Consider the following 63,859-nt stretch of genomic DNA (forward strand, 5'->3'; position numbering starts at 1 on the left):
TCAATTTCATTTGAAAATTCAACTTGATAGTGCCAAGAAGGCCAAAGGTATTCAGAGTGAGTATTTAAATTTGATATTTTAGCCTACAATAGCCATAATGTATCTCATTTGCATAGATAATCAAAGAACCAACTGACAGGGTCAAAGGTATTCCATTTTGATACTTATATTGTAGAGATGAGGCTTTCATTACATGTAATAGAATTATTGTGTTTTGTTGTGACAGACAGAATTTATTAAATATTTTGATCAACCTAGTAGCACGTGACTGTCTTTCACCTACTTACATTACTGTGTTATTTTGTGCGATTGAATGTGGAGAGTGTGAAATGATGTCGAGGTATCGACACTTCAAATTGTTAATAAGTTGGCATCACTTGGAATTTATTTCTCACTCTGAAGCGTTGAATCAACACTTCTGTGGTGTCAAATAAACACCAAATAATGCAAACTTATAACACTTTGAAGTGTTAGAATAACACCATGACAGGTGTTGGGGTATAGATTCTAACAACAAATAGTGTTGAAGTTACACCGTCATTGGTGTTAAAGGGTGTCAAAAGAACACCAAAGTGGTGTCAACTTATCAATAATCTAAGCAACACCAAAGCTGGTGTTGGTATATTTTAACACCACGGGTGTTGAACTTACACCATAACTGGTGTTGGGATGTCAAATGAACACCATTATGGTGTCAACTTCTTAACACTCTCTTAAGTGTTGAAAAAACACCGAGGCTGGTGTTGGTATATTTTTACACCCTTTAACACCCATGGGTGTTGGATATTTTAACACCAGAGACGGTGTTACTTCAACACCAGATGGTGTGGTCCTTTATTGAAGTTCGGCCGGTGTTAGATTCAACACCAGTGGTGTTAAATCTAACACCACTGTTTTTGCAGTGTAGAATGAAGGCGCACTCTAGACGCAGCATACAGTGAGCTAATGTGGTAGACTCTGAGACACTGACTTCTATATCACTGGGAGATTTAAAGGGCAATCTTCAGCATGAATGTATGGATGATAATTATATCTGAGAGGCAGCAAGTTAATGAACTGTCATTTCAAACTATGACCCCAAAGAAACTTACCCCCTTGGAAGGTTGTCAGATGGCACAAGATGTCCTTGCCCTGTAGACAAAATAAAAATGCACAAAGTAAACATTAATGAATAAAAACATCACACATTCAATTTTCAAATACTGTCAAATGATTTCAAATTCAAGATTTCCATTTTCTAGTTTGTTCCAATTGCATTCATTTTGTTGACATTTTGATTTTGTTTTTCTCAAATGATGATATCACAAAACGAATAAACACTCAAATAATTGTACATATTGTACATGAAAGTAAATGGTCAGTATTGGGTCTATTTCTCATACTGGTGGACACATGAAATAATTATGATGGAGCCTGCATAAAGATGAGGTTGGTTATCTAGCTGTTCTGTTTACCTTGCTACTGAGCATAGCTTGCACTGGACTTCAAACCCTATATCTCAAAGATACATGACGTATAAAATATCTTTAACCTGTCATAAAAAACACTGACCTATTTGACCTATAAAGACACGCACCATCAGTCAAGATAGTAATATAGATACTATACAGTGACATGATTAGAACAACGTATAATTATGAAAAATCAGCTGAAAATGCCATCTGCCAAAATATGCTGAAATTAGAAAAGTCGTAGTGCAAGGGTTTTGCTTTGTTTTGTTTTGTCTTTTTTGTTTTTATTTGTTTTGCAAGAGGTATATCTTCTACTTTTAGTGAATGAAGATACTGCAATATACTGTATATATATATATATATATATATATATATATATATATATATTTATACATAAATATATCAGAGATTTCTTTTTTGTTACTATGTCACTGCCTGTCATAATACAAATGTGTAGCAAAATGAATGGATTCAAAATAGAGAGATCAATTGCTGGTTATGGTGGTTCAACTTTGCCAAGTGAAAAAAAACAACAAAAACAACCTGTAAATGTATACGGAAATCTTTTTATAGGAAACAAAAAAGGATGCCACACAATGAAAATTATGAGTTGCCCTAAAAATTTCCACTGGGCAAATAGCAGGCATGTACCTTATAATTCAAGAAAATATAATTTCACTGACTTTCTTAGGGAAATTTTCAGCAATCTGTTACTTTTTGATTAAAATGTGATGCAGCACACTATACTTTACGGGTGCTTCTTGTAAAAATGTCATATGCAGCATTATTGGAAGATATATTCCAAACATACATCATTACACTTAGAAACACTGCACCAAAACACTGACTGGTACATAAAGCTTATGATTATGAATGATTATTTTCTGACAGAATTAGATGGGATATTAGAAATAGTTGCATGAACCACAGCCAAATATTGCACAAGTTGAATATAATTATAGTTACACTTGTACATTTATATTTCAAGAAATGAGGAAGTTCAGTATACATATCATTGATCAAATATAATTGTATTCCTTTGAAATTCATTCTATTCTTTGTTAGCGAAAAAAAAAATTGTGCCCTGCGTGCGGCTGCCACATTCAGTACACAAAACAAAATACACAAAGTCTATGCACACATCATACCATGAAGCTGCAGATCCATTCTACTTTATACTCTATGGAGAATAACTCCATCTTTGATCTCATCATTCAACAGATGACAAGTGACTATTATGATAAGCTTATTACTTTTGTGTATGCTCACTTGAAACTATGCTGTTCCAAATTTGATGCTGAATTAGTCCAGTGTGTGGTGTATGTGAGAACAACATTGTCTGTACAGCACAAACTGGAAACACTTTCATATCACGCATGGAAGGGGAATTCATAATCATATATTGTATATGTGCACTTGCATAGCTAAATGTACTGCATAACAATGTGTGAGGTACAAAAGAAAAAAAAGACTGAGCTGTCTGGTCATATATATGCTAGTAAAGTCTTTGACATTGTAAAATCGAGAACCTCTGAAAATTAAACATGGAGGTTGGAAATAAGGTTACAGTCAGTTGTTCCAAAGGTTCATTATTCCGGATGTTCATTGTTTTAAATGTTCATTACTTTAAAGTTTTGTTATTCTGCAAATTGAATAAGGTTCAGTATTGCAAAGGTCCTTTAATCCTAAAATGAAATGAGGTTGGTTATTCTGAAGGTTTAATCCAAAAATGACATGAAGCTCAAAGTTATTAACATTGATTTGATTTGATTTGATTTGAATTTATTGCCACTTCATGGGGTGGAACACCCTGATCAGCAGAGCTGGTTTCCACAGGGGGTCCACATTCTTTTCATCTTACACACCTTCTTTCTATTCTTGGATAAATGAACTTTGGAATACTAAACCTTACTTTCAGACTAATGAACATTTGGAATACTGCCAAAAAGTGTTTAAATTAAGAGAGCAGTAGTTTGGTGTTGCAATGTCATAATTCCCAGACCTCCATAGTAAGCATCCAAGAATGTACACTTGTAAGTGTGTATGCATGTTTATCAATATAAGCTTTGCCAAGAAAAAACATAAGAAACAATATAAAAAAATTGAAACAACTGACTATAAAACAGAATGACGACATAAAAAATGAAATTAATGCTGATACATAATTGTGCATTCTACTTATTAGGTATGAAGGACTTATAAATACTTGGTTGATACTCATGCATAGTACTTCCAAACCATATGTGTGCAACCCATTGTTCAATGTTGACCTTCAGTCTGATAGTTTAAACTTGGGGAATAAAAGATACCTGACAAACAAAAATGAAGATAGCAGCATTGTCCTTATTCATACGTAGTTGGGTGTGCGCGCATGAATCAAATATATGCATGTGTGTATTGCTATCATGGGGCAAAGTCTAACGAAGTGCAAAAAGGCATTCCTATAATGCTGGGAAATGTTTAAAGGAGACAGGGACTTTTTGATGGTCTCTTGGAATTCATGGAATTTCCCAGTTGCAGTATGAAGTAAAATCGCATGATGATAGCCTTTTTGATTCGTTTTGATGCCATATTTGTTTCACTTTGTCAATGCCTTTAAATCTTTCTGGTCACATCTGCATAGACTCATACTTTTTTTACTGGTCATTTCTTCCTGTTAGCAATATTCAATTGTCAGTGGGCAACACATAGGGTGCGTTGATCAACTCACTTCTGGCATAGAATTAAGGTTTCCAAACAACTTCTGAGAGATTTCAGCAGTTGATATATTCACAGCTGTTTTGATTAAGGGGTTAGAAATGCCTTTCTGAAATGCAGACAAAAAGGCAATTGCAATATCATATGCATTTTAGCCAGAAAGCATTTCTATGAAGAAGATAAATGCAAGGTGGTTTTGAAACACAGTTATAGCTCAGACCTGCCCACGCCATCCACTGCCAACTACACATCTTCGCTCCTCAGGTCAAACTGTGCAATGGAGTTGTGCAATGACAAGTTCTCCGTCTCCACTCACGACAGATATGATAAATGTAACAACTCCAAAAATGTGATCAAAAAGATCTCTGCACACACATTTTGATGGTGATGGGTATTGAAAAGTGTTGGTGGGAGAGTTGATAAAGGCGGCCATTAAATGCTAAGCTGCACAGACCCATGTCAAAAAACATCTTGATTTCTTAAATAAAGACACATCTAACAGCAAAGTAAATTCACAAAACACAGCTTCCTCTTTGTTGAATTGCAGATTTTTGTGACTCGTGTAATAAATTCTACAAAAATGTGTGATAAGTTGATTCATGACTCTGTAAACAAGACAAATGCTTTTTACACGCACTGTACTTTATATACTCCCAAAATGTATTCGTTCAATTGACATTCAAGCGAAAAAGAAGGATGGTTTTAAAGGAACTGTACAGTACTGGTTGAGATGAGGATTCAGCTTGTAACGTTTTGCAAGATATTTTGAAACCACACTATGAAATGTTAAAGATCATACAATTTTGAGGGGAATCAAAAGTTTAATTGGTAAAAATTGGTTTTGAAATGACTGAAATATCTAGAAACAAGGAAAAACAAAGAGATCCTAATAAAAGTCGTGGTTTTGGATATCTCAGCAATTTCAAGGCCAATTTTCATCAAATAAATGTTGAATCCTTCTTGAAATTACATGCTCTTTCATATTTCATAAGAGTTTCTCATTAACCCATCAAAAAATGTTATGAACCTGAATCCTCACCTCAACTAGTAGGCCTACTGTACGGTACCTTTAATCCCTGTATGCATGGTATGCTAAGACAAAGTGCATTGATCAAATTTCACAATTTTGTGGAGGCTCACTAACAGAAGAAAGCTGGAGATACTTAAAAAGTCCTTTGATTTTATTGACTTCAACCAGGAAAGTGAATAAACAGTAATGAAACATAGTCAAACTATAAAACTGATAAACATTAACTAAGCACTTATACACATAGCACCAACTAAGCTCTATTACTTCTGGTTCTTGAGAAGAAGAATTGTAAAGATTTCTTAATCTAGGGGGTTTCAGGCTGGGGGACGGGGTGGGGGTGGGTGGATAAGGTGCCCATTTGAGTAAATTAAGATCCTTTCATCCTACTATGGATGCTACCCGCCAAGTTTGGTGAAAAATCTGTCAAGGGGTTTCCAAAAAGAATATGAAAATTTAATAGGCAACAGGCTATTCCTCCAACTGCTGGTGAGTTAAAATCAAATTGAGCTTCATCAGTAATGGAGTGTATGTACATAATTAAAATCACAAATTCTTTCATACTTCACGTATCATTTTCTTGAAAGGGGGAAGTTAGTAGGGTAGCAGGCCATGCTAGTTATTTGTTATTGCCTTCACACAGGTGATGTTAAAGGGATTGTACAGTTTTGGTTGAGACCTAATTTTGGGTTTCTAATATTTTTAATGAGATAATGAGAAACCTCGTATGAAATATGAAAGAGCATTTAATTCCATGAGGAATTCAAAGTTTATTTGATGAAAATTGGTTTTGAAATGGCTGAGATATCCTAAACAGAGCAAGTCTAATAAAGTGTGGGACCCACATCTTTTATGATTGCTTTGTTTTCCTCTGTTTTTTTGATGTTTCAGTCATTCCAAACCCAATTTTCATCAAATAAACTTTGTATACCTCTTAAAGTGGTATGCTCTGTACCATTTCATATGTGTTTTCATGGTATCTTGCAAAAAGTTAAAAGCCCAATTTTCATCTCCACCAATAGGTGCCTACTGTATCATCCCTTTAACAAACACAATAGTTCTGATATTGAAATCTGCTATGTGAAGGGAGCAAAAGATGGAGACAACAACAAGGCTCATTCTAAGCATTTTTTTTTTCCAAATCATGTTTTGGCTGATGGAATCCATTCACCAGCAAAGCATATAATGCACCAAATTTCTGAAGTCAAATGCACTGAGCTCTTAACTCATGAATACCTCAATATAGTTTGTTGAACCATTTAAATTCAATGCAACCATCGACACAAAGTACCGAACAATGATCAATGCCCAAAGACCATCCCACCACATGCTGACTATAATATTTTCTTATTCCATTCATTGGAGTTGCCAAATATATGTATATATTTTTCTTAAATGGGAGGGGGAGGAAAATCTTCTTCTCAATTTCACTTACTTTAATGATTGTCTTTTCATCCATGTTTTTTCTCAAACAAGGAATGTTGTTGGTATCATTTCTGTTTGAATAGTTGCACTTTTCCCAATCATCTATCATTGCACTGTATCAAAACCTCATTAGACACTCAAAACATAAGAAATACCTGTCCCATTTTTATATCTTTCTGCACAACAACAGTCACCCTGTAGAGAAAAATTCTACCCCCCCCCCCCCCCCCCCCCCCCCCCCGCACTGGGTAGGGTATTGTGGCATAGAGCCTTTTGCAATGCTAAGTATTGTTGCGCTTGAACACCCTCAGGATATTTTCCTTCTTTTTTTTGGTGAAAATTCATCCCCTACTGATATCACATGGATTGATATCTTCACGGCTGCCTGGGCACAAAGGCAAGAAGTGCAGGATATGGATGGTACTACATTGCTCCCCTTATTTGATGAACTCTTTTTATTTTTCTTGTAGCTTTCATGCTTCCACAAAAGAAGTTTCAGCCAATGGCGGATCCCACACATACATCTGTATTGACTACGTGGGCACATATCTGTATATATTATCCTTCAAACTAGGACAGGTCATGATCATGCATACAATGACACACTGGCAAAATGAATGTGGATAAAGCCACAGTGCAAATAGTCACTACCAATCTGTATTCAATCAATGCAGATTTCTTTCAAGGCAGTCACAATACATTTTTTTTCTCTCTTTTCAGATGGTAAAGCAATCATTTCGGCATCAGCGATATCACACTTACATCAAGTCCATGCTGTCCTTCAAACTTTGTAACAGACAAAGAGTTCAAAGGTCAGAACCATGTCTTGATGAGAGCAGATCATCATTTTACCATCCTTGTACTAGGAAAAATTGCTGTCGGTCTCCCCCATGGACTGTATAATACATGTTTTCCCTTTTATTTGATGTGGGACTACAACCATCTTGATACTGAGTTTAATATTGATCAGGAGACATGATTTAGGCTTAAGGGTTTATGATTCACTGTAACCCAAGCCTAAACACGTGGATTGAGTGAAGGCAGCAATATTAGCAGAACACATCAGTGAAAGTTTGAGGAAAATCACACAACTGATTAAATAAATTATGAATTTTCAACGTGTCAGTGCTACCATCACTGGCTAAGAAGTCTATAATTCCAGTTCATGATTTCATTCTGACAAGGCAGAGATTTATTGTACACAAAGCCCACAGAATATCCCCCTGAGTTGAAAGGAAAAAAATGTCAAATGCGATTTTACCATGATCATAACATTACATGACGGTTGTGTTTTATTGAATGCTGTGTATCATATTATTTTTATAATCAAATAAAAAAATTAACAAGATCATTAATTTCATCAGTGCTCTATTGAATCGTGTATATCAAAGTATTTTTTCCAAACTCATAAACAATATTAACATGATTTATAACATTACATTATTGAATCCTGTGTATATTATTTTTCCAATCACATACAAAAATTAACATTATCATTAATTTTATCAGTACTTAATTGAATGTGTAACAAATTATTTTTCCAAACTCACAAACAAGATTTTACATGAGCATATGGAAAGTTATAAGTATTTTATTGGATCTTGTATAACAAATCATTTTTCTGGTCGCATATCTAACTTATTTATACAGCAGAATCAGATGACATGGAAGCAGGAGCTATGCCACAAGTTCTCTTTCCAGTCAATGGTAATGATAAAGTCTGGTGAGGAATTATGCATATATATATATAATATATATATATATATATATATATATATATATATATATATTATATATATATATATATGTATACATATATATAATATGTATATATATATATATATATATATATATATAATTGCTGAAAATAGTTTACTTTTACTGATAAATAAGTGTGCATGTATCTTTTATCTCTAAAAAATAGTGATTGTGATATTAGATGAAAGAGCAATTATATTCTTCATTCAATACAATAGTCAGTCCAGAGTTATTTTTTGTTCTCTCTTTTTTTCCTTCTAATCAGCTGAACAAGTGATTTAATGATTCAACAGTAAATTACAAAATGTGTGTAGATATACAAAATGTGAACATAATCAAATGAATCTACTTGCTGCCTTTAGCAATGGTACAAAATTATTATACTCCTGTTTCTATACAGGTATATTAACCTTTTGAAGATGAGACCCGAGTATACTTAGGCAAGAGTCTATGGGAAATGCATGTTGTAGCAAAATTAGCCCATCCTCAATGGGTTATTACAAGAAATAAAAGGAGAAATTAAAAAAAAAAGAAATGATAGGGAGAGTAGGGGGAGGGGAAGATAGAAATTGTGAGAAATGAGCCCAAAAGACAAAACATACTACACGATACACAACAGAGCTGAATCATCTTTTTCTATTTTGTAGCAATGTAGCAATATATATATCCACAGACATATGTATTATTGTATTAATATATGCATAGTATATATATATATATATATATATATATATATATATATATATAATGTCCGTGTGTGGACTTTAAATATCTATATGCACCCATATTTCCACAAATTTCTTCCACCAAAATCCTGCATACAAACTGCTGGCATCACAAGTATACATCTACCATAGATTACTGCAATCATATATGCCCAAAAAAAAAAAAAAAATTCTACCAATTTGACACTGAATAGTGTAATATCTTTCTTACCCACTTGAAATATACATGTATAAGTTCTGAAACAAGTCAGAAACATATCTAGCTAGTTTATAAAAAGAAATAAAAGTAAATTGTGATCATGTTTAGGCTTAAATTTAAGTTTGAGGCTACCTTGGAGATTATTGAAGTCTATTTTGTGTCTTCTGAAGTATGTGCAATGGAAGGTAGTTTGGAGTTAACTGCAACCAGCAGCCCCATACGCATAGCGTATGGGGCTGCTGGTCGCAGTTAGTTTGGAGTCTGATTTTCCCCATAAAGACAGTATGATGTCATGCTTTCATAATTTATGCTAATTTCCTTTGCTATTGAAACCATAACGTTTAATTTTATGTCATATACTTCTGTATACTGATACATTAAGACTGTGCTTTATCTAACACCATTCATCAAACCAATGAAATATGACACAATCAGCGTTTATAATCTATTATGATGTTCCTCCGCTTTGAAGCTTTTGTCAGTGCTTAGAAATCAATATTTGGCTTACCTGGGATGGGGAATAGAAGGAACAATTCGTAATCGGCGTCGGTTCTTCTTGACAGCATTCTTGGGCCGAAGTTCGATTGTAAAGAGATAATGTGATTAGCGTTGAGTGGATCATCAGTAGAGCCAGCCATCTCCAGGTCGCCATCCCAGGAGTTTGCCGGCTTCTCAGCGGCTCGCTAGCTACCAGTCAAGTGGAAAAGCCAAACGACGCGGATGGTACCGGCTGTCTACAGCTTTTAGATCCTTCGACCGGGAGTGAGCCGCCCTTTCTGAAGAATGATCATTTTCATCTGAGAAAGATCCGTGGCCAACGAAAACTTCTGATCAGCATCATCCGTCTCCAGCTACTTAAAGGTGGCGAGTCTTTGAAAAGCTGTGGTCACTTTGGCGCATGCTTGTTGACCGCCACCAGAGCAGAGCGCAGTTCGGCCGATCGTGAGCTCCGCGAATGCCCGTCAGTGCAGTGGACTGAAGATAAAGGCGCAGGCGTTCTAAGTTCTTGCTTAGCGACTACAGTATACAAATTCCCGATTGTCACGTAGTTCATGGTACATCGTAATTTGCGCATGTGTAGTAAAGACAAACAAAGTTTACGCAAATACAGCAGCAAGAAGAAGAATGTCTATTACTCCCGAAGTGTGTGTGTGTCAGTGGAGTTATCATGCGATGAGTCCATGTTATAAAGCTATTCAGAAAAGTACACAGATGAGCAAGCTCTATTTCCTTTCGTTTGTTAATGTACCCTAGATCACCCTGCCTGTTGTTGACCATGAATTAAGTGGTTGTGATACTATTTTCAGAGAAAAGAATGCATAATATTAAAGATTATGTTATGAAATATTTAAACAGAGTGAACAATGCAAATTCCCTATCCACACTTAATGATTAATCTCAAAGTTTTGGTACGTCGTGTGAAATGTTAGTGACGGGTTTCTTACGAAAATACGAGGTCAGTAAAACAAAACTGATGTCGACATTCGCTTTCCTATTGGTCGAATCTTTAATGGTAGGTGCTCATCAAATATTAACAATTCCCCCTCCAAAGGAATCGGTCAATAGGCATAACACTATAATGAGCAACATGTATAATGGCGGTTAGATCGTCACCGTATGAATAATTATAATGGTTACACTTTACTGCGTCATAAGAAATGTATGTTTGCGCTGTTGCACGCAGGGGGTATAATCGGGCTTCTGCATTGGTACAATAAGGTCTCACTAATAACATATTTGACACATGTTCTTGCTCCTTGTAATATCTCCGGTGCGGCCACAGTGTTTGCTATAAGTCAAAGACTGTATAGATAGCGTCCTCTTGTCTGTTTTATAATTTTCTATTTTGTCTGTTACTTTTTTCTTCCATTTCTTCTTCCTTTTCTGTTTCTTTACTCTTATGTCCTTTGAACTGAGTTCCATGTTATTATACAGTTTTGTTTTGTTTTGTTTACAGGAGAGACGCTGCCGTTGAAATTCAATGAAATGTATTCATATTCCACAATGTGGACATTATAAACATAAAGTATATTGTGACATTTTTGTATAATTACAAATGTAGAGAAGACCTGTCCTAAGAAGCAGTGCTTTAGAAATGTAGACCCCCTGCGGAACATAGACAAAAATATAGTTTAACAGTTTTGAAAGAAAAAGCAGTGCTAACGTAACACTATATACATAATGTGTATACAAGGGCTTAATTATGAGCCCTGTGTGTAGGCCCTATATACCTATAAGGTTACATGATAGCAAGGATGGTGTATATGGTGCTTATGATTACACATGTATATAATTAACATTAAAATTATGAATGAAAAGAATATCATCTGAGTATACCATACTTTATTTTCAAAATAATATAATATAATTCAAATCCCTTAAATGTATCCTTTTACCTCAATAAAAAGTCGCTCTATTCTTGCCATCAGTAATAAACTAACGACTAATTTAGTTTCTGGTACTCTTTGACATGGAATTCCAATGAATTAAAACATTCCCAGCTTTCTATATCAGTCTATATTAATTCTTTATCCAAGCTGTTCGTTTTACCTTTACATCAGTTCTAGTTAATGACGTCACTGTATGCATCTTACAGAGCTCTCGATAGTCATCCGGACTGTTCAAATAGGCGTGACAAAGATAACTGAACATAATGATTGGACAAATCCTCCAAAGCTCAATACAAAATTCCAACGAATAGCAGGGAATAACGCACGGACTGTTCAATTATTCCTGCCCAGCGAGGCCCTCTGGTAAACAAAGGACATTGCAGCATTTACCAGGAAACAGGGGATTGCCCATGACCGAACCATGTACACTCTATAGAAAAAAAAAAGGCTCAACTTAGCACTTTAAAAGTGCGGTCAACTTGCACCTTTAAGGGTGTATACCAACGTCGCTTTTCATACCGAAAAGGTGCAAAGTTATATTTGGGATTGCGAGTAAGCTCGGATGACTACAGTAATTTGTTGATCACATGATTGCTACTTTATTTATCATTGATACTTTAGGTTTAATCATGAACATGTAATATTTTGTACATTCCGTAAACTTTGTTACATTCTAAACATACATATTCTTGCATGTTTCGTAATTTTTTTGTTATTGACATTATACTAAATATGATATAACTTATGAGCCTACATCCTACAAGCCCTGCTTTTTAGTAGGTTCCATATATTACTTGAAATTATCATTTATATGTCCGTATACAATAAATTTTGTGTAGTTTTATCTCAAATTGACTATTTTCAAACTTTTTTTTTCAAAATCAAAATTTATGGAATGTAAAATTCTGTACGGAAATGTGTAATATGTAGAAAAAAAAGTCAACAAACTTGAAAATATATTTATTTGTTTGTTAATGCTGTTTAATCGATTTTACTCACACAAAAAACAACAAAATAATTTACCCTCAATCTAACTGCAGCACTGAGGGAAAGAGAGCAAAGTGATGTAAAAATAGCTGTCACAATAATCATCCTCAATTCATGCCTCCGTCTATCTTTGTTTCTCTCTTCCTCTATCTATCTATATATCTATCTATCTATCTATCTATCTATCTATCTATCTATCTATCTATCTTTTCTATCTATCTCACTCCGTGACTGATGACGGCTTCTTGCTCGTTGTCGCGATGACATAAAGGTTGCATTTTTATTCAAGGATTGATGAGGTGATAAAGGGAATAAATCAAAGGTCTTGTATATAGGCAATGTCAGAGAGGAATTTTTTGGATTCTGAAATAAGTATTTACAGGAAAATTAAGTTGGCCATTAAAAATTAAGCCCTAAAAATTTTGTGGTTGGTTTTCATTAAAAAAAATAATAAATCTATTTTAAAAAGTAATAGCTGGAATTTTATTAGAAGTCAGCATAAGAAAGCAAAATAATGCAAGTGTAACGTCTTTTTATTTTTCCTGACCAGGTAAAAAAAACAACTATATTAGGTGATGATCTACTGGTGCTATTGGTCCAGCCAGTGACCCGCCAGACATCCCCATTCTAATTCACGTATATTTTTTTTAAATATCCAACGGTATTTTTCTATTCAATGTTATACACTTTTTGTTTGTCTTTGTTAATGAATGGGTGCTTCATCGAAGAATAACAAACAAGAGGGGGGGGGAGGGGAATTGATATATATTTCTTTTTGTTATTGGGTTGACAATATTTTATGAAACGATATCATAAGGCGGAAACGCGACTCCTGGTCGATTGGTGATGAACACAGAAGTGTCAATTGGGTACAATACAAAACAACGCTCTTTGTAACCGCGGCCAGACTAGCAAAAAGATCTTAACGATATCGATTTTTAGACCACTGGGCCCTCTGGTAGAGCAGTGGCAACACTGAAGAGGATACCCTGGATAAAGAGGGCCTTATTATTTTCATTAAATCATTGTCATTATTATCATCATCATCATCGTCGTCGTCGTCATAACCATTTGAATAATTAAAGAAAAACAGCTTAAGTGCTTCAAAATAGTTCTAAAATTTGAGTTAGAGATAGAAACAACCCCTGTAAAAATTTTAATGAATAAATAATAATCAATGTTAAATTGTGTATAGTCATGCAAGATGTGAACAATGGTTTCATTAAAACTGTTTCTTGAATAAACCATGTACAGTTATGGTATATTGAGAAAATGAATGATATATCCTTATATTTGTGGCTTTATCGCAAAATGTTTATGTGGTAAGATACATGGTTTGTGATACAACTAAATGGGTGCTGTTCGTTATTCCGAAGGTTCGTTAATCCGAAACACACAAATTTCCTATACCTAGAGGTTCGTTAATCCGAACATTTGTGGCGTTATTCCGAAGGTTCGTTATTCCGAAGGTTCGTTATTCCGAAGATACAATATTCCGAAGGTTCGCTAATCCGAAAATGAAATAGGGTTCGTTATTTTGAAGGTTCATTAATCCGAAAATGAAATGAGGTTCGTTATTCCGAAGGTTCGTTAATCCGAAAATGAAACAGAGCTCGTTGTTCCGAAGGTTCGTATACGGACCCTATATCACTTCGGATCAACGAACCTTCGGAATGACAAGCCCTATTTCATTTTCGGATTGACGAACCTTCGTAATAACGAACCCTATTTCATTTTCGGATAAAAGAGCCTTCGGAATAGCGAACCCTATTTCATTTTCGGATTAACGAACCTTCGGAATAACGAACCTTCGGACTAAAGAACCTTCGGAATAACAAACCTTCGGAATAACGAGCTGTAACCCAACTAAATTATACATATATTATGCATCAAATGTGAAAACTAGAACATTTTTTTTATATCAACTGCTCCCATAAATAGTAAACACTTGCTTTAAACTTTTCGATCTTTTGACAGAGTGACCGGGGCTGAAGTGTCACGCTGCAGCATAAAAAACAACCACAACAACACCATAAACTTGATTATTCCCATGGGAATAATCAGGTTGATGGTGTTGGGGTCGTTGTTGTTTTTTTAGCTGCATCGTATCGCGTCGTCGATCTGGTCACAGAGTTAGAAAATTGAATTTTCAGGGGCTGTCAGGCAGCTTGGTCCGAAACCCACATTTTGCTTATGTAGGAGACCAGTGTTTGTATTTCCATTTGAGTAAATACGCCGACCGTATAATGATTGACTGTTTGGCCAAGGAGGTACTAGGCAATGCCTATATAGTACCTCCTTGGTTTGGCTTAAATGGGAGCCCTGCGATAGCTATTGAAACTTTGCTTTTAATATGCGTCTATATAATGTGATATAACTCGTGACCATTTCAAGTCTATTCTATAGAGGTGATAAGGAAAACAAGTTCAGTGTGTTCTTTCAGATCATCCTGTGGTGGCCGAATGTTGCAAATTTCATGATTAATACACCATAACACAAGAGAGGCTGCTAAGGAATTGGCCACCATCCAGAAAAGACATTATCAAAACAGAAAGGGATTATCTCTCTAATGGGAGAGATCTCTCTTTTTGGTTGCTCAAAATATTTATAAAAAGGATTAACTGTTCAGATAATCAGATTGACTGGTACAAGACAAAGCTGGTACATAGACCCTATAGTAAAGCAATGTTGCATGTTTTAGATGGACTGAATTCCTAATGTTGTCGAACTTTGTCATACCCAGCTATAGATTTGATATAAATATTGGTTTTCCCGGCCAATATCGCACTTTTGTCAATCCAATTCCTTATTGCTGTCTTAAATCTGATGATCTCTTCATTCAAATTCATTTTGGAGCATTCAAATTGCTTTTGACCTCATTCTAATTACCACTTTTTCAACTTCAATTCGTAAGTAAATTCGCTATTCGTTCATTCAGTTTGAAATGATATAGTCACGTGATCACGTAATACATGCTGAGCTCGTTCATTTGAATTCATTTTTGGGCATCCTATATACATGTTCAGTTCAGTTCAGTTCAGTTCAGTTCAGTTTTTTATTTCTGCATTTCAAAATCAATACAAATCAACAAATCAACAAAATACTTACATAGTCATTTACAGAGCTAATATTCGTAACGTTTGGATCATACATACATTTTTTTTTTCAAGAACGAATATCATATATGAAAGGAAGCAATAGGAAATGATAAAAATGAAATGCAGGGGACCATCATCATAAGCTAAGCTTGACGAGGAAGATGGCCCCAGGTAAAGAGATACATAAAGAAAATCTTGCCACTCACTGAGTGGGGGGGGGGGGGGGTAATTGTGCGAATGGCACAATAAAGAGATACATAAAGAAAATCTTGCCACTCACTGAGTGGGAAGTAATTGTGCGAAGGACGTGCGGTGCAGTGCGGTGTGCATTGTGTTGGGATGAATCTTGGTTTGTACGTTGAGTGTTATTTTGTGTATCAGTGTGATGAGGTGAATGTTACTTCAGTTATGGCCGTGAACTCATTGTTTAGGGTGTTTGTTGACCAGGTGGTATGAATATTTATGTGTCAGAAGTATACTGGATTATGAGGGTGTTTTTTAGTTCTCGTTTGAAAATGTTCAACGACGTACGTTGTTTTAAATTAGGGGGTAAAGAATTCCAAATATCTGGTCCATTGTGCTTTAATGATTTTTGAGCTAAAATGATTTTGGGGTTTTCGAGATGGTAATCGGACGACTGACGTGTTGGATATGAATGAACGGTGAAATTTGGAGTGAAGAAGCCATCAAAAATTTTTGGAAGACAATTAAATGTATATTTATACATAAAAACAGCAGTTTGAAAGGTGTGAAGATCCTCAATTTTCAATGTTTTTAGTTGACGAAATAGGTCAAATGTTTTTAGTTGACGAAATAGTTGACGAAATGTATTTAACATCTTCTGCTGTCATTTTAGCACACACGTTCATGCTTTGGTTTTTCCCTTATTTTCTTTCATCATGGTTATTGTTTTGTAACCATCATAACATTTCAAATTTTCGTATTCATTTTAGAGATTCTGGCAACAGTTTGTGTGTGTGTGTGTGTGTGTGTGTGTGTGTGTGTGTGTGTGTGTGTGTATGTGTGTGTGTGTTCATTGAGTCTCCCAGTCCGAAGATGTGGATGTGGCCACAACTTATTTGGCCGCTGTGCGCTTTATTCCGTGTTGTTGGCCAGTTCTATACAGGAAGTCGTGGTTATGATCTTCAAATGTTTCTGTAATTTTTCTCTGTCTTCTTGAGATATACAACTGTATCTAACTTGTGCTATCAATACTGTAAGGCGATGAAGTTAATTTGTAGTACTGGTACGTGTATGCCTGTAATGACATGTATGAAAGAAAAGGGCCATTACAGAATAACAAACTCGAGTTATTTGGGGTAAAAAAATTATATACTTTTACTGCTTAACAGTGTGTGGATGAAATTCGCGAAATTGAATGACTAAAAAATCCTTCTCGGCGAGTGATGGCAAATTTGAATGAACGTAGAGTACCTGCCAATCTGAATGCCTTTTAATTCGAAAGCCACAATGTGCAAATTGCATTGATCGGAATGGTAAATTGATTGCGTAAGTTGCAATTCTGAAGGACAGACTGCGATAACGAGGGGTTTTGCTATATTGAATGAACCTTCTGACAAAAGTGCGAAATTGGCCGGGAAAACCTATATCAAGCTACTAGTAGTATCCATGAACAAAAGATATCGTGCTCTGTCGAGCACTACCTCAAACCATCTCATGATATCACAATCACAGACAGATGGAAGGGAATTATTGGCAATATTCACTGTATTGTACTGGTTAACCTGGAAGAACCATGATACAACGTTAGACGTAGACAGCGTGCACTGCATTGACATTATATATATTACAATATTATCAGTATATTCACCATGTAATGAATTGTTTACTTAATCATTCTTCTTTTTCAATTCAATCATAGTTTATTTCCAATCAACGAAAATCAAAACATAGTACAAAGTATACATGTCATGAAATGATATTGTTCAAACATTTGCAGAAGATCCATGTAATATACAAGATAAGTTATATAACAACAACAATAATTAGGAGAAACAATGCATATATACTTCGTGGGCATGCGGAAAATGAATTCGATTATGGAAAATAGTGATCCACTAAAAAGCAAAGCTTGTGGGACGTGGATCGCTAGATAATTAATAAATAAACAATATATTATTCAAAATTCTTTATAACTATTGTATCTAATATAGATTATTCTAAGTTATCTGTAGAAATATACATATAGTTATTTTAAGATACGCAGGTCGGAAAAAAAATAATAAAGTATCAATGCTAATGCCCGTACACTGTTCATTGAACCGCGTGTACCGGGAAAATAATATGACAAGAACAACACACTCGTACACACATTCAATTACCCACAAATATGTAAGACGCGAGACAGTACCGAGAAGAGGGAAGACGATAACAATACAAGGCTACGAAGAACAAAGGACAGGAAAGGAAGAGGAGAGAAGAAAGAAAGAAGAGAGGTCTGCATACAGAACACGCCAAGTGCTGCGACATCAGGACAGATGAAAGCTGAAGCATGAATTAATGCAATTTGGATTATCTAGAATTATAAATAGAGAGTAGGTATTGTCTGAATTTGTATTTAAATGTGACGAATTTGGGGGAATCTTTTAAAGTATTATCTAGATTATTCCAAAGTCTGGGTCCAGTATAAAGGAATGTATTTTGGGCATGTGCGGTTCTCGTTAATGGAAGATGGAATTCATCGGATCGTCGTGTGGGATAGTTATGTACATGACTGTTTTGATGAAATGAGTCGTGAAATATTTTGGGTAAGAAGTTGCTGTTATAATTAAACATGAACTGGCCAAGTTGAAACACATACAAATCTTTTATTTTTAATATTTTAAGTTAATAATGCAGATGAAGAAAGATAATATTTTAATCTGTTCATACACCAATGTTACGTGACATAGTTTTATATACAGGTATGTTATCAATATGGTTCCTCCATGAAAGCTTGTTATCAACACAAACACCAAGAAATTTAAAAGAAGAAACTTCTTCTAGAGGAGTAGTATCAAATGTTATACTCCCTGGGAGGCTATCTAAAGAGTTACTAAAAAGCATAAATTTTGTTTTTTTAATATTTAATGACAATTTATTTGCGTGTATCCATTGTATAACCTTTTTCAATTCTTCGTTTACTGTTCTTGTTAAGATATTTGGGTCAGGGTGGGAAAAGAAAAGGTTAGAGTCATCCGCGAATAATATGAATGATAGTTTCTCCGAGGATCTATGAAAATCATTGATATAAATAATGAATAACAATGGGCCTAGTAAGCTCCCTTGTGGAACACCACATATAATTGTTTTATTTTGAGAGTCAAAGCCGTTGACATGTACAAATTGGGATCTATTTGATAAGTAACTCGTGAACCACTCCAAGGCCTTTACACGTATGCCATAATGGGATAATTTAGCGAGAAGAATTCCATGGTTAATCGAGTCAAAAGCCTTGGAGAAGTCCAAGAAGATACCTATTGTGTGTGAAAATGTGTCGAGTGCGTATGTGACTTTGTCGATGAGGGCGAGTAGTGCGTGTGTTGTGCTGTGATTTTCCCTGAATCCAAATTGAACATTTGAAAATATGTCGCAGGTTTTAAGAAAACGTTCTGTCCTGATGTAAACTATTCTTTCGAGAATCTTTAGAAATAGAAGATAATAAAGACATGGGTCTATAGTTATTGACATCATCCTTCTCCCCTTTCTTATAAGTAGGAATTACTTTCGCAATTTTCATGCTATTTGGCACATGGCCAGTTGTAAGCAATGAGTTGATAATGTGTACTAAGGGATCCACTATTTGGGGAATTATGTTTTTTATCAAGTGATTCTCCATTCCGTCGTGGCCAGGACTTTTTCCCTCTTTCAAATTAGCAACAATCTTTATCATTTCTTCTTTATATGTAGGGTCAAAAAATATAGTTTTGGAGTTAGGTGTATCTAAAAAATCGCTAAAAGATTTACTAGAAAGAGGAATATTTTGAGATAAATTTTTTCCAATTGAGGAGAAGAAATCATTGAAAATTTCGGCCATGCCAGCGGGAGTGTTGCTGGAGGCATTGCCCCATCGAACTTCAGAAAATCTGATGAGTTGTTTGGTGTATTCATAGCATTTTTAGTGTTTTCCATGTGTTTTTTATATAATTTTTATATTTGCTTATCTGATTTACGTAGAAATTTTTCTTCTGCGTACGTAATAATTTGGTGAGTGTGTTTTTGTATGAAACATATTTTTTCTTATTTTTTCAGTGGGGTTGCATCTGTAATTATTAAACAAATTATTTTTCCTGTTTATACATCGTAATATAGACTGGGTTATCCACGGGAGTCTTGGAATTTGCTTATATCTATTCTCTATATTACGCAGGGGAATATGGTTATCAATTTCGGAGGTAATAGTAGGTATGAAGTAGTCATAAGACAAGTTGACATCGGTAGTGTTGTATACAGAAGAACAGTCGATTTCATTTAAGCTGTTTTGAAGACTTGTAAGATTATCTGCAGTAATCTTACGTCGCTTATAATAGTTATTTTGTTTAGTCAATTTAATTGAAACCTGGGCAAATATAGGATAATGGTCGGTGATGTCTGAGAGGACGATACCAGACTCAGGAAGTGGAAGAACGTTACAAAAAATGTTGTCTATGAGGGTATAGCTGATTGGCTGGCGACACGGGTAGGCTGGAAATTAATGGTAAAATTAGCACTATATGATATCTTATTGATAACATACTTCTAACAGTATAACCACGATAACACATTACTGCACAGTTAAAAAAAATCTTAAAAATGCTTTGTAATTGTCTGAACTTCAAGAGGTCAGACTCGACTTGCATTCCTATTTTCTGGTTCCTTCCATTATGCTTGTTTTTTTTTTCATGTGACTGCATATTTGTTAACATATGATATTGCATTGAATAAAAAAATTCAGATTCATTCAATTCATTCATTCAATTCACGCAAATGAACCATTAACCATGCCATGTAAAATGATTCCTCCCCATTTGTTTATATATAACTCACTGGGAAATGTAAAAAGTCGAGGAGGCCACCATGAACTTGGTAGAGATCTCTGACACGAAACATTATTATCATCTTTTGTCCATGCAAGTATACACACCATGTAAATGTTTGAAGGTAGGTATAGAACAAGTTGATAAGACTATCGCTAATCAAAGACATACAGACCTTTATCTCAAATCAAGTCGAGAAGACTGCCCCACAACAACGCAATGCACGATGCCCGAATCAATGTTAGCTCCGCATGCTCTTTCCGCATTCATTCCAGCTGATGTTCATATAGAGGGACCTAAATTTTACAGGTAATGCTTTCAGTATAAGCCCTCAAATTTAAGTGTATACTTTTCTTCAGAGCATGATTATCTATTTACATTTGTCATTAAAGACATTTCTTTATTCTCTCGATTTGCAGAGCTGTCAAGCCCTTCGAAACTAGAACACGCGACCACATACAACTTGGTTAATGATTTGTTGACACTTAGCTCCCTAAACAGTTGACTGGAAATATTTTCTTGTCAGACCTTACTCCTCTCAGAATGCACTTCTCATACAGTTGTTCACGAAGTTTATTCAATAAAACTTTAAACCAATCGGATTATGGATGTTTCTTCTTTTTCTTCCAATCCTTGCCATGGTATTGCCTCATGGTATTAAAAGCTGTAAAAGAATTATGCTCACTTTTGGTCAAACGATGTTTCCGCTGTTCGTGTAGGCCTACTCAATAGAATGTTGCTCTGTTTTCTTTGATCCCACAGCGTTACGAATTCGCTATCATATTCCTTTATTTTATATTGTATTATCTTATATATTATTTTCTATATCTTGCTTGGTGGTACCACATGATGTCGACATTATCTATATAATTATGATTACGTGTATTTCTCTTTCAGTTACATGTTGCATGTTTATTTTACGTGTATGGTCAAAATGTATATTTCTTTTTTTCTAAAGGAATAAGAGAATTTACAATGAAAGTGGAAAAAATATTTAGAATTATTTAGAAATGAGTTAGAAGTTCATGATTATGAATACCGACGGAAGTATACAGCTCTATTATATCATTTCCTGACAGATTTTTAAAAAGTGACGCGATAAAGTTGTCCGTCCTGCAAGGCATAGGCCTATTATTGACCGATGTTTGTATAAATCAATCAACATAAACCAATCACGACAGCATTGCTCCTCTTGATGCTTTTCTTTTAAAATAACATAATGTGTATAATACACGGCAAAACAAACAGAATGTTAATGGTTTACCAGAATTTGATCTAAAAATTGATAAGAAACATTTAACAGCAGAGAGAATGAAAATAAAAGTCACGGAAAGTGGTACACTTATACACACACACGCACACACACACACACACATTATATATATACATATATATATATATATATATATATATATATATATATATATATATTATTCGTCCTCGCGCGTGTTTAGGTGTGTAGTTATATAGACAAACAGAGACGGAAAGAAACAGCCACAAAAAAAAAAGAAAATCACACTTCTTCTTTTTTCTCTCAAATGACTTCCGCCTATTCTAGGGCCAATTATGCACAGTTCTATTTTTTTAATTCATCTAATTCCTCATCTTGAAAGTCGAGACTCTTCCTCTCTTTATCTCCTTCAATTAATAGATATTTGAACACCTGCCTTTGTGATACCAAGTTGACGAAACTGAAACCAGAGCATCCACCGCTTCGAGAGTTGACAAAGGAAACGTTCCTTCTCTATATACGTTTGTAGTAGGAAACTTAACCAATCATTTTCTAATCGACGTGCTGCCCCGTTAAGTGCATGTGCCCATCAGAGCAATCTATTGCGATGAGAACAAAGAAACCCACATGTTTATGGTTTTGAAAAGTCAGAGCATGCTATGTATGCACCCCTCTCCCCCCCCCCCCCCCCCCCCCCCCCATGGAATAACAGATTGACTCTTCATTTTAACTGCCGCCGTTAAAGGCCAGCTACCTTCATCCGAAAACCCTGGCTTAGTTTGTGTCTATTCATCAAGGGCTTAAAATACAGCCGTCTTCTATTGATATACTTGTTATAGTACTGTGTATCAACTCGCCGTCGGTCAGAGCGGGTCCACTGAGGCGGGTTCCTTATGATATCATTATGTTGACCACTATTATTAGGACGGATAAGATGTTAAGCACAAACTTCATCCATTTCCGTCAGGAGTATACCTAAGACAACGTTAACGATGATGATGATGACGATGATGATGATGATGATGATGATGATGATGACGATGATGATGATGACGATGATGATGATGATGATGATACTATTGTTGTAGTGAGGGTGACGATGTTGATGATGATGATAATAATATTGTTGTATAGTGATAATGATAATAATGATGATGATGAGTATGATGGTTATCACTACTACGACTACTACTATTACTAATGATGTTGATGATAATATAGGAATAACGATCCTGATAATTTTCATGATGGTTATTATCCTGACCGAAACTTCAGCAAATAATCAATCATAGCTCATAATAAGCCTGGTGCGATACTTTCTTTCATATCCTCCTTACTATTGTGACACTACTTTTTTTTTAATCATTGCATGTATCATGATGTGTACTGAACGATACCTAATTGATTACATTCCTCGACCTTTTCATAAGAGAGCCAGTTGAGTTTTCCCAAAGTGCGTCAAAAGCTATTAAAGCGCCAGAGTTTCAATATCACCAAAATATCTGATGTAACCATGAAATTTATTATCACGTTTTATCTGCGCTCATTTACTGTAAGTCGCATTCGAGTTAGTCTGGTTTCCAGACCCTTTGCCAACTGGACTCCGCGAAGTCGCCGCCTTTGCCACCTAAACCTGGTCCAGTTTTGGACGTTGAGGGCGTCAATATCCTGTATAGCAAAATATTACCAGCAGAGGGTCTGAAAGCCAGAATACATTCGAGTTGAGCTCTCCCATCACAAAATGCGTCAAAAGCTAAACGTCAGCGTTTCAATGTCACCAAAATATCTGATGTTCGTTACTGTAAGATCTATATTATCACGTTTAATCTGCACCCATCATTAAAGTCGAATTCCTTCCAAATGCATCTTCAGGACTTTGGTCTATCTCACCGGATGAGATGTCGCGACGAGGCCCGTGCACTTGGAAGTCTTGCCCTCTCACCAATAGGTGACTCCAGGGGACCGTTTCATTAAAGTTGTCAGCCCCGACAAGATGTCAGTCTCTGACAGTTACCATAGTAACAATCAGTGAGCAGAGCTTCACAGCCAATCAAAACCAAGGATTGTATACTGAAACTGTCGGAGACTGACAACTTGTCAGGGCTGACAACTTTCATGAAACGGTCCCCAGGGCGACGTCAAAACAAGATGTTGACAACTTATTCCCGGAAAGTCGCCACGTCTCTGAGACGTCTCCTCAGTCGCGGAGACGTCTTCACAACGTCTCCACGACGTCTCCACGTCGTCATCGGTAGGTCGCCATTTATAGTTTTCTGCAAAGTTGTGTAGACGTTTCGGGCAAAAGAAGTTTTCGCGAAGTGGCCGCAATAGAGAAGACGTCACGGAGACATCTCCAAGACCACCATGGAGACTAAAAAAAGTATCCGAAAACAAACAAACAAACAAACAAACAAACAAACAAACAAACAAACAAACACGTTCGATCATAATTCTCTCGCGACTCCCCAGAGACATGGCTATATAGTCTTTGAGACGTCGTGGAGACGTCTCCGCGACCAGGGAGACTCGAGTCGCCATCTAATTTACAAGCCAATAAGAAATTTCATTTTGTTTTGTTGTGCTTTATATTTTATTTTTTATTTTATTTTTTAAAGACGCTGGGTCTTCCTGAACCCGCTTTGCCACACCTACGTTCACAAGAAAACCCGATTGCCCACGTGCGACACGGGCAAATATTATCCCCTCTGTATGCACTTGAATAATTTTCTGTTCATAGTAGAAAGGCAAGGGGGGGGGGGGGCTTGTTAGAAGAGAAGGGTCCACAAGCGTACTATCAATATTCATGTAGATTCCGTGATTGTAGGAAAATGATTTCAATACTCTGCGAAAGTTTGAGGAACATGGGACAATTATGTTCAAAAGTCATGCATCTTTAATTAATCCTCTCAGGCCCACGAACTTAATAATGTCATTGGCAATGTATACGCAAACAAGTTGCCCACTGGATTTTGATGGTATAGATAGCTTGTTTTAGTAGTATCAAAGAAATTTGGTAGTATCTAAAGGGAAATGAAACCAGTTATGAGTGAATGTCAAAATATTTTGTAGAACACATAGTGAAGTTTCAGGAAAATCTGACTACATGCGTTGAAAAGATTTGTGTGTGTGTGTGAGTGAGTGCCACCATCGCTCGATAAGAAGACTACAACAATTCGTCACAGCTGAACAACGATAATAAGAAAACATAAAGAGAATTCCACAAAATTTCATATCATGAAATATACACTTTTCTTTAACTTGTTACTGATTTTGACTCAAGGATTATAACTATCATTCCCTCTGCCTTCTGAAAGAAGTATGTGCTTTTTCATCATACCAGAAAATTAAAATGTGTTGAGGTGTTTCTCTTTTCTTTATATCGTTAAAAGTAATCCAGTGGTTTAGATTGAGTTGAATTAGTCGTTGTCTGAAAAACACACACACACAAAAAAAAATGCTGTTGTCTGCTTTTCGAGCAATGGCTGATGTGCAATTCATAACTTTTGAACGAATTGTCCGATTTTCCTCAAACTTCACGTATTACTAATCTCCAGTGTTTTCTTAGTGCTCACTTAAAAAATGAATGACAAAATCCAAACACAAACAAACACCACCCCTCTAAATTGGATCTCTACAATGTCTGATTTCACGGTAGTGGAAAAGGAATGGGAGATTCATGTATTAACATTTTTTTTTCAATTCAATTCATTTATTTTTCATTCTTCTTTTTCCAACAAAACATAACGCATAATATATTTGGAATTACATCATAAACATAAACATTCGACTTTGTAAAAGATAAATGATACAAATAAACAAAAGAATGCATACTGGCGAAAAAGTACAAAGTTATGCTTCAGTTGAGAAAACAACAACAACTGAGAGGTCCACTAAAAAGCAAGCTTGTATGTTGTGAACCACTCAAAAAATGAACAAACTTATGAATTACTTATTTACAAATACTTATCACAGATATAATTTACGACAGAACGGAACAAGACAGGAGAAATACAAAAGACATGACACGACTTGACAAAAAAGACGGAAAGAATGGGGAGAGAGAAAGCAAAAGAAAAAAAAGAGAAAGAGAATAAAAGAATCCCTACACGCTGAACTAGGGAAATGAAACAGGGGGTGATTGAGAATGTGCTTCAGAGGGCTGGTAATGCACGCAGCTGTGCAGGGATTTAATGGCTATTGCATAATAATCCATGTAATCCATTACGTAATAATGAAGTCAGTAATCGAAAGATTGGTGGATGGATGATGAACCCTGAGATTGATGAGATCTAACTAATAACGAAATATATCAAAGAGGATTTAACAGAAATGATTTCAACTTGCGCTTGAAAGAATGCAAAGAAGGGGAATTTTTTATTTCACAGCTTAATGAATTCCAAAATCTAGGACCGGTGTATATAAATGTACTCTGGGGCTGTTTCTCACGTTGATATTAATCCAGATATTGATAAACACGATATATACTGTATAGAACAGTGAATTCCGTTTTCCCTCATACAGATATAATAATATGCCACAAACTAATTCGATTTAAATCTTTGACTCTCGACTGAGAAGGCACTAGAAAGAAAATGAAAAAACAAGACAAGACAAACAACAAATATTTACCTTTTATTGCAAATGAAATGATAATGCCCGATTTTAACGACAGATGGCGCTGTAACATTCCTGTCAAACGGGAAATTGGGATACTGGCAAGTTTGCGGATTTTTCATGACGAGAGGTAAACCTTGGGTGGTGAAAATTACGTCTCAAGCAAGGGCCCCGGTTTTGGCTGCAGTAAGCAAAACTAGCGAACAACCACAGCAAAACAAACAAAGAAACAAAGAAACAAAAGGCAATGGTTCAAAGGGTATTATACAGCAGGGGGAGGGTTGGGTTCGAATACCTTAATTCCCTCCTCCCCACCGTTGGCGTGTGCGCTTGATATACCCCACCTTATGGTCATACTTTGACGGCAATAATCTCCTGATGGAACCTTTGAAAAGTCATAGGCTTTGTTGTGACTTAATTGTTATTCTTCTTCTTCTTGGAGGGGGGGGGGGGGGTGAACAGTATTTGTGTGTTGAAAAAGGATTCGGTGAATTGCGCACCAATTTAGGAATTCCGTTGTTTTTCTTTTGATTTGAATAGATAACCAGCGTGCCGTCTACTTTTTTTTTAATTGGAATTTCAAAACATTCCACCAAAAGTGTGCACCAGATCATCTAATTTCAACGATTCTTAATAGTAAATGAGAAGAAGCTCTCGCATGTGGGAGGTATTCTTCTCCCACATCCTGCCCCTGCTTGGTTGCTGCGATTAGATAAAAAATATTACATTGATTTCTTTTTTCATCATTTTGACTGAAATAATCAACGGATATTGACCTGCTTTTTTAACCGATAATTTTGTAAATATTCCACCAAAAATGTGCATCAGATTGTTTAATCTCAACTCTAAAAATTCAAAAGCTCCCTTTGTGAGGGAAAACAAGCCCCTAGATACCCCCCCCCCCCCCCCCCCCCGCTCGGTCGATATGTACGGTCCCTTAGAAATGCCACTAATGTCCCCATTCCATTGGCCCGTTGCATAAAACTTACCGTTGAATTTCAATGGTAACTACTGTCAAAATTAGGCGTCACAGCCAATCAGCATCAAAGATTGTAAAATTTACCGCTAATTTGAAGACTTACCGCTAGAAAGGAGCGGTAAGTCCAGCGGTAAAGGTTTTATGCAACAGGGCCCATGAGTAGCTTGTATATATACAGTTTGCTGTTTAATCATCGTAAAGTGTTCACGATCATATTTTTTTTTCTTTTTTTGCATGCACGGCAGTATCTAGATATCAATGCAATCTCGAACAAAATAACACCGTATAGAGAGAAAAAAATGAAATGAAGACATAATAACATGCAAACATTAGTGAACCTGATCTAAAAAGCAGTATTTGAAATAAATAAAGAAAAAGAATCGATTTCTCACTCAATTTGGACACACACCTGACCCTGTTATACTGTCCTCATAGAAAAGAATGTGAGAAGGATAGTGTTATGAGCAACAATCAATGATGTCAATATTAATGTAGGCCTATTCCCATCGGTTGTGATTTTGTTTGTTTGCTTTTTTTTTTGTCTACCGGGTCATGAAGGAGATATTCAGTCTAAGGAAATGCGCGTTATGTTTTCTATTTAGACTTATGAGAACAAAAGACAACGACAGATCTGTGGAATATTAATTGTATAAGGGTTGTCATCAATTGTATCTATAGGCTTACATTGTTGGATACTATACTAGTATACAATACTTCAATGTTGTACTTGGAACTTTCTCAAGAGTTATGATGGGAAAATGCATTTAGTGATCTGCACTACAGCAGGCTCCTCAAGTTATTTTGCAAGAAACTATTCCGAAAAAAACCCCAGAAAAAATAAAGCAAAGGGGAGCCGAGGCATTCAACATTCTTTAATAGCATGTTTAGTTTAATTCGGTATGCTATTGTTGCTGCATGATGTTATAGTGGTTTCAGTAAATTGTTGACATCGAGGAACTTAAGTTAGTTGAACATTTAAAACAAATCCTTACTTTTCATTCTTATTTTCTTTTTTGTCCTCCAAAATGTTCTTTCATTTTATCGTATTCTTCTTTCGAACAACTAATACAAACAGTAACTAAAACTATAACAACCAATTCTAATTTTCAGGCACATCATCATTCCGTTGTGAATATTTAGGCCCAACGCCTAATACCTACTTCAAGTTTTATACTTATGTCTTGTTTTCATTTAAAGAAAACCAATTCAAATTAAAAATTGATCAAAAATGGAGAAAAAATAACTAGTACGCTGCATTACATGGCCGCAATTTTGGAGATTTTGAATAGATACTGATGACAGTCCATAGCCTGTGATTGGCAAAAAGGTGCATGTTGTTCATGACTGTACTTGTGTATTGTATACTTTTCTGTCTTGTTGTAAAGCATGTGAACAATACAACTATTCATGATATGGTCAATAAAGACTGAAATAAAATAAAAAATGAAATTAATGCGTTTTTGACCGCGAGTTGTACTTCGTACTTCATCATGATCGAATGAACGGTTCGCGTCGCTGCTCTCCGTGAGCGCAAGATCCCCGATCTTGGATCTTGGACCTCCCAAACATCTCCTTTGGAGTTTTAACTGGAGGTTGTGTAGAGGGTGGACTTTCAGAGAAAGGATGAGAGGGAAGGGTCCTCAAACAGGGCATGTTTAAACTTAGGGGTCCTTTTGGGAAATAGTAGATGGAGCCAAGTTGTTCCATGCTTTTACAGTGCGTGGAAAAAAAAAGAAAACTTGTAGACATCAGATGAAGTTTGATCTATCACAAATTAGCTGCTTGGTATACGAACATGTCCCCTTCTTTCCCTTGTGAACGTGTTTCTAAGTATGTTATTGTATTGTATGTCCAGGTGGCCATGGAGGATCTTGTACAGGCATGTGAGTCGATGTACCTCTCGTCTGTCTTTCAGAGGGATCCAGTTTAATTTACTGAGAAGATGCGTCACACTACATCCCTCCCGTATGAACTGGTTACAAATCTTGCTGCCTGTCTTTGCACCTTTTCTAAAATTTGGATGTTTTTTACTGTATGTGGATCCCAGGATGCCGAAGCATATTCCAGATGTGGTCGGACCAAGGAAGTATACAATTTCTCCTTAACAGAGGGGGAGCAGTTATGAAAATTCCTCTTTGTGAAATTAAGAGTATTCATTGCTCTAGAAGAGGCATGTTGGGATTGTTTATTCCATCGGACATCTTTCTGGATGTAGATTCCTAAGTAGTGGATTTCTTCTTTCTCCCCCTTGACACCAAGTAAGCTATAATATGATCTTAGGTATAAATGCAAAAGGCTCTTGTGTTCAAAACAGAGCGAACTGATGAGTTTGCAAAGAATATCACTTTTTTATTTTCGAGTGGAACTATAAAATCTAAATACTAGTACATGTACTGTCTCTATGGATGGAAGTTAGTAGAAGAGAACTACTGTAATAGCATCTTGATTAAAGGCTAGCTAACCAGCTGCACGCATGGGCCACATGGTTTGCTGGTTGCTGCTGTTGCTGTATGTACAATGTACAATACATCTACGATGAACCTTACCTGTGTGCGCATTAAAGCATGCCATGCCATGAGATGACGATCCACACGATCGAGTGCCCTATTCGTTCGTCGTACTAGTGTAGCTAGCTGTGCGTTCTTTCACTTCCCAGGCTTCTCTCAGCAGCGGCAGTCTGACCTCTGTACCTCTTCTCACTAAATTTACCTCCGCTTTTAATAGGTTGCCACCTAAAATTATCAACTGAAAATGGCAGATCCATACCATCGTCCCGATAACAAGAAACTTCAAGCTCTCAAAGACATCGCCAATAAGCTGAGGATTCACAGCATTTCTTCGACAAGCGCTGCTGGCTCAGGGTAAGAGTAAGACAGTCTTGACTCTTAGTCTTGTGTTTGACCGAAAAATCAGTCCGTGTAACCGGTTAGACCTGTGGCTGTATTAGTAACGATTAGTGTAACTTTACTCCTATCTTGTCGGGGATATGTTGGCTTCACGGACAGGCTTCCTCCGTCTGTCTCCGGACATGCATGCAGGAGGAGGAAAATGTTAAAGTAGCAAAACTCCTCCTTACAGACGGATTTTCCCGTCTCGTGTCGTGCTCTCTTGCTCGAGAATCAACTACCAATCAAGATCAGAATATTGAGATGGACGAGAAATTTTAAATCAACTGTGACTAAGTCTTACTATTGACATTGTGCTTGATCTAACCTTCTAAGTTCTAACGTTAGAGCCTAGATTATTATTAAGGAATATTACAGAATGTCAAAAGTCTGTAAAAAGTCACGTAAAGCATTCCTGGTAATACTGAATGATATGTACACATTTGTAAATTTAGATCTTAAATGGGGTGTGCTGGAAGTGTGATGACATTTGCATTAGTGAGTAAGTGTTTTCTAGGTTCACTTTCTTTGTCAATTCCGCCGACGGCTAGTACCGGTATAACCTTTGAGCGCTTTTTCTGGAATCATCCCGCGACGTGACGTCACATCACATCACGCATCCAGCTCTTACAGACAGCGTGCAAGCCAAGTGCATGCTGTGAGATTTTCTGAGGGAGCTTGTGCACGCGGATACTGTATCCTCCGGTGCATGCGCAAGCTCGCTCCGAAAATCTCACAGCTTGTGCGCTGTCTGTATGTGCTGGCCTGGCCTTGATGCTTAATGTGATGTGACGTCGTGTCGCGGGATTCCAGAAAAAGCGCCCAAAGGTTAGTGGACGGCGAAATTGACGAAGAAAGTGAACCCGTCATACTTACAAAGTGATTAGTTTGCTGACAAACTAGAGTACCCGCCTACTCTATCAGTGTGGAATAGTAATTTGGAATGTATGCACAATACCAGGTTAGTACTGATTTTATTTTTCTCGTGACAAATTTTTGTAAAAAAGATGTCAGACTTCAGCTTCACAAGGCTGATTTGTGCCCGGAGAGGTGAGAGCCGCAGAAAAAAGCACTGAAAATATTTAGTCGGATCAGGCAGCTAGGTGCGGCAGTCTTGCATCGTCGGGGATATATATGTTCTGCGGAGACTGTGTCTGGTGCCATAAAAGTATAAAAATGCTGAAAGACTTCTCCGGACAGACAGATTTTTCTGTCTACGAGTAGATTTGCTATCAAGGTGACTATAAAGTCTGGGCATACAGACCGTTTTTTTTGCTATGGTGCACCAAAAGGAACCATGCATGGTTCTGTTAAGTTACAATTTCACTTCCCATCATATAATTGTGTTGTTAAATAAATCATCAACTGGTGATTTTGTTGCTCATGATTTTGACATGATAAAGTTTTGGGTGATTTTGTACTGAATTACTGATTATTATTTTTAAACAGAACCAGCTGCGGGGCGCCTTGCCCAAGCAGAACACATGCTTTATTGTGCGTATGCAAACCTCAAATACCCTCAACTTGATCTCCCAAGTTCATTAACCCTATCTGCCAAAAGATTAAAAAAATCCTTTAAATATTCATAAAAATTCCCAAATCACTAACAAAATTCAATCATCTGTTCCTTTAGTCATCAGTTTTTCCTGTAAGTTTAATCCAAATCTGTTCACAACTTTTTGAGTTATTTTGCACCCAGAGAGACAGACAAACAAATTCTGGCAAAAGCATAACCTCCTTGGCAGAGGTAAAAACAAAAATAACAACAACTGGTGAAACTTGATGAATGCTCTGAGTCAACTGTGAGACACTGACAATCATGCATAGAAATGAACTGCAGGTGGTGTAAGAGACCAGAAGTAAGCAACACTGTCGGAAGCTGGATTAGCCGGACCCTTCGGGCCGTGTCAACCAGTCAATAACAAGCTTTTGATTAACGCCCTCTATTGACTAGATAGTTATTACTGTTCATGCCTCGAATCAAAGAAATCTAGTTGTAGTGTGGGGATTGCATCACCTCCCGGACTTGACAGAAAGATTGGTCTGTATCTGGTCGTTGGGGATGTTTTCTGCGGAGACTGCATCTGGCTTCATAGAATCCCCTCTACAAAGACCGAAGGCAGTCCTTTGGGTTTCTGTAGGAGGATACTTCAGCACAGAAACAGATTCGCCAGTGATCAGTTCCACTGTATCACCAAAATGCATAGAAGTGCATCCTTTGGTTATCACCGTGCATGTTTAGCGTGTTTCAAATTTGCAGGAGGGATGCGCTAGCATAGAAACCAATTTACTCACGCTCTGTTATCACTTAGGAGTATAGAAATGCACACAGTGCATGGGCTTTACATTGGGTGTCTTTGGTTATCCCCATGTGTTGGGGTATTGATGCACTATTAGTGTGTCGATGAGCTGGTAGCTGTGTCCTTTTTCATAAAAAATTCACTCAAGTCTGTAATATTTCCAGCAGCTGGTGAGCACATTGTATGATCATGAAATGTTGATATTACTATAAGTTCAAATTAGACAATCTACATGTAGGACTGTGAATTACCTGTAGACACAATTGAGAAGGGTGAGGTACTGTACCTCACCCAATGCTCTACAGAGACAGTGGTTAAGAGTCCCCCCACAGTGACGTATTGGACTTGCTTCCGTCTGTCTACGGAGGAGAGCCGATAAAGTCAAAAAATGATAAAGACTCCTCCAGACAGACAGATTTTCTGTCTACCTATGGACATCAGTTTACTGTATACAATGTATTTCTGTGCTCTCACAAGCAAAGATGTCCCATGTTTTGTTGCTCACAGTAATGTTACTTTGTGTTATTCTTAAAAAAAAAAAATGTAGATTTTTCAACTATTGAAATTGTTGATTGTTTTGCTTTAATGTTTATCCTTGATGGGCAGCATAGTGGGTTGTCTAGATCCAAAGATGACATTTTGGCTGTTGTCCATACCTGCTCATGGACTGTAATGTTGCACTGGTCATTATAGTAAATAGCGCCCTCAGTTCTTGAGGGTTTGCTTGTATGATATAAAGCTGTTATGCAGTGTAAGTGTGTTGACTGCTGGTGAAATGGTAGCCCGACCAGACGCTGTTACGCTATGCGAAAACAGCGTCTGACGAGCGCGGCATGCAGCCTCAAAGTGAGGAACCTCAACACAACTACAAAACGTAGGAAAATGTATACTTTTCTCCTTTAAACAGAATACTTTACTCACGTTAAATGCATGTTTCTATTATAGAAGAATAGTTCGCCACACTGGGTCCATGGAGACCACTTGCGATAAGTCCGTGGAACAAATAAAATGACACTTTCTGGCGCAATTCCTGACCGTCGGGCTTCGTCGTTGCAGGATTCAAAATGGCGCCTTGACTTATGCGCATGCGTGACCGGATGTGCTCCAGAGCGAGCGCGTGTGCGTTGAAAGTGGCGTCTGCTACACAATAACCGTGGTATGGAGCTCAATGCTCCTCGCCCGACCAGACGCCAGCCGCCGCCAAGCCCAGTACAGTTTATAGCTGTATACTAGTAACCGTGCGTACGCTGCTTGAGTGTAGCAGCACGGTCGACAGCGCGACCTTTTGAAAGGGCATTCACATCACGTGACCACCCGATATCTAAACTTGGCCTGGCGTGAAAGATTGTGTATGGTGTGGACATGCTGGATATGATGATCAATTTCGGTAAGTTTCATTACGTACATTTGAATACTGATAGCATCAGATGTAGAGTAAATATTGAAGAGTATACTCGATGAGTTTGAGGTGACAAAAATGAACGTAAGTATCAAAAGTCGAAGCTATCGTGATACGATTACGTCGCTCTCCTAGTGGTTGGTGGTCGCGCTCGTACAGCCCTGTCGCGACGTACCATGTACAGCGACTGGGCTGTGTATAGTTAGTGAAATGGATGAGTTCCATGACTCATTGGTTGATTAAAAAATTTACTGTGTAGTAAAACAGGGTGCTACATAACTTTTCTTTTTACCACTTGCCAATGGAAAATCCCTTGTAAACTTGAAGACTTGATAAGACACAACCATTGAATAAACAGCACATGTTGATTCACGGACCTATCAAACACAATGGAGTATAAAGAACTTGATTTGATCAAGTGTTGGTGTTGCATGATACATACAGTGTATGGGCTTCTTCACGTACATTGTAAGTGCTGGAAAGTTGCTGAAATGAAATTAAGGTGCATTGCATCAGTAAACAGTCATTATCTTTTTTGTTTGACTTTATAGGTTTGGAAGAGGTAAAGTGAAAAAAATGGCTTCAAAAGTTTTAGCTTGCAAGCCTAATCCAGGCAAACATTTTTTTTTTTTTTAATACTCCAAAACACTTGCTGGACTTTGATTGTCACTTGCCCTGGGCAGTCAGACAACATGTAGCATCTGGTGATAAGAATCATCCCCATGCCCCTGTCATGTGTCTGATGCAAGTTTAACAAAGCTGGCAATCTTTGATTGGCCTTCTCATGAATGTTCACCCCAATCTACAGTATGTAACCTGCATACTAAGCGATGATTGTTCTATTTTATATTTGTTTTTGTTTTTTCCCCTTGTGCATGCAGAAGGAACATGTTTGCACTTCAAGTTGCATGGGTTACTGTCAATTGTACAATTCATGATTTGATTGTAAGACAATAAGTCTGGTTTAAAGTATAAAACAAGACCAAGACATCAGATTAAAGAAATGAACAAGAATGCAGAAGAAACACCCAACTTGGTGAGCTCCACAAACATCTGTACTTGCTCATCAACTTTTGTTGTGCTTGAAATTACACTAATTAGTGGAAAGATCCCTTTATATTGTGGCACTAATTTTATATGTTTGCAATGTTTGTTTTACTTTGGGCAGGTTGTTTGAGGAACATTTTTGAAAAGTTCATTCCAACAAGTAGTTTTGAGCACATCTTCAGTTGATAGAACTGAAATACCAGTATTCATACCAGTGTGACAACTTTTTATCAACTTCTTATTGTGTAAGTAGTGTGGATGAATTTCTACATGTCATTCCCAATTGTATCTACTGCATTAATCCTGGACCACTGAACCTATGAAGTGAATGACAAACAATCCAAATTCCTTACGGTTTGTTAACTATTGTTAAACAATTTTTCAAGCATATCGCCCCACCCCCCCCCCCCCCCCTCCTCCCAACACTTGATCCAAGTTGATGCTCCATGGTTCTGAATCTGAGCATGGGTAAAATTTGTGACTACTGTTGTACATGTCTGATGTACATGCTCCTTATGGTTGTGTATTAATGGAAAATCCTTCATAAAATCCATAAAAATTTCTGGATCACAACCAAAATTTAATCATCTGTTCCTTGTATAGTTTACAACCTTTCATGCAAGTTTCATCCAAATTCGTTTACAACTTTTTGAGTTACTGTTTTTTGCACACTGCCAAACAAACAAGCGGTAATGAAAGCATAACCTCCTCCCTTGGTGGAGGTAATAATATCATGACAGTACTAGTGTCTTTCAAACACATAAGTTTAAAGGGTGTGTACAGTTCTGGTCGGGGTGAGGATTTAGCTTTTAACGTTTTGCGAGATATTCAGAAACCACTCTATGAGATGTCAAAGAGCATACAATTTTAAGGGGTATCAAAAGTTTATTTAATGAAAATCGGTTTTGAAATGTCTGAGATATCCAAAAACAAGGTGAAACAAAGAGATCCTAATAAAGTTGGGGCATGTCGCCTTTTATTATTATCACTTTTGGGGATATCTCAGCCATTTGTAAACCAATTTTCATCAAATAAACGTTGAATCCTTCTTAAAATCACATGCTCTTTCATATTTCATAAGAGGTTTCTCATTATCTCACTTAGGAATGTTCAAAACATGAATCCCCACCTCAACCACTACTGTACAGTCCCTTTAAGGAGTAGAACCAACTATAGGCCTGTGCAAATATTCACCAGGATAGACAATTGGTTGCTCTTTTGTTTGGACCCTTGGTCAAGGTCAGAGTGTGAGACAGGACCCCACCACCTCAACTGACCACTGGTTGTGCTAACAGTACAAAGTGTGAACTTACCTGGGGATAGGATAATCTACAATGTAGTTGTGATTTGATATTTCTAGTCACACTGTTCAGTGCGTATAAGGTACATGTTAGATTTATAAATTTGTAGCTTGCTTTTAATAGAACTATTATTCTGAACACAGATGGGGGGGGGGGGGGGGGTTGAGCATGATTAACTGCATAATTTCATTCACATAGAAATTTTATTTGCATTAAGTATACTTCAATTTTGATACCTGAGAGATACACAATGTATATAATATACTTGTTGCTATGCAAGATGATAGTGTATTTGGGTCTGAACAAACACACTAGCTGATAGACTGAAGTTAAAACATTGAGTCTGGACTATGTATAGTGAGGTAGCAGTGATGCTCTTGCAAATGACAAAAATCTTTGACACCTGTGAGATTAACTTTATTTTCACAAATAAAGATAGATATACAATGTACTGTGAACACAGACTGCTAGAAAACCCATTGATGATGCTGTAGCATACATGTACATACTGTGTAATGTAGGTTTGTACAGTGAAGATAACATTCTGGATTAAATACATTTTGTAAATGCGACTGTGTCTGATGGTTTCCGTTGGAAGTTGGAATTTTTGAAAGTCATTTTAGGATATGAATTCTCCATATATTTTAGAGTTTTAAAAAAAAAGTTACACTGTTAACAAAGCATGTCTATATTTATTTTAATGAGAGTTTTTTCCTCGGTTTTCCTCGGGGAATCTATGCAGGTGCAGAAAACTGCCATTGATTTTCAGCTTGGTTGTTTGAGGACCAAGCTGTGATGTGCAGGAGTGGCAGCATGTTTGTCTGGAAGAAAATGCTTATAATTATTCCTCAGTTTGAAAGATAACAACAGAGGGATAAAAGTAGACAGTGGTCAACAGCTTTGATTTCCATGAGAGTTCTTTTGGCCAAGCTTTTTAACTTGGAGTGCACTGTGATTATGTGAATTGAGAATCTGCAGAAAAAGAACTCTTGTATGTGTGTTTGTTAGTAACTCTGAATTAGGCTGCGAGCTAATCACTTTGAATGGCTTAATAGCTCTTATCGAACCATCATGCTTTCTGGAAAGGGTTCATCCTTCAGATTTGTTAGACATTGCATGGTAGTTGGTACCAAATTCTTGTGACTACAATGACTGTATACACGTCATGGGTAGTGTAGGGTTGTAAATGTCAGAGAGAGGAGAGGAAAAAAAGTAAGCAAAGACAGAAGAAAGGACCACTACATTGCCCCTTTACTTGAATGCATTATGATTAATTTTAATGATGTTGTATTTTGAAACAGTTTTATTGAGGTTTTGTTTATTTTTTTATTTTTTTATCTCCTGTGACATGGCAGTGTGAAACATTGCCGACCTTAAAACTTTCAGAGCTGGTCACATGCAGACATATAGATGTACATAACATCAATCATCATCAAAGTTAAAGAATTGGTTCCAGTTTTTAACCTTCAAATTTCAGACTTCTAAGACCAAGAAATTATGAAACAAGTTACAACTGGATGCTGCATATTCGTGATCACCACAAAAAAGCTGGAACTATTAAAGCAACATCTATTGTGAAGTTAGTGAAGTTGAGTTGGAGCATGTGTCCTATGGTTACACTATTTGTGTCCTTAGATTTTTTTCTTCATTTATGTTGTATTTCAAATAGCTGAAAATCTTTTAATAACTTAATAACACAGTATATTATAATTACAATGGTGTTGACTTCCTTCTCTCCATCATGTAAAATGTAATTTTATTGTCAACAAACATACTTTTGATCTCAAAGGATATTCCTCACAGCTAGAATCCATACCAGGGAGAGTTACAAGGCAGGACATTTCAAAAATATTTTGCCACTAGCCCCAATTAGCTCTTGAGCAGGTGCCTTGCAATTCCAAGGCTTGACACTATCTTTTTCTTTTGGTGGCTCGACTATAAATTTTGGTGTTCCAATTGAGCCCCTAAAACACATCTTTTCTTAAAGAGTGGTGCGCCGACCTCCTACCCATATATTTTGGTGGTCCTGGGCCACCCTTAAGTTTTTTTGTGACTTGGTTCTTGTCTTCAGTAGTGTTCTTTCACATTACAATAATGATCTTTGTCATGTGCAATTAACTTTTATACATTTTAGAGTTTAAAAAAATGGAAGAAAACATTGCTTTTGCACAATTCAGTTGGCCTACAAGGATTGTACCTTTGAATTACAGTACTTTTAGCAAGACCCTTTCCTGCCTGGCCTGACAGGTGTAGCACAAAATGTAAATGAAGCCAGTCGCAAATTCTGAGGAACACTTGTGCGAGCCAACCATCCAATCCCCATATGAATGCACAATCCTGAGTTTACATAATGGAGAATGACAGGATAAAGCCTGGGCTGCTTTGTGGCAGGTTCACCGGTGCATGCAGGCAATCTGTGTCATTTCAGTCCAAGTCGCCGGTCCGAGAGAGGTGTGGCAGAAGTTTCCAGGTCTCACTGGTAGTCAGACGATTGGTAGCCAGACACTCGTTAGCGTATTAAGCTCCTGTGCTCTGTACTGTTAGGCCCGGATCTTTCTATCAAGTCTAGTTCCTGATTTCGGACCTGTGGACTCTTGGTACGGAGGTACTGTAACCAGCATATCTTTGACGTTTGTCTGCTGGTACGATCGGGAGCTCAAGAGTACCTCGTTGCTGCCACTCGATCACATGGTAGCTGTTTGGTGACTAAATTGGATTTCATTGACGTTAAAGGGAAACAACAATCATAAACATGGCGGCAGCACTAAATGATAAGAGGAAGCAGGCTCTGAAGGACATTGCCAATAAACTCAGAGTTCACAGCATTGTTTCTACTTCTGCAGCAAAGTCGGGGTGAGCAGAGAAAAAACCCACACACTTTTTATGCAAATTACCGTGTTTACCCTTCTTGTGGCAAATTATTTTCTGTTATAATAACTTTCACAATATGCATTGTACAAGGCATAAATGCGTTACTCTCGTTAATTACTAATTTCCATGTGATACCCTTTATAACTATTATAATATTACAATATATATCATAGGCCTAATCGGTAAACATGTGAAATATCAAATGCTTCATTGAATGCAATGCACATTTTTTTTTTTTCATATAAAGAGCCATTCTCGCCAAAATGCTACTTGACATAGCACTTGAATACACAAGTTTGCATTTTACCAGATTCCCAAGTGTACTTTCAAATGGAAGAGGGAATATGTGGTGATTTGCACTTTACAATTGATTCTGTGAGGGAAAGATTGAATACAAAGTTGTACAAGATTCATATTGCGTACAGTCCTGTATGTTACCAAGGAGCTTCATGTTACCCACAGACATACAAATTTGTACCAGCACACGTGTCACTAGTGCTTCTGTGTATTTCCAATGTGAGAGAGGGGATAATTTCCCTTCTCAAAATTGAATAGCGAACTATCGATAGACATAATATTTTGAACAAAGTGATTTTACACGCAATTGTACACACATTTCTTTGTGATAGAATTGCTACACAAATGAAACTTTTAGCAGTCATACTCAAAATGCATAGTGAATTGCTATACAATACCTGGAAAATGGTTCCCTGCGAGAGTCTGTATCACATGAAAAACCATAACCCTTATGAATTCAATTTCTGTAATTCATGTAAAAGTGATACCAGCATATGACCCAGGCTGTACAGTAAAGTAGACGCCATGTAAAGAATGCACTGCTTTCCACAGTGACTTGCGTATTTGTGGTTTTTCCTGTGTGGACCAACAATATGTTTACACATGACTTGGCAAAGATTATAGTCCCTTGCCTTGATTTGTATTAAGCTGAGATATTTGATTATTAAAATTCCACATGATTTTCAATGCAGTGTCAACATTTCATGTGTGAAGTGGTTTTGAGGACCGTGCTATCATAGTTATGGCAATGACTTGGCATTTCACTCAGTTATGAAGCTTTTATTTTTTTCAATTGAAGCACTGGGACAATGTTCATTTCTTCTAGTTTTGTTAGTCTTTTTCATGATTTTCATTCTTGATTTTCATGATTATTTTCATGATCTTAATTCTTTCTTAACTTGTTTTACAAGTATATGTGAGATATGATACTCTATAATGATGCCTTGCAGTGTAATACATGTAACTGCAGGCAGACTCCATTTTAAACCCTGAAAAGTATTCTATTTTAGCAGGTGATCGTAAAAGCTCAATTACATGTATCATATCTACAGCTATTAAAAACACTGGTCAATTCAGTGCGTATTTACGTCAATGTAGGGCAATTTGTCAATCAGTTGCAAGCTCATTCTTGGTCTTAGAGAGAAAATGCATTAATGAATGGATTTGATCTATAGTCAAATGACCTGCTTTAGCAGTCATTTTGAAAGAGAAGTATTTTATGCTGGGTGCAGATTGCGCAAGTGTAGTCTTGACAAGAAATTTTACAATCCACATCTAAATTTTAAGATACCAACACAAGATTTCTGCATTTCTAAAAATGATAGCATGTGTCTCACACAACCATATCCTTGTTTGTCATGTATGTTTTCAAGCATATTTTTTAGATTGTTTTGGACTTGCTTATCAAGCCCAGAGAGCAGTTACACAGACAATACATTATTGTAAAACTAGCCATTTATAGAGACAAATTTAGCCAGTCCCTCTCACAATAGGATTTTGTTTGTTTGTTTGTTTGTTTTAAATTTCCAAAGCCATATTGGGACAATGAGGAAAAACATACTTTTGTAATTCCTGACTCAGTCAGCAATTATATCACCTAGGTTTTAAATCATATTTTCAGTTTGTAGCACATGCTCAAAGGCATGCGGTGTCTGCTAATTGGGCAAATCAGCACTTGCATATTTTAGGAATACCCTGGCGACTCTCAGGTGCAGTGTACTGGTACCCAGGCTGCGCGACATTCCGTGCACAGTTTCCTTTCATTAGGATGAATTGTGCTGGTCGGTGCATTCCTGGAGAAGGAAATTGTGCATGGTCTAGAGCCATTGAGGTGTGTGAGCTGTGCCGTAGAACAGGAAATAACAGTAAAATTTCAGTGCGTTTCTCCAATAAGTGATGTAACTGGCATGCGTGTTCTGATTTTCAGGCATGCTGACCTTCAGGCGTTGTTGGGCCACTTTGTACTCAAATGTACTCTGACTGAATTTTCTGACTGATTTTACTGACATATGACTAGTGTATGCATACAGTTACATTGTACTGTACATACAATTGTATACAGCTGTAGCTGTGCAAGAGTTATCGGTTCTTTCATTGCATTAAATACATGCTTGCAGAACAATTTTATTCACCACTGTTCACACAAATTAAAAAAAAAACCCACAAACAAACAGACAAACTTTGTTCGGCAGCAAGCAAAAACACTTGCATCACCAAACTGCACAAGCCTAATAATTGTTCAGAGCATGACCATGGCATGCAAGTGTTCGCACTTTAGAGTGGCGAGTTGCATCATGAAATTGCACACACACACAAAATTTGAAAAAAACCTTTCGATTTTGTGCCTGCCACTCACACATACTACGCAAGGCAAATTAACACCATGGTTTAAAAAAGGATTTCAAGATGGACTAATTATTAACATGGCATAGTGATTGTGGGTCACAATAGAAGTGTCCACATGCAAGAATTGATGGTTTTTGCAACGCATTGCAAAAGTTAAGGGTTTGGGATCTTGCATCGTGTGTTCCTGACAACCAAAGAGTGTGCAAACAACCAACCTGACATAGCAATAATTCATGCATGCAAATTTGCTTTCAAAGTGCCGAGATATACTGTATTCTTCAGAAGCTCGGGAATTCAGTAACCTTCTGCGGGTAATACATGTACTAGCTAATATCCATGGATATTATTCTCAAAATTTTGAAGATTCTTTTTTTTTTACAGAGTTTGAGGAAACTTTTTCATCAGCAGCAGTACTTGTTGATGACAGCTCCTTCAAGGAATAGAAAGTATTAAATTTGCTTGTGAACTAAAAGGCAGACCCAGATATATAGCAATGCAGCTCAAAATTTCAGTTATCTGTGTGTGTATTTATGATGGAAACTGTAATTACATAATGTACAAACAAGTACAAGTTTGCCTTATTTCACCAGCTGCTTGGAACTGCTTTTCTTGTGCTTTAGCAACGAGTATTTGTGTGTTTGTCTACAGTGTGAATGTGTTTGTGTATCTACAGTTGTATGATGCAAAACAAGTATGGATAGGAGTTTACGGTGTATAACAATGCATGTAAACATGTATGTTCATATCTCAAATATGTGGACACTGTAACTCACTGTATTTGTAGCTGTACCAGTGCAACTGATCATCATACCGTAAACCTCTATTCCTACTTTTTTTGCCCCATACTTTGTGAACTTTTTTTTTAAAGCTGTAAGGGTCAATCAGTGTTTGTTCACTGTACTATAGATACCAAAGTATCTACATTGCACACTGTATGGGAGAAGCAACAAACAACTGTACAAGTGCAGTCTTCCTCTATCGTTTGTCATTGGGATGGCATATTTTTCTATAGCACCTCTTTTGTAAATTCACAATACACTCTGCAACTTCCAAAATTCGGTACCTAGTGTTGGTTGAGCAATCCCATTCAGAAAATTGTCCTAAGTTACAGTCCACTGCCTTTATATTAAGGGGAATTTAGAATAGTTGCACGATGTTTATAAATTCTGCAGAATTGTGGGAAAATTGCTTTCACAGGAAGCTATGCAAGGCTAACACTCCACAGTTGTACATGTACTTGTGTGTGTGTGTGTGTGTTTGTGTGTGTGTGTGTGTGTGTGTGTGTGTGTGCATATTGAGGTTGCTTTGTATTTCTGTGAGATAACATTGAAGAAAACAATAAGTAACCAGGAAGTAACATGGATTTTATGTCAGTGAAAAAGAGTGGCTGTTGATGAGGAGAAAAAAGTACAGCTCCTACAAAATCCCATTCTCATTGTTTTCAGGAATGGTAGGCATTTATGGTTTCTTTTTTGCAATGCATATCTGTTCAAGTAGCAACCTTACAAGTAGACTTTAGCTGTCTGTATGTGCAGCATGAAAACACAAACCACATACTGTACCTTTCAATGAGTACATCATGTAGCACATGTAAGAAAAAACAAACCAGGGACTGCATTGCAGAGGAAGGAAGCAGCCTCTCTAAAATTGAAATTTTACAATCTTGCAAGAAAAAAGGAAGACGCCCGCATGATATAATGATTTAGATGAAATTATGTGTGGAAAAAAAATATGGGGGACGATGATGAAGCATTGCTTTTGTAAGCTGGAGCATGTTGCTAAAGCTATTTTGATGAAGTTTCCTCGTAATTGGGAAGAACGTCACTTGTAGTGTACACTGTTGAATCTCCAGACCCCACCCTACCATATCAGCTCAACACAGATATTGTAAACAACAAAAAATAAGGCATTGTAAAATTGCAATGAGTAGGCAATATTTATAGCTGAGTCACTCGTACATTTGAAAATATATGTCTTCTACATTGTAAATACCCATTGAAAGGCATGGGGTAGCAGCAGGAAGGGGGGGGGGGAGCATGCATTTTTGTGAGTACTGGTATGGCATGCATTGTGTTGTAAATGCTCACAGTTTGGATGGATTTTTCCCCAATACTTCCTTGTGTTGTGTCTGCCATTTGGGGATAGGGACCTTGTGCATTGGTGCAGCTATTCAGGAAATGTGTTTTTTTGGTGTTTAACTGGTTTTCCTGTTTTTTGTCACATCATTCAGGGGTACCCGGATGTGTTTGTTTAATGCAGTGAAGTACAGTAGCAAACATTTTCTTTTCTTTTGTGTGAGTTTTTGTTTGCTTGTTTGTTTTTTGTTTTGTTTTGTTTGTTTTTTTAGTGGGGGGTTCACTTTAAAGCGATTTTTATGCTTTGCTTTATACTTCGCCTCTTCGGAGGGATTCTGTGATGTGTACGTGTGTGTGTGTGTGTGTGTGTGTGTATGAGTAGCTGAGACACAATCAAGAGTACGAGAGAAATGCGGATGACATACATTCCAGATGATACACAATACAATCTAATTGGCTGCCAACCTGTCTAGAGTAACCACCTGCCTACAATTCCTGCAGTGTGCTTTATACTGTAATGTGCCTCATGAGGCAGCTCTAGGCAGGCTTGACAGGTCTGTTCCAGTGTCCATGAGAGCCTGGTGTCACCATTCCTTTCTGATGTTTTCTTTCATCCCATTAGACATCCAACATCATGTTGCTCGGCGGCAGAGATCATGTCGGTCCTCTTCTTCAACACCATGAGGTACTCCATCGGCAAGCCCCGCGACCCCGGCAGCGACCGCTTCATCATGTCAAAGGTAAGGACAAACGAGAAGACATGAAAAGTTTTGTCGAATCATTGTGTGTGTGGGACTTTCTGTTTGTCTACTGAAAAGTGTATACTGTGTTGCTAAAAACTAGGGAAATGGAGGACATTGTTTCAGTTAAAGGACAAGTTCACCTTCATAGACATGTTGGTTGAGTGAAAGCAGCAATATTAGTGGAACACATCAATGAGACTTTGAGGAAAATCGGACAATCCGATCAAAAGTTATGAATTTTTGATGTTTCTGTTCAGTCACGGCTGGATGAGAAGACTACAATAGCTTGTGATGTCATGTGAGTACAACTCTATAAAGAAAGTATAAAGAAAATTCAAGATATTCTCACTTTTCTCACATAATAAAAGAGCACTCGACTTCTCTCTTTCAGAAGTCAGGGGAAATAATATTACCCCTAACATAAGTCAGTAACAAGTCGAGGAAATGTGCACTTTATTCAAAAAGTCACGTTTTGTGAAATTCCCTTTTTATTTTCCTTATATCGTTGTACGCATGTGACATCATACACTGTATTAGTCTTCTCCTCCAGCAGTGATTGCACAAATATTTTAAAATTTCATAACTTTTGAACGGATTGTCGGATTTTCCCCAAACTTTCACTGAAGTGTTCTATTAACATTGTTGCCTTCACTCAATCCACATGTCTACAAAAGTATGAAGGTGATCTTGTCCTTTAAAGGTAAGGAATCCCATTTGCACGCCTTAAATGAAGAGTTGCATAAATACAGTGGTATGTTGAAGAGAATATCATTTTAGAAACTCCCATAAAGTATTGAAAGTGGAAGGTAACATTGAGTACATTTTTTTGACGGTTAGATTTTGAATTGAATTGTTTTCGGGGCTCACCGTAAATTCCAGTACATTACTAGGCTACCTTTGCAGACCCATGTACTGCATGTGTGTCCATCATGTATATTTTGTGAAGAAAGTTCATCAACACTTACAAACATTTCTATATACATTCTTACCACACACTCTATATGTTATTACATCAGCTCTTGTACTTTTAGATTTGTGTTTATAGATCACAAATACAGAAGAATGCAACAGAAAGGCTTAAATGTGGCTGACACACAGAACTACTAAGTAGTTGAGTTTTGGGCATTATTCAAATTGTAGATAACTGTTGACTTCCAAATTTCTAAGCAGTGGCCTAAACAAGTCCCCTGAGGTTCATATCTAATGTTTTGCTGCATTTTGGGAGGTCTGTAAAAGGTATCCCCTACCTTTAAAGGGACATTCCAGGCGATTTTCATAATTTCCCATCATGTAGTACGTTTAAATCGACAACTCCGTGTATGGATTTGTGGAATTTATTGTGGTTCTTGAGCAGAGAAACAATACTTTGAAAAATCTAAGACAAATTACACTGAACAAGCATAATGACATAGGAGGTTCACCTATTTCAGAAATGTAGCAGGGTAATTCCATTACAATACAGCTTGCCTGTGAGTTCACCTATGTATAATATATGCATGCCTTCTTTTGTTCTGCTTCCTTGAGCCCCAACTCATGCATCTTATGGTGACTCTGCCATGTCATCATCCTTGTTGATTGCAATTTGTTCTAAACTATTGAAATATTCTTATTCTTCATCCCAATCATCATAAATTCTGAAACTCTGTCCTCAGTATATCTAATTTATAGTTGTTCAAATGTAAAAATCTGAAAATCATCCGGAGGTCTCCTTTAATAAGGTCGCAGCGTGACTGTGAGAGTGTTTTCTCCTCTCTTGGGTCTAGCATCAGTATGGTTAAGTAGGAAAGGGGATTAGGTTCCTTGGTACTGTTATCTACTCTGTACTAGCAACTTGGAGAATGCCAAAACATGAAAGACATTGTCCTCATGCATTTGAAGGGAAGCAAAACTCTTAAACAGTTTCCACTATCTTTCCAAAGAGGAAAAAAAAATGATGACAAAACTAAACAACACATTTAAAGTATGTGATAAAAGGAGCAGAGATTGATATTGTGATGGGCTGTGAATATGTGAAGAGATTTGTGAATCATTTTGTTCTGTATTCAGAAAAAAAAAAATATGTGGGCAGAAATAAGAGATGCATGGCTGTGATGTACCTGAGCTGCATGTGGTATGGTATGGTGTGAGGGAAGGAGGTGTTTGGATGAGTCTCGTCCATTATTTAAACAACGTCTGAAGCTGATGTCAGACTGTGCCAGATGTCCAATAAATCGTGCTCTGCAATCCCCCTAGCACTTACCCCCTCATGCACCTGGCTTCATCAGAAGCTTCTACTGGTAGTGACTGTGAACAGTAATTACGGAGTACGCAAATGGCGACGGGGAATATACAAAAGCTCGTACCCCCAAGGCATATTTCCAAACGTTTTTTTATCACCCCACTGGCAATTCAAGAAGAGAGAGGAAGAGAATAATAAAAGTGAAACCTACCCATCCTGAAAGAGTCAAGTAGGGTAGCTGGAGTCTCAGTGAAGACAACAAACATGATTGTACTATTCAACAGCCAGAATATGTCTTGACTCCGGATACTCAAAGATCGTGTGGTTTACAGATGCATTGAATACAGTTGTGGAATCCTCGATAATGGTTGCTAACAGAAAGGAATGTGATCCCAGCTGTTTATGCTCATTCATTCCCATCTCTCATGAGTGAGAAGTCTTATGGCGCACTCCACAGAAAATGTGCACACTATGAAATTTGAAAAGACAGACGCAATCCGGAGAAACATGAAAATGTAGTAAGTGTAGTGTGCAGAAGAGAAAACAAAAATGTCCTGGGTGTGTGTATGTGGGGGGGGGGGGGGGTGGGAGAATGTGAAATGGTAGACACGAGAGGGAAGACAAAATTGTTTGAGATCAATGTATTACATTGCATCTGTTCTTATTTTTCTTCCTCGTGTCTTTTCTCTGATTATCTTGATCTCTAGGGTCATGCAGCACCAATCCTGTATGCTGCCTGGGCGGAGGCTGGTCTGATTGAAGTGGAGGATCTCAAGAATCTCCGCAAGATTGACAGCTTGCTGGAGGGACACCCAACCCCTGTGAGTATACTGCAGTCTCAGGGTGTGTTTGAACACTCTCCAAAAGCATACCGTACCGTACCATACCATACCATTCCAGGACAAAAGTGGACCATTTTCCTATGTGCTCCAAAAGCATATAGTACTGTACCGTATTGTACCTTGCCAGACGAATGCTTGAATGCAAAGTGGTCCAAAAATGTATACCATCTGTCGACACAAGAAGAATGTGCGTATAACAGACACTACGTCGAAGTGTAAAGCTAATATCTCACCAACGGAGACGTCTCCACGACATCTCCAACTTATCAGTTGCAGCAGTCGCGGAGACGTCTCCAACATAAAAATGTCTTGCGGTCTCACCAAGGAGACGTCTCTGAGACGAGTTATGGCGGATACCAAAAAATTTCAAATATGAGGGAGCCGTTGCAGGATCACCTGACTTGATCTAGGCAGGATGTCAGCACGCAGATAGGTCACATGGTTTTTAAGTAGGTCAAACAGCATCAAATAGAGTCACGGAGACGTTGCGGAGACGTCTCCGCGACCTCTCACCAGTTTTTCTGGTCTCCAGCAGGTCTCGGCGACGTCTCTGAGACGTCTCTGAGACATCGTGGAGACGTCGCAGAGACGTCTCAGCAATCGCGGATATGATTAGTCTCCGCGATGTCTCCGCAACTGATGGAGGCATGTTCAAATTTCTTGCAACTAACTGGCGACTAATCGGAGACTCTGTAATTTTCAGGAGACGTCTCGGAGACGTCGTGGAGACGTCTCGGAGACGTCGTGGAGACGTCTCTGCAACTAGCAAAATCTAGAGTCGCAAACTAGTCGCGAACTAGTTTCAAGCCCGGTGAGATACCCCCCTAAATCATACCCCGCTGCTTCAAAACTTGTGGCTCTTCTGTGTCAAGTCAAAAAGTATTAACTCATGAGGGAAGCTATCTCCACAGAATACTCTAATGCTCCCAATCTGGCAAGGCAAGGCATGGTATGGTAATGTGCTGCTCGGTTCACTTTTGAGCACTCAAACACGGGCTTGGGGAATTTGGGGAGGGAAGACATCCATGTCGCCTTGTTATGTTACAGACAAGAGTACAGCGTGTATAGCAGAATAATGGTGTTAGTGGGCTACCTTGCTAATGATACAGTGGAACCTTGTCATGAAGAGATCAGATATAACAAAACCCTCATACAACAAGGTGATTTTGCATGTGCCAACTCTTTAGATTTGTGTGGTCTTTTGTATCCTATGATAGTGAGAAGCATGATGTAATTTCACAGTGTTAAAATTTGAGCGCATTTCGTGCAACCAGAAAAATAAAAGCATACAAAAATTTTTACTTGCCATATGTTCCGGTAGTTGATGTCTCAATTTCTGTGGAATTAAAATCTTGCGAAACTCATCTTACCCAGCTAAGCGCGAAAAGTTGCTCACGCAAAAATATCAATTTTTACTGTGCATGAAATATGTAGGTTGTCATTGCAAGGAAGCGAAGGTGTAGGATTCATCCACCTTCAGTGCAAATAGATAGAATATAAAAGCACAAGATGCAATTTTCTCGTCTATGTACACTCCCTGCTGTTCAGTACATCATCTCTCTGATGAATTTTCTTCAGAAAAATAAAAATTATGTTTAATTTTTTTTTTCACCGTGCAGAGACTGAGCTTTGTGGATGTTGCCACGGGATCACTCGGTCAGGGGCTCAGCGTTGCTGCTGGAATGGCCTACACGGGCAAATACTTTGACAAGGCTGAGTGAGTTACAGTCTTGCAGCAATAGTTGTGGCAACTCCTGCCACTCAACTCAAACAGTGCATCATAGCAGTCTTGTCTTGTCTCAAATTCTTTTGTATGAAAAAACAAACAAACAAACAGTTCATTGACCTTCAACTCAACTTTCTTTGAAATATGGTCAAATTAGGAGAAATTCTTCAAAGTCAAAGTTCAAGTCTTTGCTCTCCTGTGATAAGTTCTAAGTTAGTGTATGAACTTAGTATTTATTGGTTAAAAACTTTTTGTTTTGTTTTTGCTATTTTCTTTGTATACTATTGCTTAGAATTGCATTTCTTATCTCATCTGATCCTATTTTCAACTGAACTACTTTGAATTGTTGTAGTGGGCCTGAATTACTCATCATGTGTATTGCCACATTAGAAACCGTCCTGTGGATTCATTTTCCCATGTACAGCAGGTTCTAATTGTATTAAACCACTCTTGGTAGGAAACATTTGTAGAGAAAGAGAATGGCATTTTTATTAAAAATAGGGCCAGATTATGGTTCCAACTGGAAAAAAAGGTATTGGATAATTTTTCTAAATCAAGAAGTGATATAGGCGGACGTGTAGTTTGCAAGTGTCTTGATCATTTAAAGTGTTTTTGTTTGTTTTGTTTCTGTATTTGACTCTATGTATGTGTGGCTGCTTTAGGGCCGTACATTTGAAAAGAAAAGAAAGATGTACCTAACCTTCAAAAGTTTTTCTATGAATCGATCAATCAAGCAAGCCAGAATCAATTTAGCCAAATTGATGAAGTAAGGATGTGTATTTCAATCAAACAGGGCTGTCATGATCCATCTGGTTATACAGCTGTAGGACTTGATTGCAGCACTGTAGTGTTGTTTAGTTGGTGATTATCGCAGCGTTGAGGTATATCCGCTCTGTGCTATCTCTCTCTATATCTAGTTACCGCACCTACTGCCTGATTGGGGACGGAGAGAGTGCCGAGGGGTCGATCTGGGAGGCCTGCGCATTCGCCAGCTACTACAAGCTGGACAACCTGGTGGCCATCTTCGACGTCAACCGTCTCGGTCAGAGCGAGCCGGCCTCCCTCCAGCACCAGACTGAGATCTACCAGAAGAGGGCAGAGGCCTTTGGGTGAGGGTTCACAAACTCCAAAGCAGCCCTGGCATTATAATTGACCCTGCATCACAAAACCACAGGAAAAGTCACTAGACATGGAGTTTTAGTTAAAGGTAGATTCTGAAAGAGCAGACTAGGCTTTAAAATGGTGTGTAACTCAATACAAATGGACCTTCCTATTCCCTGTCTGAATGATGAAAGGAATGTACGTGGACTGGAAAAGTCTTTACTGAGAAAAGAGGCTTAACTGAGAAAAGAGGCTTTGAAGTTTAGGGTCGATTCAAGTGCTTTATCTTTTCAAGTTGTGTGCTGTGCAATGAATGGGACAAAAAAATTAACAACAAAAAACGGGATATAAAACTGTAATAGCCGCAATGAAGGGATTATCCCACACTCATTATGCGGATTCTATTCATTATTGATACCAACTTTAAGTGCAGTAGCACTGACTTTTCAAAAGTTGTCGGTTTTGAAAGTGAACAGTATGTATGCTTTATGATACAACAGAGGTCTCTAAGAAATATCAAATGACACCATTCTAAAAATTGAGTACTGTGAAAACTGCTAAAATGACAATTTCTCATTTGTTTTACAAACTCAAACTGTAGAATTACACAGAAGAAGATTTGTTCTTCCAAAAAATATAAAAAAATCAAAGATTGACTAGGTTCACCCATTTCACCTATTTTGAGCCCTCACGCAAAATCAGGGTGTGCAACTGGTGACTAAAGGTGGAATGCATCATTTGCAAATCTGTCATGGATATCTTTATGGTTTGTGTGAAAGAAAAAAAACCAAACCAATGGGAACAAACCAAAGACAGTGAATAACAATATGTCAAAATGTCCTGATGTTTGCTTTGGGGTCTCCACGTATTTTCTCATACCATTGGGTCAATAGGGAAATAAAGTCATCTATTGAAAATGTCACGTACACAGAAATTGTATGCATTGTGCATTGTACTGCTGTTCCATTGCATGATTAGGTTGACTTCAATTAATGCATTAAAGGCATAATTTACCATTTGCAGATGAAACAAAACCCAGCATTAGTGCTTTAAAATAACTAGCTGTGCAATGAAAGGGACAAAACACAGGATGTCAACCACTGGAGAAACAATTAACACATTCTGTCCATGATTAATGCCAACTTTCAAAGCAGTAGTATCATCCTTTCAAAAGTTATTAGACTTGAAAGTGAAGAGTGTACAAAGGATTTCAAGAAATGAAAAGGGGCCTCTAATACATACTTGATCATTCTACTCTCCCCCAAAAAAGGGGTTGTAGAAAAACTGCTGAAAATACCGGTACACTTTCCCATTTGCGTTATGATCCCAAACTAAAGAATTATGTAGAAGAAAGATAGCTCTTTCAGAAAATATGAAAAACTCAAGATTGACTTAGTCGACCCATTTCACCTGTTTTGAGTCCTCGCATGAAATCAAGGGGTGCGACTTTTTGTTTTGTGATGCACGGTCACATATGAAAGTAAAGATTGAATGAACAAAAAGGTCATTTTCATTGAATAGTTGTCTCTTATTTTTTTTTTTAAACAGTGATAGTCATGAGATGATATTGTCATTACCTCTCCATGCTTCTGCTGAACTGCTTACATGTCTTTACTAAAATTTCTCTTTGAAAAGTAACTGACACAGAATCATATTGTTGGTATCAAATTATTTTGATTTTTTTTCATGCCTCCACTACGAAGTGTTGCTGGAGATATTGTTTTCGGAATTTTTGTCTGTCCGTCCATGATTGGATTTGTGGACAATGTAACTTCAGCTTTTTTTTTTGCATATTTAAGAATGTTGAGAGATATATCCTTTTTTTTTTTCCCTGAAGGATGCACGCCATCGTTGTCGATGGTCACGATGTCGAGGCTGTGAACCGAGCCTTCTATGAAGCTTCCACTGTCAAAGGCAAGCCGACTGCCATTGTCGCCAAGACCTTCAAGGGCAAGGGATGCCCCGGTGAGTGGCGGTGTCTGAATGACCCTTTCACCTGTAGCTGTGTGTAATGCATTTTACCTGGTGCTATGTGTGTATTATTCTTTCACCTGCAGCTATATGTGCGGCTTTTGACTCCTAGATAGATCCTCTTGCTGACATTTTTCCCAAGAGGCATGCATTAATGACTACAAAAGCTGAATCTACCTGTCACCTCTTATCCTCAAATATAGATGCTGGAAGTGCAATATTGTTCATTTGTTGTTTTAATTTTCAGTGGAGTAGAAGAATCTTGGAGTTCTAATAATCCAAGGCAGCTCAAGGAAAACTGATCTATGCATGAAGTCTTGTCAGGAATATCATGTTGAAAAAAAAAAAAAAAGAATCCTAACTGTGCACGTTTTTGATGTGAGAAATTGCCTACAGATTTGTCCAGTATTAGTATTGAGGTGAAGTGTGATTGGATCATTGTGTAAAACCATTTCAAACCAGCATCTTGTAGCGCACTATCAGATTTGTCTGTCCGTATGTGTTGACATGTCTTGTTTATGTGTCATTTTCCCTTTGTGCCCTTTGCGTACCAGTCTTTTTTTCTCTCTAAGCTCCAAACAGTGACCCCCATTATGGATAGGTGAATCTTGTTAAGCCGTATCCGGGCAATTACCCCCAGTGGGCAATTACCCCCCCGGCTAAATACTGGTTAGTGGTAAGGTTAGAGTAAAGATTAGGGTTAGGGTTAGGTTCAGGATTAGGAGTTTGGGTTAGGGTTAGGATTAGGTTCAGGATTAGGATTAGGATTAGAGCCTGGGGAAGGGTCTGGGGTAATTGCCCAGGGGGTAATTGCCCTAGACCCATAAGAAAGTCCTTGCGATGGGCAGTTTTCTTTTTCGCTATATCAAAATTTTGTCATAGCTGGACAAATGAAGTGCATTAAGATAAATAAATGCTAATTTTGGAACTGCAATTTATAATCTATTGTATCCTAAATTTTGTTATAACCATGTTTGTTATAACAGGAGTGCACTGTTTTCTCTTTGAATTTAGATGTGGAGGATCTTGAGAACTGGCATGGCAAGGCTCTTGGGGACAAGGCAGAAATCGCCCTAGAAACCATCAGCAAGCTGATCACCAACAAGGGCCCCCATGGCATCACCCCTCCCTCCTCAGCCCCACTGGCCGACAATGACCTCACCGTGTCCCTCAATGAACCCCCCAACTACGAATTAGGAGCAAAGGTAGGATCGAGCATTACAAAGGTGTAATGGAATATAGAAGTATTTATTTTCTATTTTCTATCTTTATTTAAAAAAAATAACAGATTACAAGCATAGAGGGGGAAAAAAAAAAGGGGGGGGGGGTCAATGGCTTGTGATTTGCCCAGCATCAGTATACCATCTTGGCATAGCAGTTTTTCCATTGGGTCCAGTTCTTGTGTAACGCAAGTAGATTGCCTTGTTAACCATTTCACCCAGGTAGATCAAATGTAGATGAAGAATAAAAAGCATACCAAAATGCAAGAAAAAAAGAACAAAAAAAAAACAAACATAAACTTAAACACAAGCAACAGGCTGCAATCTACCCAAAATGGATACATAAAAAGTACTTACATAGATATGCAATATCAAAGCAAAACAACACCCCCCCCCAAAAAAAAAAAAAGAAAAAAAAAAAAAGAAATGTAATTCATTTTCTTCATTTGTGTTTGATAACATAACAAAACTAGAAAAATCTCAAAATATTGCTAAATTTGTAACCTGTACAACCATTCTATGGATTAAATGCACAGAACAATTCAAAGAAATTGTAAATAGCAACTTTTGATCCTCAACCTCCCTTATTTTCATTGATGAGACCCAACAAATGCAAGTACAGTATACTGTTTGGGATACACACACACCAACATGTGGTGATGCTACCTGTGGTTTCCAAACTCTTTTACAGGTTGCTACTCGTGTGGCCTATGGTACAGCCCTGGTCAAACTGGGTAAGACAAACTCACATGTCGTAGCCCTCGATGGGGACACCAAGAACTCCACATATGCCATCACCTATAAGAAGGCGTTCAACGACCGCTTCGTGGAGTGTTTCATCGCAGAGCAGAACCTTGTGGGCGTGGGCATTGGCTGCGCGTGCCGCGACCGCAATATCGTCTTTGTCAGCGCCTTTGCGTGCTTCCTGGCCCGCGCCTATGACCAGATCCGCATGGGTGCCATTTCTCAGACCAACGTGAACTTTGTTGGCTCCCACTGCGGTGTTTCCATCGGTAAGGGGTCAAGAGTGCTTCAATCTTACCCTCTGTGCTTTCAAGCAGATTTACTTTGTATACATGTTTGTAATTAATTTTGAAGTCTTTTCTTTATGGACTCAGTGTCTTGTTCTTGAGTGCAGGAAAATCTTTAAACATTCTTGCGAGGGGAACTGCTGCTTCATGAAGGGGGAATGCACAACCTTCAAAATACAAAGCCTACATACTTTTTTCCACATTACATTCTTGTATGTCTTGTAATCGGTAAGGGTCAACTGTGCTTGGTCTAACCCATTGTGCAGACAGATATACCGGTATACGTGTTTGTAATGAAATTTAATCTTTCTTTTTGTGGAATCAACGTTTGGTTCTTTAGTGCAAGAAAATCTAGAGACATTCATGTGAGGGGACACTGCTGCTTCCTGAGGAAGATGCACAGCCTTCAAAATAAATATCCTACACGTGTTTACGTAATATTTTCTTTATGTCTTGTAAGTGTTCCTTTACGTTTTCAAAGTGCTGTCAAATTATCATTCTGGAGATTAAAGTTGCCCTTTACTTCAAAATTGAAGGTCATCAAATGTCACATCACCTCAAATACTCCATCTTTTTCTCTTCTTTACTTTTGCCCTTCCCTACTTCCTCTTTTCATCTTCCCCTTTCTCCCTACCCCTTCCCCTTGATAGGTGAGGATGGTCCCTCCCAGATGGCTCTGGAGGATCTGGCTATCTTCAGGGCCATCCCAACCTGCACTGTCTTCTACCCCAGTGATGCTGTCTCCTGCGAGCGCGCCATCGAACTGGCGGCCCAGACCAAGGGCATCACCTTCACCCGCACCAGCCGACCTGCCACGGCTGTGATCTACAAACCCGACGAGGTCTTCGCGGTCGGAAAAGCCAAGGTGAGAAGGAACGTTTGCCCCACCCTATCCTAATGTAACTTTTATGAGAGCTCTCAGAACTTGAAAAGTAAATTTGGACCTTCCAAGAGCTTGGTTCCCAACACTTAGATTGGAGTTGAACATTGCACGGATATTAATGCAGACGTATTGAGTCATAATTACTGAGTTTGACATTGATGATTAGTAGGGATCATAGCTTGTTCTAATGGTGATGGTGCTACATACATATGTAGGGGTCCTTGGGCAGGACCCAAAATCCATATGAGGTGATTTTCAAAATTCATGACATAATCCACTTCAAGTTCAAGTTCAAGTTCAAGTTCAAACTTCTTGAAAATTTGTGGCTGGATTTTGTTTACACTTGGTAGGAATCACGGGGGTGGCTTATAATTTGTACATCTGATTTTGGTGCCTCTCTGGCAGGGCCTACTTACCCCAAATTAGGAGGGTTTTGCCCAAGGGGCCTGCTGCAAACCCAGAATCTAAAGGAGAAATAGGCTACTTATGTGAGAACTAGACCTTTTATTAGATACCTTTTTATAAAGAAATCTTTAAAAGATGTCATTGGGGAACTATGTCATGAACGTGGATGATGCATGCTTTTAGAAAGGCATCCAGCTTAGAAAGGTAGAAAGAGCGAAATGCCCTAAAAAATTCTGCAAGTCTTGTCACAAAATTCCTACATATCCTCTGCAATGCTGTCCCACTCAGGTGGTGCGCCAGTCTGCCGACGACAAAGTGGTCGTCGTGGGCGCCGGTGTGACGCTCCACGAAGCCCTTGCCGCCGCCGACAAACTGAAGGCCGAGGGCATCAACATCACCGTGGTGGATCCCTTCACCATCAAGCCCATGGATGCCGAGACACTGGCCTCGTGTGCCAAGGCAGCAGGAGGAAGGGTGCTCACCGTGGAGGACCACTATGGAGAAGGTAAGCCAAGACTTTGGTGGCCGTGCTACTAATGAGCATTTTTCTCTTCTTCAGGGTATAATGCCACTCTTGTGTTCAGATTGACTGTGATGAATGCTGTCAGGTCAAACATGCACGACGGTAGCAGTTACAGTGAGATCTAATGTACGAAAGGAAAGTCATTATATTTAAGAATTATACGCCTTTTGATATATAACACTAATATTGGTCACAGCCAGTCATGCAAATAAGATGAGGTATTTATACTACTAGTAACAGTTTAGCGGAAAGATATTGAATTTTTATGAGAAAGTTGTTCATTGTGTGGTTTTTTGGTATCCAGGGGTTGACAATCCCTGGACAAAGAATAATTCATTCCTTCGACAAAGGATACGTAATGATGATTCGAGTGTAGGTTGAAGTGAGTCAATAATGTCATCTCCTCATCTTACCACTGTTGGTTGAAGACATTCAAACTGTATGATTGCCCCAAAATTTTGTTGTTAATTTCAAAGACAATTCCAATGACAGTTCAACCCCCTTTTTATTCTTGTTTGATTCACTATACGTATCAAAGTCGGTTTGAACATGGGGTTGGCTTTGAAGTAATTTTAATCTGCAATGGCCTTGCTCACTCCTTCATGTTTGCCAGGCTAGAGACCAGACTGCCTCCCTAACTCTCTGTATGTGTTGTGATTTAAAAGGAAATATGTCTTGAAATTCCCTGCTTTGACATCTCACTGTCATTTTAAAAGAGTGTGTCTATTGTGTGAATATTAATTACAGCCTCAAGAATTAACCCCCCCCCCCAAAAAAAAAAAAAAACAAAACAAAACAAAACAAAAACAAAAGAGAGTAATGATTGCATTGCAGACGAGGGCTGGAACATCATAATGGCATCATTATAGACAAGAAAAAGAAAATGTAAATAAAGAAGATGCAACTAATTTCACTTTTCTAGCATAACGAAAGAGCATGTGACTAACCTCTCTCAGAAAGCAGGGGATTATCAGTACCCTTGACATTATGTCTGTAACAAATTTGAGGGAATGTGTGCTCTTCATGAAAAACAAGATTTTGTGGATTTCTCCGTATATTTTCTTCATGTTGTCCAAAATGAACTTATGAACTGTTGAAGTCTCCTTTAATATCCAGCAGACAGCACTGAAACTTGAAAAATTTATAGTTTTTGGATTGACTGTCTGATTTTCCTCAAATTGTCAGTGATGTGTTCAACTAACATTTTACTCTATCCACATTGATGTTTTAGCTTTTGTTTCGCAATAGAATGATCCCTGTAAGTGAACACATTTTTTTTTTTTTCCAGCATTGTTAGAGGAATGAACTTCACACCCTTTTTTTCTGTCTCCTGTTCAGGTGGTATTGGCGAGGCAGTCTCAGCTGCCCTCTCCAACCAGAGTGGGGTCATTGTACGCCGCCTCAATGTGGTGGGAGTGCCCCGTAGTGGGCCCTCCGCTGTCCTCCTCGAGAAATTCGGCATCAGTGCCAACTGCATCGCCAAGGCTGTCAAGGAGATGCTTCCATAGGCCTCAGGGACCAAGACATCGATATCATGCCATCCGATTAGGTTGATACCAAGGCTTTGGTATTAAGCCTTTGGATGAGATTTAGACTAGGAGAGCAGAGGAGTGGTGTTTGTTAACTACTTTTTTTTAATAGTTTTTTTTTTTTGTAACCTGTGTTTGTTTTCCATCTGTCCCCAATTCTGTGATGCAACCCAAAATATCAATTCCAAGGTACAACCAGCTCGATGGGTTCCAATGCTCCAAGCAAACAAATCCTGTCTTGATTGCATTGTTATTGAGTATTTTTGTGTTGGGTGTAATTTGGTTGGCATGTAGAAAATTGAACAGTACTTGCATTTTACATGAATTATGGCACAAAATACCAGAATATTGAGTGCCCTGGATGTTTTTGATAAAATTGCCAACAGACAGACAAACGAAGAAACCTGAATAATAGCACAACTTCAGATGGGGGCAAAAATCTATCATTAGTGTTATGATCTTTGTAAATAAAGCTAGTGGCAGGGCAATAGGGTTAATACTTGTATGATGGCACTGACCCTGTTTATGCCGTGCGTCCACAAACGTTGGTTGAGCCAGACTTACGGTTTCATGTTACACTGTACTGCAAGCAAAGCAAATTTCCACAGAGATATCACAGCGATGAATATTTCGTGCTTTTGATGACTTTTTTGTATGTTTAGATTTGAATTAATCACTTTTCCCTGTAAACTAACAGCTTCAATTTGTGAACATGGTCAACACATGGTAACATTTACAGCAATAGAACTCTTGGAAGCTATAGCCTAATATGGTATACACCAAAGTCTTTGCAGGGTGGATGAGAATCGATTCAAAGTGAGATGACTTGCTTTTGGCAAATGCAGGGTTCTAGCTTAAGCTGCCGTAAATGAAGTCTACCAAGATAGCATGCAGTTTCAGACTGGCATATAGGACACAAATAATCAGATAATAATATCTGATGTGAAATTTGAATTCATTGTGTGTTTGCTTTGAATTAATCCTTTAAGTGGAGGACAATCAAAAACCCCTCGCATGTAAAATTAAAAACTCTAAAACATGTGTTCATGTCAGGGAAGTTTTGGATTTATTTGAAGACAACAATGTCAAGTTTTACAATATTTTTGAGGGAAACATTTGGTGAAAGCTCTTAATGCCACTTAACCTTATAGTGATTATGTGTCTGAATTAGTAGTTTACACTTTCAAGTTTCATGTTTAAAAAAAAAAAGAAGAAAAATTAAGTGCAGTATTTGATGATGCGACATTTTTCTGAAAGAAAGCTGTGTAGATTACTACTGTGTATACACCCACAAATATGTTTGTGTAGATAAACTCGGTATTCACAACATGCCAGTTGATCTACCATTGTCTCCCTTATCAGTTGCAACAATATATGTGTACTGTAAAAGTTGAAATTTTCGCGGTGTTGAAATTTTCGTGCATTTCGCGCAACCAGAAGCTAGCGCCAAAATAAAAGCACGCGAATATTTTTGCGTGCCATATGTTCCAGTAGTTGATGTCTTGATTCCGTGGAATTAAGAACGTGCGAAACTCTTCTCACGTGGCCAAGCGCAAAAAATAAGTCGCACGAAAATATCCGCTTTTACAGTATACCAAATGTTTTGATACCTCTTGTTGTTTCTGTTTTAAATCAGTTCTTTCCAACTGTTTGTCACTCATGTTATTCAAAATAATATGATTTCTGCCATGATATGTTGTATCTACAGATGGGCAGACATTTTAAGGAGAAATGTTTTCTTTTCTTTGTGAAGATTTTGCTAACATTTGATTATGATCAAGAGCATTGTTTATTTTTAGTATTCAGAACTTGTATTACGAAAGCAAAGCTTCCAATGTGTAAAAGGCTATTTTAGGCTGTGAAACGGTTGTGTATACTTTCTCAAGTTAAACAATTTGGATGTGGTAGATGTCATGCTAATATGTCCTGCTAATACGGCGGTCCCTACTGACGAAATTCACCTGGTATATTGTGTTTCTTTTGTTATCAAAGATAATGGAATAGACAATTAAAGATACATTTCAAACTGCTTTTCAGAATACTCAGTCTGCTATTTCTCTGTTTCAAAGGAAATACATATGATATAATCAGGGCTTGATATTTAGCTTAGCCCAGGGCCACTAACATTTGATGTGTCACCAAATTTCCAAAGAGGTGGAACGATCGGACAGCTATAATTCAAAATGAATTTTTATATGAGGGAGAAAGGTTTATGGTTGCGCCATATTCTATATTTCTGGCCACCAAAATTTCATATTCACATTTCAGTGGCCCGAATCGGTCACCACAGAGCGAAGTAAGTGTTAAGGCCTGATACAATGTACTTATGTATATATTTGTGTGAAACACATTGTTACAAAATGTCACACACATACACAGAAACATACACATAATATTACTGTACAATGTATATAGCTCTGGGTATAGCTTAGGGAGACAGAGTATGGACAATTTGTTACGAGCATCAACAGTAATGCAGGGATTGAGTGGGATGTGATGATGATGATGATGATGATGATGATGATGATGTCTTGTTTATCCAGGGTAGCCTCGCCAGTGTTGCCACTGCTGTACCAGAGGACCCTGCCATTATTATTACCCTAGTGTTGCCAGGTACCCATTTATACACCTGGATTGAGAGGGATATGGTGGGTAAAAAAACACCTTGTCCAAAGACTTAAGCACTGGGTTGGAATTGAACTCCTCCACCGATTGAGAGTCGAGAGTCTTATCCATTATGCCACAGCGCCCCCATACATGTGTAATACGTGTATACCATAGTCGCTAATGTTAAGGAGACACAAATTTATCTCCCTAAAGGTCTAGTGTCTCATTTATATGGAAATAATGACCATGTATTATCTCCTGTAGATTCACCCAAAGAGGCACTGGATATGTAATATTAAATACATGTACTAGGTGTTTCAAAAAACATTTCCCACTTTTGATCATAAATATTCAAAAGATTGTTCATTCAATAAAACTGTCATTGATATGAGTAATAGCTGGATAGTGTACAATTTAGTTGAAGGTAATTTGCACGTGAAAGCATAAATCAGTTTCGTTAAATCTAAGATTGATTTTCAAGTAAGGTTTCAGATTTTGGTCAAATTTTAACCCTCTGTACAAAAATTGAACTTCGCACAGGAACCAATGATGTGTATGTGAGTGTGTGCTGACAATGGCCCTGAACAATGGACATGCCTGAACCACCTGTTGACTAGGCTCCCTGTCACATGAATGCTTAATCAATAATTCATGTGGATTGCCCTGGGCACTGCTAGTCTGAATTCATGCACGGTAAAGTGCTTGCAAACACCACATTTCATTCCAGCTGGCAATCATTTTCAAATTTTGCTTCACATATCACTAAATTTGGGATATAAATAAGCATAAATGATCTAAAGTTCCTCATTTTAATACAACTGTCTACTAATTAAATAGTCTGACAAATTTTTCATTTTTTCGATAAAAAGAGATCATTTTTGGTAAAGAGTTCAGCAGCATTTATCATTGGGGCAATTTGTTTCAGAGTAGATTTATTTAAGGCTCTGTATACACAAGTGTACTCTAATTGATTTTCTTTACTTCCTGTCACCACGTTTACGATAGAACAGAAGGTACTCATTGTAATTTTGTTTTTCAGAAGTAGGGAGAACACTGACGCGCGACTCAACGACAGTATCGACAGATACTGCCAGAGGCTGAATAAAGACTAGCTGTGATAGTGGTATTTCTCATGAATGAATAATGAAGCATTCAAACCCTGGCCATTGTTCAGGACCATTGTCAGGGTGTTAACCACACACTCCCATACACACCCATTGACCCCTGTGCAAAGTGAAATTTTGTACAGAGGGTTGAAAATAGAGCAACGTCTGGAACCTAACTGTGAAATTAATCATGGATTTCATGAAACTTATTTATGCTTTCATATTTAAACCACCTTCAACCAAATTGTACACTATTCAGCTATCACTCATATCAATGACAGTGTTATCTGATATATAGTTTTTGAGTTATCAAGAATCAAAAGTGGGAAATGGTTTTTGAAACACCTAGTATGTACTAAATACATGATATACACAAAACATTTGTACACGGCATACATTTATGTAACGCCTAAATAGATACTTGTCATTTGATTGGTTGTTTGATTTGATCATTTGTGTCATTGTACTGTCGTGTTATCATTCGTGCAATTGTGGCTCCATTGTGGCCTGTGCAATCTTGGATCCAAGCAATTTGCGCCATTGCATTGTGCCGAGAGCCCAGCACACTGCGTATGTAAAACGCTCCTGTTTGCAGTGTGCACACGGACAGCATGCCAGTGTATAGCACTCGGCACTTCTCACCAAAAGTCCCTTCTATTTCTAAATTCATAAAACATTAAATGACAAGGATTTACTTTTAGGTGTTCTCTAAAACATTTTTTTTTTATTTTTTATTCATGCAATTGACAGAATATTTCCTTTGACGAAAGATGAAATATTTTGTCCAATACACTCATAAACATCAATTTTTTTTTGTACAATATCAATGTGTGGATGTTGAATGGTTGTTTAGGAAGAATTGGTATAGTTGTAATTGTGTGAGTGCATGTTATTGTTTTTGCTTTAATAGTTGCATGCGCAAGGGTAAATAACCAATTCCCCTATTTTTTGTTATTATTTACGAGACAACGAGGTTAAAGCAAAAGTCATGTGAGACAGTTCAGTTTACTTTTGCAATGGCCTTCTTAATTGAACGGACTTCATTTACCATCGATCAGGATCATACCTGTATCGACACTCTGTCAAATATACCGTTGTAGTGACAGACAAAATCTTATATTATTCTGGCGTTCAGAATAATGCTTACAACTAGGTGTAAATTGAACAGATGTACATGTACATTACCCCTCTTGACTTGTTCAACATCAGGCCCAATAATGTGGATCCACAGATATTATCCGAATTAGGAAATTCCAAATATTGAAATAAACATTCATCACCACCTATAATCTAACACTGTGTATCAGGGCGAGACATCTCCAGTTTATGTTAAGTCCGGAAATGTTCCGCGAAAGTCCACTGAAGGGCATGCGTCAACTCGCGAGTACGGCGTCGTCGAAGATGAGCGCGAAGGACGAGACCGGGGCGAGCGCGAATGAACTCGAACACGACAGGTCCAGAGCGAGATGAAACGGGAACGGAATGACAGTCGACTGGATGCTCAGCATGAAGGAGGCAAGGAGCAAAGAATCAGATTTGCCTGAAATGATGTAGATGCCGCATTGTGACAGTCATCGGAAAAGATTGAGCGGACATTATCCTCTTATACACGTGTATATGTAGAGTCAACAGTTTCTAATTGCCGGTTGTAATTATAGACTGATTTTGGGCTGCGGTGCTGTTCTCCTCCCGGGAAAGATGCTTATTTCCAGGCTGTTGAGGCATGGGGCAGAAAAGTAAGGACTGCCAGGTGAAACAAAGTCCTCTCAAAATTTTCGGCCCAGTATTGTGGAGAAATAAGGACTGCCTGACGAAACGAAGTCCTCTCACAGTTTTC

The 63,859-nt window shown here is 37.7% G+C and overlaps 1 protein-coding gene across 2 annotated transcripts; it reads left to right on the forward strand.

Annotated features, from left to right (window-relative positions):
- The first annotated feature begins 30,234 nt into the window (after window positions 1-30,234).
- On the forward strand, window positions 30,235-60,345 carry LOC139730444 (transketolase-like protein 2). 2 transcript variants are annotated; one of them, XM_071641283.1, is made up of 11 exons: window positions 30,235-30,457; window positions 44,740-44,857; window positions 47,786-47,899; window positions 49,540-49,637; window positions 50,564-50,755; window positions 52,585-52,712; window positions 53,733-53,923; window positions 54,630-54,951; window positions 55,620-55,834; window positions 56,546-56,762; window positions 58,119-60,345. In XM_071641283.1, exons 1-11 carry the CDS (start codon window positions 30,348-30,350, stop codon window positions 58,286-58,288), a joined length of 1,875 nt encoding a protein of 624 aa, XP_071497384.1. In that variant the 5' UTR covers window positions 30,235-30,347; the 3' UTR covers window positions 58,289-60,345. The 2 variants fall into 2 exon arrangements, with proteins under 2 accessions (XP_071497384.1, XP_071497385.1); XM_071641284.1 differs by lacking the exon at window positions 30,235-30,457 and adding an exon at window positions 39,050-39,381.
- The last annotated feature ends 3,514 nt before the right edge of the window (window positions 60,346-63,859 follow it).

Source organism: Diadema antillarum, unplaced genomic scaffold (genome assembly GCF_040938485.1).
Source record: "Diadema antillarum isolate AM-2024a unplaced genomic scaffold, OU_Dant_1.0 seq00000312_RagTag, whole genome shotgun sequence".
Lineage (NCBI taxonomy): Eukaryota > Metazoa > Echinodermata > Echinoidea > Diadematoida > Diadematidae > Diadema > Diadema antillarum.

Bases quoted from the DNA above. Each gene is read 5' to 3' on its own strand.
- LOC139730444 (XM_071641283.1), top strand. From the start codon at position 30,348: ATGGCAGATCCATACCATCGTCCCGATAACAAGAAACTTCAAGCTCTC. The intron at 53,924-54,629 runs GTAGGATCGAGC...ACTCTTTTACAG, and splicing joins ACTACGAATTAGGAGCAAAG to GTTGCTACTCGTGTGGCCTA. The intron at 55,835-56,545 runs GTGAGAAGGAAC...TGTCCCACTCAG, and splicing joins TCGCGGTCGGAAAAGCCAAG to GTGGTGCGCCAGTCTGCCGA.